We start from the raw sequence: 70,915 nt of genomic DNA, 5'->3' as shown, positions 1-70,915 counted from the left end.
GCAACTGGGATAGTGTTGGGAGTGACTAAGATCAACAGGGATCATGCTGCGAGCAACTGGGAGTAACTGGAACCACACAAGGAGGAACTGGGAGCTTGTTGTGGGCAACTGGGATAGTGTTGGGAGTGACTAAGATCAACAGGGATCCTGCTGGGAGCAACTGGGAGTAACTGGAACCACACAAGGAGGAACTGGGAGCTTGTTGTGGGCAACTGGGATAGTGTTAGGAGTGACTAAGATCAATAGGGATCATGCTGGGAGCAACTGGGAGTAACTGGAACCACACTGGGATGACCTAGGAAGATGTTGGGAGCAACTGGGATGATCTTGGAAGTAATTAAGATTAACTGGGATCATGCTGGGAGCTACTGGGAGTGACTGAAACCACAGTGGTAGGAACTGGGATCATTTTGGGGGCAACTGGGATGATGTTGGGAGTAATTAAGATTAACTGGGATCATGCTGGGAGCAAGTGGGAGTGACTGGAACCACACTGGGAGGAACTGGGATCATGTTGGGGGCATCTGGGGGCAACTGGAATGTCGTTGGGAATGACATTGGGTGTGAATAGGAGTAACTGGGAACACGCTGGGAGGAACTGGGATCATTCTGGGATCAAGTGGGATGATGTTGGGAGTGACTAGGATCAACTGGGATCATGCTGGGAGTAACTGGGAGGGACTGAAACCACACTGGGAGGAGCTGGGATCATGTTGGGGGCAACTGGGGGCAATTGGAATGAAGTTGAGAGTGACTCGAAGTGACTAGGAGCAAGTGGGAACATGCTGGGAGGAACAACTGGGATCATGCTGGGAGCAACTGGGAGGGACTGGAACCACACTGGGAGGAGCTGGGATCATGTTGGGGGCAACTGGGAATGTCTAGGAGCACACTGGAGGCATCGGGGATATACTGGGAGCAAGTGGGACTACGCTGAGGGAAACTAGGGTCATACTGGGAGTGACTGGAATCATACTGGGTGTGACAAGGAGTGAGTCAGAGCATTCTGGAGGTAACTGGGATCATATGGGAGTGACCAGAATCATACTGGGAGTGACTCGGAGTGACTAGAAGCATGCTGGGGAAACTGGGATCATAATGGGAGTGACTGGAATCATACTGGGGGTGATTGGGAGTGACTTTGAGCATGCTGGGGAAACTGGGATCATAGTGGGAGCCACTGGAATCAAACTGGGAGTGGCTCAGACCATGCTGGGGCAACAGGTACCATGCTGGGGGCAACTGGGATCATACTGGGAGCAACTGGGATCATACTGGGTTCATACTGGGAGGAAATGGCTGCAGCCCTGGCCCCCCCCACCCCGGGTCAATAAACGCTGAGCTGCTTGTATGGGCGCCTCAGATGATATTGGGAGTGACTAGGATCAACTGAGATCATGCTGGGAGCAACTCGGAGTGACTGGAATGACACTGGGAGGAACTGGGGTCATGTTGGGGGCAACTGGGGGCAACTGGAATGAAGTTGGGAGTGACTCGAAGCGACTAGGAGCAACTGGGAACAGGCTGGGATCAACTGGAATCGTGCTGGGAGCAACTGAGAGGGACTGGAACCGCACTGGGAGGAACTGGGATCATGTTGGGAGCAACAGGAGGCAACAGGAATGGTGTTGGGAGTGACTCGAAGTGACTAGGAGCATGCTGGGAGGAACTGGGATCATGCTGGTAGCAACTGGAGGCAACTGGAATGATGTTTGGAGTGACATTGGGAGTGACTAGGAGCAACTGGGAACATGCTGAGAGCAACTGGGATCATGCTGGGAGCAAGTGGGAGTGACTGGAACCACACTGGGAGGAACTGGGATCATGTTGGGGGCAACTGGGAGCAACTGGAATGACATTGGGAGTGAATAGGAGCAAAGAGGAGCATGCTGGGAGGAACAGGGATCCTGCTGGGAGCAAGTGGGAGTAACTGGAACCACACAAGGAGGAAGTGGGAGCTTGTTGTGGGCAACTGGGATAGTGTTGGGAGTGACTAAGATCAACAGGGATCATGCTGGGAGCAACTGGGAGTAACTGGAACCACACTGGGAGGAACTGGGATCATGTTGGGGGCAACTGGGGGCAACTGGAATGACGTTGGGAGTGACACTGGGAGTGACTAGGAGCAACTGGGAGCAGACTGGGAGGAACTGGGATCATGCTGGGAGCAACTGGGAGTGACTGGAACCACAATGGGAGGAACTGGGATCATGTTGGGGGCAACTGGGGGCAACTGGAATGACGTTGGGAGTGACACTGGCAGTGACTAGGAGCAACTGGGAACATGCTGGGAGGAACTGGGATCATGCTGGGAACTACTGGGAGTGACTGGAACCACACTGGGAGGAACTGGGATCATGCTGGGGGCAACTGGGGGCAACTGGAATGACGTTAGGAGTGACTAGGAGCAACTGGGAGCAGACAGGGAGGAACTGGGATCATGCTGGGAGCAACTGGGAGTGAGAGGAACCACAATGGGAGGAACTGGGATCATGCTGGGGGCAACTGGGGGCAACTGGAATGACGTTAGGAGTGACTAGGAGCAACTGGGAGCAGACAGGGAGGAACTGGGATCATGCTGGGAGCAACTGGGAGTGAGAGGAACCACAATGGGAGGAACTGGGATCATGCTGGGGGCAACTGGGGGCAACTGGAATGACGTTAGGAGTGACTAGGAGCAACTGGGAGCAGACAGGGAGGAACTGGGATCATGCTGGGAGACACTGGGAGTAAATGGAACCGCACTGGGAGGAACTGGGATCATGACAGGGGCTACTGGGGGCAAATGGAATGACGTTGGCAGTGACTCGAAGTGACTAGGAGCAACTAGGAGCAGGCTGGGATCAACTGGGATAATGCTAAGAGCAACTGGGAGTGACTGGAACCACACTGGGAGGAACTGGGATCATGTTGGGGGCAACTGGGGGCAACTGGTATGATGTTGGCCGTGACTAGGAGCAACCAGGAGCATGCTGGGAGGAACAGGGATCATGCTGGGAGCAACTGGGAGCGAATGCAGTGATGTTGGGAGTGACATTGGGAGTGACTAGGAGCAACTGGGAACGTGCTTGGAGGAACTGGGATCATGCTGGGAGCAACAGGGGGCAAATGGAATGAAGTTGGGAGTGACTCGAAGTGACTAGGAACAACTGGGTGCAGGCTGGGATCGACTGGAATCGTGCTGGGAGCAACTGGGAGGGACTGGAACCACACTGGGAGGAACTGGGATCATGTTGGGGGCAACTCGGGGCAACTGGAATGACGTTGGGAGTGAGTAGGAGCAACCAGGAGCATGCTGGCAGGAAGTGGGATAAAGTTGGTTGCAACTGGGATGATGTTCGGAGTAACTAAGATCAACTGGGGTCATGCAAGGAGCAACTGGGAATGACTGGAACCACACAGGGATGAGCTAGGAAGATGTTGGGAGCATCTTGGATGATCTTGGGAGTAATTAAGATTAACTGGGATCATGCTGGGAGCAACTGGGAGTGACTGGAACCACACTGGTAGGAACTGGGATCATGTTGGGGGCATCTGGAGGCAACTGTAATGAACTTGGGGGTGACTCGAAGTGACTAGGAGTAACTGGGAGCAGACTGGGATCCACTGGAATCGTGCTGGGAGCACCTGGGAGGGACTTGAACCACACTGGAAGGAAAAAGGATCATGCTGGAGGCAACTGGGGGCAACTGGAATGACATTGGGAGTTAGTAGGAGAAACCAGGAGCATGCTGGGAGGAACTGGAATCATGCTGGGAGCAAATGGGGGCAACGGGAATGATGTTGGGAGTGACATTGGGAGTGACTAGGAGCAACTGGGAGCAGACTGGGAGGAACTGGGATCATGCTGGGAGACACTGGGAGTAAATGGAACCGCACTGGGAGGAACTGGGATCATGACAGGGGCTACTGGGGGCAAATGGAATGATGTTGGCAGTGACTCGAAGTGACTAGGAGCAACTAGGAGCAGGCTGGGAGGAACAGGGATCATGCTGGGAGCAACTGGGAGCGAATGCAATGATGTTGGGAGTGACATTGGGAGTGACTAGGAGCAACTGGGAACATGCTTGGAGGAACAGGGATCATGCTGGGAGCAACAGGGGGCAAATGGAATGAAGTTGGGAGTGACTCGAAGTGACTAGGAACAACTGGGTGCAGGCTGGGATCGACTGGAATCGTGCTGGGAGCAACTGGGAGGGACTGGAACCACACTGGGAGGAACTGGGATCATGTTGGGGGCAACTCGGGGCAACTGGAATGACGTTGGGAGTGAGTAGGAGCAACCAGGAGCATGCTGGCAGGAAGTGGGATAAAGTTGGTTGCAACTGGGATGATGTTCGGAGTAACTAAGATCAACTGGGGTCATGCAGGGAGCAACTGGGAATGACTGGGACCACACAGGGATGAGCTAGGAAGATGTTGGGAGCAACTGGGATGATCTTGGGAGTAATTAAGATTAACTGGGATCATGCTGGGAGCAACTGGGAGTGAGAGGAACCACAATGGGAGGAACTGGGATCATGTTGTGGGCAACTGGGGGCAACTGGAATGAAGTTGGGGGTGACTCGAAGTGACTAGGAGTAACTGGGAGCAGACTGGGATCCACTGGAATCGTGCTGGGAGCACCTGGGAGGGACTGGAACCACACTGGAAGGAAAAAGGATCATGCTGGAGGCAACTGGGGGCAACTGGAATGACGCTGGGAGTTAGTAGGAGCAACCAGGAGCATGCTGGGAGGAACTGGAATCATGCTGGGAGCAAATGGGAGTGACTGGAATGACGTTGGGAGTGACATTGGGAGTGACTAGGAGCAACTGGGAACATGCTGGGAGCAACTGGGATGATGCTGGTGGCAACTGGAAGTGACTGGAACCACACTGGGAGGAACTGGGATCATGATAGGGGCACCTGGGGGCAACTGGAATGACGTTGGGAGTGACTAGGAGCAAATGGGAACATGCTGGGAGCAACTGGGATCATGCTGGGAGCAACTGGGAGTAACGGGAACCACACTGGGAGGAACTGGCATCATGATGGGGTCAACTGGGGGCAACTGGAATGATGTTGGGAGTGACATTGGGAGTGACTAGGAGCAACTGGGATCATGGTGGGAGCAATTGGGAGTGACTGGAATCACACCGGGAGGAGCTGGGATCATGTTGGGGGCAACTGGGAGTGTGTAGGAGCACAGTGGGGGCAACGGGGATATACTGGGAGCAACTGGGACTACTCTGAGGGAAACGAGGGAAACTAAGATCGTACTGGGAGTGACTGGAATCATACTGGGAGTGCCAGGGAGTGAGTCAGAGCCTTCTGGGGGCAACTGGGATCATATGGGGAGTTACCAGAATAATACTGGGACTGACTCGGAGTGACTAGGAGCATGCTGGGGAAACGGGGATCACAGTGGGAGCCACTGGAATCAAACTGGGAGTGACTCAGACCATGCTGGGGGCAACAGGTACCATGCTGGGGGCAACTGGGATCATACTGGGTTCATACTGGGAGGAAATGGCAGCAGCCCTGGCCCCCCGCCCCCCATCCCCGGTCAATAAACGCGGAGCTGCTTGTCCGGACGCCTGGGTCCCCCAGGGTGCCCTGCGGCTGGGGGAGGAGCGATGCAAATTCATGCTAATAACACCCCGCGGCTTCTCCCCCCCTCCCGCCCCCGCTCTGCACCTCCAGGGCACCATCGAGACGCGGCCTCCGGCGGCGCAGAGCGGCCGCGCGGGCGCCTATTGGTCGGACGGTGGGTGGGCGGGCGGGCGAGCGAGCAGAAATGACGTCAGTACAGGGCCGACGCGGCGGGAGGTTTGAATCCGGGCGGCGGCGGCCGCAGCTTGTGGGGGGGTTCGGGTGTGGCGTCACGTTGGGGGGCCTGATGCCCTAGCGGGGCTGTGAGGTCAGGAAGGGGGAGCCGGGGGGGGTGTGTGTGACGGAGGGTGGGACCCGAACTTTTGGGTTTCCCCCCCCGTGACCCCCCCGAACACCCGGGTTCCTTCCCCCTCCCCGCAGTGGGCGTGGCCTCGCCATGCCCCGCCCCTAGCTCCCCGCCCCCCCCCCCGCCATCGCCCCGACGGACCCCGCGGCCCCACAGGGAGTGGGGGGAGAACCCCACCCTATGGATCCCTGCCGCCCCTCCGGATGCTATAGACCCCTGACCCAATAGAACCCGACCCTATAGATTTCTCCCTCCCCTTGTCCGTACCGATCCCCCAGACCCTATAGATCCCTCCCTTCCCTCCCTCCAGCTCTACAGATCCCCCCAGACCCTATAGATCACTACCTTTCCCCCCTTGAACACTGTAGATTCTGCCCCCCCATCCTGGAAGCTACACACACACACACACACGACCCTATGGATCCCTGCCTCTCTCTAAGCCTGGACCATCTAGATCCCCTGGACTGCCTGGATCCCTCTGTTATTCCCTGCCCTGGGCCATATAGATCCCTCTGGACCCTATAGATCCCCCTGTCACAGGAGGACCCAGTCATCTGGACATGCAGGCAGCCCCAGGTGTCCAGGTAGTGGACCAGGGTGTCCAGGGGTAGATGCCCCCCCGACCCAGATGCCCTGTAACTCCCCTCAGCCCCATATAAACCCCATAGTTCCTCTCCCCCCACGTCATATAGACCTTATAGGCCACTCTTTCCATCCCTATAGGCCCTCCCTACAGTTCTATAGACTCCCCAGCCCCATATGGACCATATAACCCCCCCGCGGCCATATAGACCCTAAAACACCCCCCCCACACCCCCATGTAGATCATCCCAGCCCCATAAAACCCCCACAACCGCACCTCCAACCCCATACAGCCCCCCCAACCCCATATAGAACACCCATCTCCATAGAGACCCTCTACCCTCAGCCCCTCCCACATCTTTTTCGTTCCTTCACCCCAGCCGGCAATTCAGCACCGCGCAGCCGCTTGCTCGCTTCCCCCCCACACAGTGGGATGGGGGAGAGAATTGGGGGAAAAAAAGTCAAACTTGTGGGTTGAGATAAGAACAGTTTAACAGGACAGAAAGGAAGAAACTAATAATGATAGTAATAACAATACTAAAATGAAAATAGTAATAATAAAAGGATTGGAATATACAAGTGATGCACAATGCAATTGCTCACCACCCACCAACCGATGCCCAGTTGGTCCCCGAGCGGTGATTCCCCCCCACAACCACTCCCTGCAGTTTACATACTAGGCATGACATCATAGGGTATGGAATACCCCGTTGGCCAGTTTGCGTCAGCTGCCCTGACTGTGTCCCTTCCCAACTCCTTGTGCCCCTCCAGCACAACACTAGCTGAGGTTGCATGAAAAGAGCTGCTTATAGAAAATACCGTTGTCCTGAAGATGTTCTGGGGAGCCCTTACACCGCTATTACATGGTGTTTGTGTGTGTGTTAACCTACTTGACAAGAACGTTCTTGGGCACTCAAAACCTTAGGCTCTGTTTGTACCTTACAGAAAGACTGGCGTAACCAATCCAGTTGTCTTCCAAGTGGACCAAAGGCATATGTAGACAACATTACACGATCCAGTATTTTTAAGGTGATTTTTAAGCTCCAGCCTATTTGAAGAAGACATCCACTGTACATTTAATTGAGAAAGATGCGTGCAAGTATCCTTATTTACATTTTGCAGCATTAAAGGGACACACAACTGAAGAGTCAGGGAAGTTGCTTTTGCTTGCTGAAATGCAGCTTCCCACACAGAAGCATTAAAAGCAAGCAAGCTTTTAATAATCCCTCAGCAAGACAAAAGATTCTTGTCACTACAAATTTGACCATCATGTGCTGGAGGCAGTCCACACTGCACGTTTCCCCCTCTACTAACTTCTTCATATTAAGTGATTTAACTACAGGAAGCACGACCTGCATTTTTTTTCCAGTTGACTGTGTCCTTTTAACATATAAATTGTAATATCAACCTTATGCAGAACTAGATCTTTCAAATTATTGAAGCCAGCTGTTTTTTCAAAGTAGTATTTGTTCCAATGTTTTTATTTCACACGAGTCCAGATCCAAGCAGGGTCTAAGGGAGAGGCTGTAAAGGATGTGGACCTTCAAGCACCTAGCATTCAGATCAACCACTCAGATCAACCACTCATGGTTCTGTTTTTATATGCATTCATTCACAAAAGCAACCAACTAGTTTCAACATTCTATTAAATGGATGTTTCATGGATACCGTTTTTTCCTCCACAGTAACGTAATCCAGATCAACATCTATGAGCCCAGGCGTCCAGGGGAGGACCCAGGCGTCCGGGGATGCAGGCAGCAGGAGGACCCATTCATCTGGACGTGCAGGCAGCCCCAGGTGTCCGGGTAGTGGACCAGGGTGTCCAGGGGTGCAGGCAGCCCCAGATGTCTCAGCACAGAGGCAGCAGGCAGCCCCAGGCAGCCCCTTCCCGCAGTCCTGTGGACTCCTCAGCCCCATATAGACCATATACTACCCCCTCTGGCGCCATATAGACCCTAAAACACCCATATAGATCATCCCAGCCCCATATAGACCATATACTACCCCCTCCGGCACCATATAGACCCTAAAACACCTATATAGATCATCCCAGCCCCATATAGACCATATACTACCCCCTCCGGTGCCATATAGACCCTAAAACACCCCCCCCACCACCTATGTATATCATCCCAGCCCCATAATACCCCCACGACCGCCCCTCCAAACCCCGTACAGCCTCCCCAACCCCATAGAGAACACCCATCTCTAGAAGAGAATTGGGGGAAAAAAAGTCAAACTCATGGGTTGAGACAGGAACAGTTTAATAGGACAGAAAGGAAGAGACTAATAATGACAGTAACAACAATACTAAAATGACGATAATAATAATAATAATAAAAGGATTGGAATATACAAGTGATGCATGCTTGGGTCCCCTCCCAGACTCCTGGGTCCCCGACCAGCTCCCCGAAGAGGAGGCGACCGATGGTGCTGCAGGTGTAGAAGGGGAAAACCTCAAAGGGGCCCAGGGGGGCCTCTGAGAGACTGAAAGAGTTAATGTCTCAAACACTGCGGGGGGCAAGTTCTGCTCAACTGAGACTCCCCACAAGAAGGAACCCCAGGGCAAAAGCAGCGGATCAGCACCCATCAGCAACAGGAGGGGGGTGCCGGAGGGTGCACAGCTCCCTGTTCGGATGTGCTGCTCCGGTACACTGAGCAGCACAGCTCACCCTGCATGGCCAAAGACCGCGTCTGCAGGGAGGGGGAGGTTATTCCCCAAAGGACCCCCAAGCCCAAAAGCTCACAGACTGATCAGGACACCTAATGAGTTCGAGTGCCCGCCCGAAGGAGGGCCAAGGATGAGCACACAAACTGAAGCCCCACGTCGTGCGCAAGCCCACCGGGACTGGAGCCCTCGGCTGACTGGCCCAACGCTGGACCCAGGACCGGTGAAATCTTTCTCTCTCTGTCTTGTTCTCTCTTTCCTTTTGCTTTCCCACAATCCCTACGCCTCATCCCTTTAGGCATGACCTACGCTGACCAAGTCTGGGACTAGGAGTGGATTCAGCCGCCCCCAGGCTCCTCTCGGAGAAGGAGCCTAGAAAGCAAGGGGGTCTGCTCTGAACCTCCTGACCCAACGGGAGGGATCTCCTTCTGCCCTGAAGTGATGGACATGGTCACCACAGGTGACACGGGGCCCCGAGGTAGCTCCGCGCCAACTCCTGTTGTGAGAAAGCCCACCGCCTCCTCTTATACCTCCCAAGTTCAGTTTCACCTTAATTTAGCCTGAGGGAATGCCGAATTCAACAGGACTCCCTGGGCTGTCCAGCCCAGGTCGTGACAGGGACCCGCCGTGGGAACACAGCTCCTGCGGGGGGGTGGGGGGGGTGTCAGAAGGGGGTTTTGGGGGCACAGGGGGGTATTGGGAGACCCCAAGGGAGTACTGGGGTACCTTAAGGGGGCTTGGGTTGTCCTAAGGGGATACAGGGGGTCCAAGGGGGTATTGGGGGGCCCTAAGTGAGGCTTGGGGGGGGATGGTCCCAGGCAGGTTCAGGGGGTCTCCAAGGGAGTATTGGGGTGTCCCAGGGGGATAGAGGGGATCCCTAAGGGTTCCAGGACCCCCCCCATGTGAGAGCATAGTTTTGGGGGGAGTGTTGGTGTCTCCAGGGGGGTACTGGGGGGCCCTAAGCAGGGGTTTGGGGACCCTGAAGGGGTTTTGGGGTGGCCCAGAGGAATATAGGGGACGTTAAGAGGGTATTGAGGTGTCCCAGGGGCTTTTATATAAGGGGCTTTTAAGGGGGGTTTGGTGTCCCCATGGGTGGCATTGGGGGTCCTAAGAGGGTTTTAGGGAGCCTAAGGGGGTTTGGGGTCCCTAGGAGGGTATGAGGGTCCCAAGATGGTATTGGGGTGCCTAGAGAGGATATTGGGATGTGCTAGGGTGGGGCACTAAGGGAGCTTTGGGGGTCCCTAAGGGGATATTGGGGATATTGGGGGACTCCAAGGGAATGCTGGGGGGTCCTGAGGGGATATTGGGGTTCCTTAAGAGGGTTTTGGGGCACCCGAGGGGGATGGGAGGGGCTCTAAGGGTGATTTCGGGGTCCCTAAGGGGATGGGGGGGTCGGGGTCCCAGGGCAGGTTTAGGGGTGCCTGGGGGGCATCAGGGTCCTGGGCTCCCCAAGGGGTAAGTTGTGGTTTGTGGGAGCGGTTCCAGGGGCAGGTTTGGGGGTTCGGGTGGGGGGTGTCAGTTTTGGGGTGCCCCCCCAAACTCACTGCCCCCCCAGGCACACGCACAGGATGGCCATGCCGGCAGGTGAGGCGGCGGAGGTGCAGCGCCCCGCAGGCCCCTGCCCTCCCCACCCTTTACCAGCGGCAGCAGCGCGACTGCCATTCCTGGGGGGGGGCAACATGGGGTGCACCCCGGAGGAGTGCCTATATTAGAGGGGGGACCCAGAAAGCCACACCCTTGAAGCCACGCCCCCTAGCCACACCCTCCATCACCCCCTCAGTATCCCCATCCCCCCCAAACTGCACCCCCAAGGGAAGGGTGCCCCAACCCCCACCCTGCACCCATGGGACCCTCCTAGAGCCCTCTCAGCACCCGTGGGAGCCCCCCCTGCGCCCTGGGGACCCCCCTCCAGCTCCCATGGGACCCGCTCAGCACCCATGGCACCACCCCAGGCCCCCTTCCTGGCACGTATGGTCCCCCCCAGCACCCATAGGACCCCCTGATGTCCCCCCAGCACCCATGGCCCCCCTGCCAGACCCACCCCAGCAGCAGCAGCAGCAAACCCCCATTTATTGGGGTGCCTGCAGTGGGTGGGGGTGTCCCTCAGACCACCCCCACCTCCAGCCCCTGCCGGCACCGGGCCAGCTGCAGGTCCTCGGGGTTGAGGGTGACGCGGCGGGCGTGCAGGGAGCAGAGGTGGGCATCCTCCAGCACCCATGGGACCCCCCCCGATGACCCCCAGCACCCATGGGACCCCCCCCGCAGCACCCACGTCCTGCAGGGCCACCAGTGCCATGCGCTGCCACCAAGAGCCCACCCCCCCGAGAGAAGAGCAAGCTGATCTCCCACACCTGGGGACACTGGGGGGGACACCATGGGGACAGCATGGGCACGAGGACACCCCGGGGACACCCTACCCCAGGGCAAGGGACACCCTGGGGCATGGGGACATGGGGGACACCACCCTGGGGACGGGGAGATGGGGGACACCACTCTGGGGACGGGGAGATGGGGGACACCACCCTGGGGATGGGGACATGGGGGACACCACCCTGGGGACAGCACCCTGGAGATGGGGAGATGGGGGACACCACCCTGGGGACACCACCCTGGAGATGGGGAGATGGGGGACACCACCCTGGGGACAGCACCCTGGGGATGGGGACATGGGGACACTGCCAACCTGGGGACACCACCCTGGGGATGGGGACATGGGGACACTGCCAACCTGGGGACACCACCCTGGGGATGGGGACATGGGGGACACCACCCTGGGGACAGCACCGTGGGGACGGGGACATGGGGACACTGCCAACCTGGGGACAGCACCCCGGGGACAGGGACAGGGGGACAGGCCCACCCTGGAGATGGGGACACGGGGGACACCTTGCCCTGCGGACAATGCCGGCGTGGGGACGCTGTGGCTGTGGGGACATGGGGACAGTGCCACCATGGCGGGAGGGGCACAGGGGACACCACGTCCTGGGGGACACCGTCGGGGGGCAGGAGGGGACCCAAGGACATTTGGGGGGGACAAGGACACCGTGTCATGGCGGGAGGGGAGGGGACCTGCGTCATGGCGGGGAATGAGGACACTGGGGGCTGTGACGGTGCTGGGGACATGGGGGTCCCACTGGGGGGGGATGCTGGGGATGGCAGGGGCCCGAGAGGCTTTCGGGGGTCCTGGGCCGGGGGGACAGGGAACAGGCCAGAGAGATGATGGGAAAAAAGAGAGGGGTGCCGATCAGGACAAAGCGGTGGAGAAGGGCAAAGCTGCGACGGCCTGCAGGACAGAGAGAGACGGCAAGACCGAGGGACGGGGAGCAGGAAAGAGGGAAAAGACGAGGCAAGTCCAGGGAGAGGTGGGGTGGCAGAGGAAGAGAGAGCCTTGGAGGAGAGGGAAAGGGGGGTCAGGGAGCAGAGCCCCGTCCCAGAGAGGAGGAGAGGTCCAGGTGTGAGGGTCGAGCCCCGAGGGACTGTCCTGAGAGCCTGGACAGCGCCCCGAGAGACCCAACATGGACGTCGCGGGGAGGGGCCCGGCGTCCCTTCTCCTGACTGACGGGGGTCTCGGCCACTCCTGGAACAGGGGCGGGAGAAGCTTCCAGAAGGCCGGGACCTGGGGCCGACAAACAGGGGCAGGCAGGAGTGAGAAAAACCCTGTCTCCCTCCCGACACCGAATTCCGACGCTGGAGCCGGGGCTGGTGAGCTCTCTCCACCCCCCACCCCCCACCCCCCTTTCTCTTCAAGTTGTTAAGGCAAGGCCTTAACCTTGGTTTCCCAGAGAGCCACATAGCTTCTTCGGGAGAAGCTAGACCTGTGAGGGGGCCCATGGTTACAGAAGAGTCCTTCTAGAGACTTCTCCCGTCAAAGCTGGTGTCTCTGTGTGGACCTTGAGTGTCATCTCACCTTAATCCACACTGAGGGGTTTTGCAGATCTCGGTCTCTTCCCCCCTCCCCACAGGTGGGACGTGACAACCGGGGAGCAAAAAAACTTAGGCGGAGGGAAAGGGGACGGGGCAGGGAGGGACTGGGACACAGAAGAGGGCTGACGTGACCCCAAGGGCCCAGGACTCGCCGGAGGTCCTGCTCTCTGCCCTGCCAGGCAAAGTTTAGAGTTCAGGCACTTCTTTCCCTCATCTGTCTGTCCTTTCCTCCCTTCCTCTTCTGTAGCTCCACTCGCTCGACTGTCCTCCACCTAAGAGAACACGCTGGTGCCTTGCAGCTCTTACAGCGCGAGGCTTCCGAGGTACACAGCCCTGCACGTGCGCACACACGCTCTACGTGGCCGTGCTGTGATTCTCCTTCCTTCCGTGGGCAGGGAGCGGGACAGAGAGGTGTGGAGAAGGAAAAAAACAGCACGGGGCTCTAGGACAGACAGAGAGGAATTAGGAAATACAGGCAGGGAGTCAGAGAAAGAAAGAGGAAGAAGGAAACAGCGACGGACTAAAGGCAGAGAGGGAGGAATAACAAATGGGGGCAGGGGGCTGGACAGAGACCAAAACTAGCAGTTCTGGGCAGCTGCCCCCATTTCTTGAGCACTCCCCAGGAGCCTCGAGAAAAGTGCTGCCTGCAAAAGCCCTGCCTTGGGCCCAATCCTGCGCCCTGATGTTGGTGACAGTCACCACCTTGCAGAGTGTTCAGGACGGGGGAAGAAAAGGCCAGCTGGGGTCAAAAAGCTTACCCAGCTGGTTTTTTGTTTGTTTGCTTGTTGGTTTTGCTTTAAAAAAAACCTGTTTCCGCTCTAAAGACCACCTGCAAGGCAGAAGGAACCAGGCGTACCACCTTGGACACATTTAAGGCCCAAACCCACTCAACAGCCACACAAACCACCGCTCGCTCACGCTGCACACGCTCCACCACCTGCCTGCAGGTACAGGCAGCCGCCCTTGTTTCTTGAGTGCTCCCCAGGAGTGGCACCACCAGGTACCTCAAAAAACCATGCTGCCTGCAAAAACTTGAGCACAGCTTAATTCTGGGCAGTTTTTCCTCTTTTTAGGCCTGCTGGCTAAAGACTCGTCTGTCAAGCGGTGGCTCAGGACCACGCCAGGGCCGGCGGCACTGCTTTCTGAATCCTGTGGCAGCGGTAGGCAGAGGGACAGGTTGTCAACTCCCAGGGCCGGGTCTGCGTGCAGGGTGTCAGGGTCAGCCCTGCCTGGTTTTTCCCAGTGAAGCCCTGCTGCCGGCTGCCCTGGGCTTCCCCCGTTCTCTCCAGCTCTGCTTTCTGCCAGCGCGGGATGCGTGACAGAATGGCTTGCCCACTCCCCCCAGCCAGTCCTGACCCATGTCTGCAGCTCGTACGCGGTGTCCACGTCACACAGCTGATTTGGGGGTGGCAGGTCTCTCTTGTGGCACCCTGGGGATGGGGCAAAGCACACCCTCATTGCTACCTTTTGATCTTGTCCGCAGGGAGAGCAAGAGGAGACGTACTGTCTGCTGGAGAGCGTCCTGCACGGAGGTGACAGCCAATTGCCCGTGACAGCAACGCTGGGACCTGCCTGACAGCAAAGGTGCCCGGTGGCCGCAGAGCAGCCCAGGTGAGCTGGTTCTCTTGGAAGCCACCAAAGCAGCCTTCCTCCACCCCTGGTTTTGGTGAGATACAGAGCAGCACAGGGATGTTTCTCAGGCATCCAGGCCTGAGGAGGGCTTGCCAGTGCCCCCATGAGAGATCCTCCTCCCAGGAAGCACCTCCTCCTAGAGCAAAGGCTCTATCCGGCCTGGGTACGGGTGCCCCGCGCGGTGTCTCAGGGAGGACGGGGTCATCTGCCTGGTGGCTCTGAGACAGAAATGGTGAGCTGAAACCCCGTGGTCATGGCTGGCCGGTTCAAAGTCTCCGAGTGCCTCAGCCTTTCTCCCCGAGAGTGTTTAAGCCAGGCACTTTTTCCGGGTGTGACAGATGATGTCAAGATGGATGCTGGCAACATCCCGGTGGCTGTGTCCCACTTCAGAGTTGTGATGTCTGAAATCTGGGGCCACCTGAAGGGCCTGGCAGAGATTTCCAGGGAGTTTGTGTTCAATTTTTTGCTCTCTTAGGGCTACCATGTGCTAGTGTTTTGGGATGCTAGGGTTGCAGTTCACTAGGGTTATGGGGTGGCAGGGTTATGGTATGCCAGAGCTGAAGAGAGTTAGGATTAAAGGGTGTTATTGTTATGGAGAGGATCTGGGTTTGTTGGCCCTGGGTTCCTGGGGTTAGGCTATTTTTGCCTTATCTTGTGTTCTGCATGGTCTTTTTTTGTGCAGAGTCCTTTTTTAGCTTGATTGCCTTTTCAGGGTTTGGATAGGGACCTTTGGTTTGCGTGTGCTAATTCTGGTTGATTTGTTGCTGTTCTGGTGGATTGTGCTGTGTTTCCTGTCTTGAAACCAACATTTCTGGTCTACTATGTCTACAGCAGGTTGGGCAGTGGCAGTTCTGGTGCAGTCTGACTCATTTCTGGTGGGTTGGGAGGGAGGGAGGGAGGGAGGGAGGGAGGACTTGCGGTTCATGGAAAATGACTGCCAGATGACTGACGGGCAATTCTGGGGAGAGGTGAGAGGACTTCTGGCCCATAGGTAATGACTACCAGAGGACTAAGTGTACTTCTGAATGTATGTGGACTTCCAAATTCATGGTCATTTCTCCTGCCTTGAGGAAGAGCTATGGGAAGACACCAGCCACACGGAAGGACAAGGGTTTCCCAAGGGTACGTGGCTCTTTGGTTTTTGCTCATGAGTAAAAAACCTGCGGGGAGGCTGCTATCGTTAAGTTTAGTGACATTTTGTAAAGTGCTGGACTGAGTGTCACGTGACTTGAAGCATTGCTGAAAAAATGGTGGAGGTTTGTCTGTGTGTTCTGGATGCTTCGGGTTTGAACATCTGCTCGTGGTGGTGACTTCATGCAGTCCTTGGCTCCTACCTCAAGGCACAATGTGTGCTTAGGGTGAGGTTCATCATCCATGATAGTGGACGTGAATCTGCATTTCACATAGATTTCTTGATCATTTTGGATTTGGGGGGGCAATTTCTTGTCAGCTCTGATTCGATCATCCTTGGGTTTGCCTCTTCACGTGGCAGGTGGAGAGCTCGTAGGAGGAGCAGGAGGAGGGTCATCACTGCTGTTTCCACGTTGGTCGCTCGTACTGGACTTACCAGAGTTATCTTCCATCTGCAGTTTCTTTGCAGGCGTTTCTTTAAGCCACTTGTCTGTTTTGTGAAGGGTAGTGGACTGAACGGGAGACCTTTTGTTCCTCATTTGTGCCTCAGAGTTTTACCTGTCATTTTGTGTCTGTTTGTTTGCTTGTGTCCTGGTTTCGGCTGGGATAGAGTTGTCTTCCTAGTAGCTGGTATAGCGCTATGTTTTGGGTTCAGTATGAGAAGAATGTTGATTACACACTGATGTTTTCAGTTGTTGCTAAGTAGTGTTTATACTCAGGCAAGGTTTTTTCAGCTTCTCATGCCCAGCCAGCAAGAAGGCTGGAGGGGCACAAGAAGTTGGGAGAGGACACAGCCAGGGCAGCTGAGCCAAAGTGGCCAAAAGGGTATTCCCTACCATGTGATGTCATGCCCAGTATATAAGCTGGGGGGTGTGGGGCTGGGAGGAGTTGCTGCTTGGGGACTAACTGGGTGTCAGTTGGTGTGTGGTGAGCAATTGCATTGTGCATCACTTGTATATTCCAATCTTTATTATTATCATTATTGCAATTTTATTATTGTTATCATTAATTATTTCTTCTTTTCAGTTCTATTAAACTGTTCTTATGTCAATCTCAGCTGGGGTTAAACCACGACAGCTTGTGATTTGCGGTGCTTGGTTTAAAAAGCTTATTGTAGCTCTCTGGATTTCCTTCCTTAAAGGAAGTCTCTAGGATTTCTACCCAGGAGTGAGATGTCCAGAAGGGACTGTTGTCGTTGTTTAACCCCAGGCAGCAACTAAACACCACGCAGCCGCTTGCTCACTTCCCCCCCACCCAGGAGGATGGGGGAGAGAATTGGGGGAAAAAAAGTAAAACTCGTGAGTTGAGATCTAAGAACAGTTTAATAGAACAGAAAAGAAGAAACTAATTGATGGTAATAGTAACAATAATAAAATGACATTAATAATAATGAAAGGCTTGGAATCTACAAAACAAGTGATGCAGAGTGCAATTGCTCACCACTCGCTGACCGATGCCCAGTTAGATCCCAAGCAGCAGCTCGCCCCCCCTGCCCAACTCCCCGCAGTTTATATACTGCACATGACGTCACACAGTATGGAATACCCCTTTGGCCAGTTTGGCTCAGCTGTCCTGGCTGTGTCCCCTCCCAACTTCTTGTGCCCCTCCAGCCTTCTTGCTGGCTGGGCATGAGAAGCTGAAAAAACCTTGCCTTAGTATAAATACTACTTAGCAACAACTGAAAAAATCAGTGTGTTACCAGCTGAACCCAAACATAACCCTATACCGGCTACTAGAAAGAAAATGAACTCTATCCCAGCCAAACCCAGGACAGCTGTCCTTGTACATTGCCGTCAGCCTTCAGTCTAGAGAAATGTCTGCTAGTGGTGTGTGTTTAACGGTAATGTAACTCAAGTGCATCTGAAGTGGGGACCCTTTAGAGTAGAGAAGAGAATGTGAGAAACACTTCAATGATATGCAGCTAGTGAGGATGCAAGTACCTGCTTTAACCTTTTTTTTTCGGTTGGTTTTGCATTCTTTGGCAATATCTACTTGAAAGCCTACTTCAGCAAAAGACAAAGAAATCACTCCTGATTTCTGTGTCTGACTAAAAGAACTAACGTGATCATACAGCGAACTGATGTCAAGAGCCATTTTTTGGCATTAGTGGATATTGCATCTGACTTGTCATGCTTTCCCTGTGTGTAGGGTGGTGGTTTGTGCCTGGCACTGATCTGTGCTGCCGGGTCTGCATCCCTGTTGGTTGCCAGATGCAAAGGCAAAGGGCTTATCCTCATTAAAGTTTACTTGTCTAATTTCAGAGACCGTCTACATCGACTCAAAAATGAAACCCCTGCTAATCTCTTTGTGCACTGGTAGAGAAGCAGTGGGGGGGTTTCAGGGCAGTGCCTATGCAAGAGCCTTTAGGAGATCCTGTCCCTTGACTGTCAGATGGGGCAGTGGAGAGTTTGAGAAAATGATGGGTGTTTTGGTGTTCACCAAAGCAGTTTTTTTTCTTTTGTAGCTTACGTTTCTTATGTAGGAGAGCTGTGCGTCTGGGAGGAAAGACTGTGGGTAGAAGGGAATGTGCTTAGTTAGAGGTCAAAGGAAGGTACAATAAAGATGTAAGGAAGGGTCAGCATAACTGTTCAGAGTTTTGGTTGTTTAAATGTTGACCTGAACTTTTACCAAAATGGATTTGCTTGCACTTTTCTTCCCTTTGAGTTCACGCGTGGGTACAGGAAAGCAGGTAGCAGATGTACACACTAGATAACCCCCCTTTTAATTGTCAGCCATAAAGGTGCCTCTCGGCTGGGAGCCTGAGAAGGACCCCCCATAAGAATTCTTGACTCTTTATATGCAATCGTAAGGCTACTCACATATTCATTTTTACAGTCTAAAAAAACCTCTTGGCTTTGGCCGTGAGATCACCTGTTACCATTCACTTTTGAGTGTTTGTCCACACAACTCCCGCGTGCAAGCACGCTTAATGCCTATTTATTAGCTGTGTTTGCACTACTTTGTTGCAACTTTGCCACTTTCAGCTCGTTTCTGTCTGGTCTCTTCTAACCATAGACCCACCTGCATAGGCAAGGTCTCTGTGGGTCAGGTTCTCTTGCACGTGTCTTCAAAGCCATCTTCACATAGGAGCTTTTTCTTACGTAGCATAATCTGCTGGTCAGCTTTTTCACCAGGCTAGTTCAAAGCCTACACAACAGGATGCGACTGCTGCCTGACAAGTTTTCTTTATATCCCACAGGAGCTCGATGGTGATCAAGCCATTTCTAGCTTTCCTTGGGAGACAGGGAGGACCGAAGCTCTTGTATCACAGCTTGGCTTGGTCGGGATGGCAAACTGACAAGCAGGTGGTGGCCCCAGACGCACGTTTCCTGGGCTGTGAGCTGTGCAAAGGCCAGCAGAAAGCTCTGGGAACACTTGGCACATAGGCCAAAGCGTTCCTGCTGGTACGCCAAGTGTCGGCAGCCCGAGCCCTCACATCTGGAGACCGATGTTTCATGCCAGCAGGGCAGGGGAAGGTAGAGTTACCTCCTCTCTGACAGGAGGCTGCCACGCTTTGGAGGGGGGCGGTCAGACCAGGTGCCTTTGTTGTCTTCTGGCCTTCATGTGGTTCTCGTGCTCCTGGACAGCCCCATCTCTGTTGGCAGTCTTTCATCAACAGAGGTTTGCAGAAGTGGAAGTTGTTTCTGCCTCCTGGTGGGAGCACTCACCAGGGCTTTGTTGTCAGAGAAGCAATGGGGAGCGCTCCTGGTTGGACGCAGCTCCCTTGGCAGATGCTTGTGCTCGTCTCTCGGCCCCAAGGTCTTCCTGGTGCCTTCCCCCCACGCAAGCTGTGCTGCTGGCTCTTGTGAAATGGAAGTACGGAGGGAGGGTGGTTTTACCACAGCTGGGAAGTTCCAGTCAACCCGTCAGGGAAGTTTTCTTCCTGGTTCTTGCAGTTACAGGTTTTCAAACAACCCGGCAAAGAAGTTTTCCAAGGAAATGTGACTGAGGGAAGTGCAGGGATGAGCTCTCATTGCTCTCTGTGTGGATTGTGTCTGTCCTCAGCCAGCATGCAGTAGCTTTCAGATGAGGAATGGGACTATTCCAGGCTAAAGTGGGCAATCAGGATCCAAACTCAGTTTTTTTAAGGCAATCAGGTGAAAATGTGTGGTTGGAGCCTCCTTGGTCGCTTACCCTTTGAATTCCCTGCTGTCCTCTAGTCTGAATCTTGCAGTGTTTTTCCTGAGGCGTAAAAATTAAAGGGAGAAAGCAGATTGTCCTCACCCACATAGACACCTTCTCCGCAGCTCAAGGTGAACAGACAAAATCTCTGGGGGTGCGTTGTTTTATTAAACGTGTATCAGATATCCAGCATTAGGGGAGCTGTGTACAGCGACTGGCTGCAGGTGCCTGGGGCTTGACCAGTGTCACCTGGAAGGGAAAAAGGAAAAAAAGGCGACCATGGGGACTTGTTTCCAAGTATATTTATTTGTAATTTCTCATTGTCCATTGCTGTACGTGTGCCTCGGAACATTTGGCTCGCGCTGCTTCCTCCTCTTCTCCCCGTCTTACTCCGCCTGGTTGTCTTCCTCCACCGCCTGTTCCTACTCTTCTTCATTGTCATTCTTTTACCCTTCTTCTCCTCCTTCTGTCTGTCCTCCTGTTTGATGTTGCTCTAGTTGTCGTCTTCCTCCCCCTTCCTCCCACTCCTCCTCCACAACTTCACCCTAATCCTCTTCTCCTGTTAGTCATCCTTCTCTTGTTCAACTTCTTGCTCATCCTCTTCTTGTTTCTCATCCTCCTTCTTCTCCTCTTTCTCCCCCACCTCCTCCACTGCCTCCTCTTTGTTCTGTTCCTCTTCATCCCGCATGTCCTCTTCCTTCTCTGCGTCTTCCTCCTCCTCCTGTTCCCATTCCTCTTCATTCTCCTTCTCCATTTTCTTCCTCTTTCTCCTCTTCTTGCCCCTCTACCTCCTCTTCCTCCTCTTCTTTTCTCTTCTTTCTCATGTTTGTTCTCCTCCTCCTGTTCTGTATCTTGTTCCTGTGTTCTGTTCCTCCTCCTGCTCATCCTTCTTCTCTCCCTGTTTTTCCTCCTGTTTCTAGTCCTGTGCCACCTGTTCCTTGTGTTCCACCTCCACCTCTTCTTTCTCCTCCTCTTGCTCCTCCTCCTCTTCTTCCTCATCCCTCTTTTCTCTCTCTTCTTCCTCCTTGTTCTCATTCTCTTTCTATGTTCCTCGTCCTCTTCATTCCCTTCCTCCTCCTCCTTCTGCCGTCCACCAGTTCGTCCTGTTTGTCTTCTTTCTTTTTCTCCTCCTCCTCCTGTTTGTCCTTCTGTTAATTCTCTGCGATGGGGTCATCACAGCCTGGTTGGTTGGGTGTCTGGGACTCAGTGATGGATCAAGGGATTCGATTCCCCATTTAGAAATGGGTTTCCATAGGCCCTTTCCTGGTGCCAGCGTGACAGAAATGACAGGCTGACAGTGGGGGTTTTAAAGGGTTTGTGGGTTAGAGAGAGCAGGAAAATTAGCTCGTTCCACTGGGCATCCAGTGGGTACCTGCCCATTATGAAAGTGTTGTTATTTAAGTGCTGTTAGTTTGGGGTATCTAGGGCAGGTGGAAGACCCACGTGGCTCCGTGAGGTTCCCACCATTCCCATCCAGTTTGATGTGTATCAAGGCAGAAAGCCTCTGCCCCACGGGAGGGGAAGGTGTCATGTTCATTCCCTCCACCAATTAGCCCTCGGATGAGAAGAGGGAAAAAGTTCTGTCTGATTTTACAGAAGGTGCTCTGCGTGCTGCTGCGCTTCCCAGTTGTGTGCCAGGGTCATCACAACCTGGCTGGCCAGGTTCCTGGGACCTTAGAGGCCCATAAGGAGCGAAAAAGTCAGCCTGGCACCCAGGAACCTTGAGGCTGATAGGGAGCGGGGGAAGAAGTCTGCCTGGTGTGCGGGACCTCCGGGGCCTGATGCAGAGGGGAAAGGGGACTGATAAGCGACCAGCTTGGTCACAGAGCATGGCTGTTTGCCTCATAAAATGCAATTCGTTTTGCTAACTGTCCTACCAGGTGTCAGGAGCATGGGGGTACCGGTCACAAGTGCAATTGTGAATTGCCTTTCTTAAGTACTGGGACGGCAGCAATGCAGGGCCCAAGTCCCAGGTTAGGCTTGAGGCTACTGCTTTTACCCTGGTTCTCCCAGGCAAAGCACAAGATGAGTGTTTTAGATCACTTAAAAAATTTGTAAAAGTGCGACTTAACAGAGTTCGATGGCAAGGTTCACTCTGTTACTTACTACATGGGCGAAACATACAAAGGAAGATCGTGTTAGAATCGATTTGGAATGATTTACACAGAGATGGGAGGTGTGGAAAGGTATCACAAAGGGAGACCCTCCTGTGGAGTCACAAGGTTCAGAGTGGACCCCCTTGCTTTCAAGACTCCATCTCAGTGGGGAGTCGAGGCGCAGCTGGATCCAGACTTAGTCCCAGACTTGGTCATCAGTTTATGGCTAAAAGACTGTGTGTGCACAGTCAGTCCTTGTATCACTTAGTTAAGATTTCCAAGTTTAGCATGCTGTTCATCACTTAGCGATCCATTCGGGCACCTGGTGTTAGTTCGCTCTGCAGTTTGAGCCCTTGGTTTCCTGAAACAGGCCCTCAGGCATGGAGTCTTATAAAAGTACATAATTTAATAGAGTGGTACAGCAGCAGGATCAGCTCGAGCTCGGTGCCCCCAGACAGAAATCCAAACAAAGAAATCCCTGGGCAATTATACCCTTACAGACTATTCACCCCCCTCTTCATGTGATCTTCATGCACCTTTCACACGCCCTTTGGTCCAGTCGTGGTTGTGGTCGGAGATCTTCTGACACCTTACTGGATTCCTTCACTTTCTCCGGGCAGGCCCTTGTCTTGCCGAGCTGCAGGGGCTGTTGAGGGTTGTAGCCTTGAAGGCTCCTTATCATCTGATTTAGGCTGGCTCGGGAGGCTCCTGTTTTTACTAAGTAGGTACCCGTTCAGTACATCTCAGTGCAAGTTTACAGCTTGTGGCCTAAGGCTTCAGCAAATCCAGTTACTCATGCTAAGTAAACAGCGTACTAAATCCCAGAACATTATAATTCAGAAGTGAGTTGTTCTACTTGAAACTTACTTATTTAAGGTCAACGACTAATACCTCTTAACATTGAGAGTCGTCCCTGCTCAAGGGGAGAGTTGCCTGGTGGAGCAGGTCAGTTGCCGCCCAGGGAGAACTCAAATTGGGCTCATCCAACGACCTGTTGCTGTTAAAAGATCTCGTTGCTGGAGATTACTGCCGTGCAGCCATGCTGCCTAGCAGGGAGAGCTCAGAGAAGGCTCGCTTAGGCTGTCATAGTTATGGGGTAAAGTGGTTGGCTCGTAGTCAAATTGCATACAATGGGAGAGGTATGCATAAGAGTCCTTGTACCCACAACTCTCGCTGTGCCGCTCTGCTCCTTTGTGGGTTTCCTAGAGGAGTTCTTGGCCCGGCTGCGGCTCAGGCTTTACCTCCTTTGGAGCCTGTACCAAATTGCTGCTGGTTTGGTTAAGGAGGGTTCAAGTGCATCCGTCACAATAATGCACATAGTCTGTCCTGTACTTCTCCAAGGTGGTCTAGGGGTGATTGATTCTGTATTACCATTTGTGCTAAAGGATTTTCAAACGTGGGTTTCTCTAGGTTTGCTTTATTAACAACTCAGAGTTGGGCCACCACCGCAGTGAATGGTGAAAGATAACTCAAAACCGCCTTCTATATATACGATTTTACAAAACAATATGCAATTGATGTTTTGTCAGAAGAAGTTCTTGGTGTTCTTGCACAAACTCTCACTTCTCTATTCTCCAGTGGTTTCAGAAGTCCAATACGTTTTCCTGTCTCAACCGATTCTTATTGTCCCGTCTCGGTTCTTCTGAAGTTAGTGGTCATAGGCAGAAGGTCTCCAGTCACCACAGTCACTTATCTTCTTACACACCAAAGATCACCTCTGAATTTCTGAGAATCACTCAGGTTGTTCTCTTAATTCGTCTTACTCTAAAGTTAATCACTTATCTATTCTTATGTCTGAGATCTAAGATGTATGATTCTTTTTCTGTTGATTCAGCTTGACTGGGTTTTAAGCCAGCTATGGTGAGGGCTACACGAGGGACAAGTGAGCAGCTTATGCATATTGTTTTATAAGCACCTGCATTCTATTAATCACATCTAAACCAAGCTCTAATCATTAGTTATATGTCTGATATGAATAGTCTTAGAAACAGTGAGGCTTAAGGCCTAGTTCCCTTTACATTTGTGATAATAATTTGATTTCTTTTTGTAGGGCTGTAATACTCTCTGCGCTTTCATTAATGGCTTTTTCTAAGTGTCTTGACACATTTGCAGCAGCTCTTTCTAGTTCTGCAACGCCTAACCCTGGGATAAAAGCTGTTGCAGGCAGGTGGAACTTTGTGCCACATTCTATCAGTGGGCTGTAACACTTCTTCCCATAGAGAGCAGTAGCTAGGAGCTACAGAGGCAGAAGAGAGACAGGTTCTAACCTGTGTGGATGGTATTAATGCACTTGGAATACACTTTTCAGCTCAGGTTGAGGGTCAATCCTCAACTGCCCTTTCTCCACCTCTCTAGTATCGCCCTGGTAGTTGTGTCAATGGGTAGTATAATCTCCAAATAAGTCTGAATCCTGTAAGTGATTTCCTGTAGAAGGGTTTGCATGTGCTGGATTTGGATGTTCAGGTAAACCGGTAAGGTTTGGACCCAGAGTAGATGACTCAGAGCAATCAGGATCCTACAGGCCTGTGGTGGCAACCAAAATTGTATCATTATCCTTGGTTTGATTACAGCTTCCTGCAGAATACCAGGTTAATCTATCTGCAAATATCCACATTGTCTCAAGAGTCTGCAGGGCCTGAGAAACTCCATCCAGGAAAAAACTCTACAGTGTGGTGGCTTATTAGAATAGGTTTGATGTACAGGCTTCTGGAGAAACTCCCTTCCATGTTCAGTGGATGTGGTATATAGTAAGGTCTTGGAAGAATCTGTGGAGGAAGACCAATTGCCTTTAGACCCAGAAACTGATCTGTGGAATGTTGCAGGCATAAGACTCCCCTTTTCATCTGTATGGTCCGAAGATGTGAATTGTCCATCTCCGTCCATTGTATCCATTTCAAGGCTCTGTTGGCATTTCCAGTTCCCAGCTGCTGCAGAGTCAGTAAGCTTGTCAATAGGTTTGCTCTCCAGGCATACCCAGGGACCTCCTTTGAGGCTAGCGACAAACCCTTCCTGGCGGAAGGGCCGTATGCTCACTTTCTTTGGTGAAAATTCATAACGTAGATGCCTGTCCTCGTACCACTGAGAATTCAGTGGGACAGATACCCAGGAGAGCTGATTTCTGGTAGAGGATGGGCTTTTAGTGCATAGCCAACAGTCGGGCTCGTTTGCCTCCGCTGCCGTACTGTGGGCTGTGGCTATGGCCAAATTATGGAATGAATAGGTATAATCCATATTCCACCACAGGCTTATAAGCAAGGCTACCCTATTAAAACCTAGGCTTCCAAATCACTAGTAACAGGAAGAACAAACAGACGGAAATAGCAAAAATAACTATCCCTTGGATATAGAGGACAGCACTGAAATCAAAAGGGTTTCCTGACTCTGGAAACCCAGAAGGCATTGAAAGAGCTAAAGCAAGCAGTCATGGAAGCTCCCTCATGAGCCCTGCCAGACTACAACAAGCCTTTGGTATTATATTTACATGGGCAGAAAGGAATAGCCAGTTGGCCCAGAAACGTCTGCAAGCTGTAGAATGTGACTCAGCAGAACTAGACCTCGTAATTCAAGGCCTGATGTCCTGTGCTGGGGCTGTGGCAGCAGCAGCTGCGATGACTGAGAGAGCACTCAAACTCATTAGGCTAGTTAAGTGTCATGCGCGGTTTGTGCTTTCAGAACCTTCGGGAAATGGATCGCTGGGCTTGGAGGTCATTTGGGGAGTAACTCCTCCTTCCCTGCAGACCTGACCATTGTTTGATCTTTGGCCATGCATGGTGAGCTGCCCTGCTCAGCATATCAGATCAGCATATCAGAACACAGAGCTGCACACCCCCAGGCATGGCCTCCCCATCCTGTTGCTGATGTCTGTGCTGATCTGTGCCGATTGGCTTCTTTTCACCTGTGGTTCCTTGCTGTGCAGGGTTCGTTGTTGAGCAGAGTTCGTCATTACGTAGAACCTGCCCCACCGCCATGTTTGAGACATTAACTCTTTCGGTCTCTCACAGGGCCTCTCCCCATCGTCCGCCTGCCCGCCTGGGCTGCGAGGAGGAGCCGGGCGAGCATCGCCTCCATCTGCCACGGTAGACGCTGTCGTGGAGCAGGCATCGCCTGGCCCCGACCATGTCGTGTGTCCACTACAAGTTCTTCTCCAAGCTGAACTATGATATGGTCACCTTCGACGGCCTCTACATCTCTCTGCCTGACCTCAAGCTCCAGATCATGGCCCGTGAGAAGCTGACGGCGGCCAGCTGCGACCTGCTGATCACCAACGCCCAGACCAACGAAGGTGCGTGGGGGCAACAGGCACGGGGCCTCGGGGACTGCCCGGCTGGCGGTGTCGCAAACGACCCCGCGACAGCTTGGGTGGAAGCTGGAAATCCAGTAATAGTCCAGTCTGTTCATCAGGATGTTTCAAGGCAGTGCTTTCAGTGCAGCTACACAGATGATTTGTTTGTCGCAAAGTGTGCAAGGGGCGTTGATGAGAAGAGAGCTAAAAACTCACCTCGTGAGAAAGCATAATTTTAAGCGCTAGGGGGAAAACGTGTTCTCGGGAGTTACCCTCTTTTGTGGTAGAGAGAGTCTGGCATGTTAGTAGTCCTTGTCAGCTCTTACTCTGCAAATCCTTTCCCCAGCAGCATATCAGCTGGTTGGCAAGGCATCTAAGGCTAGTCAAGGCTTTTCTTTGTCATTTCACATATCGGCTTGCCTTCTGATGACTTCTGTTCTGAAGAGCTTCTGTACTTTATCTGGGTGAAAATACTTCTCTGCATAGTGCTCAGAGAGGTGCTTTTGCACTGCTGTCAGACTCCAAACGGTGGGTTAAAGCAGGCCGTAAAATAAAGTAGGAGCTTTTTTCAGTAACCTGTTGATAGCATACATATGACAGAAATTAGTAAAGCTAGCAGATTTTCAGAAGTATAGGTGAATTTAAAAATGGGATTTTTAAATTGTGCATTCAGCGTGAAGCGGAGCATAACCTGAGCTGCTTGTACTTTTTTGCAGGAGGAAGGTCGTGGATACTAATGCAATAGCTGATTTAAGATTTCCGAGTCCGTATGAGGCAGCAGTCAAAGTAGCTCTTGTTTAACTTGTCTGCCTCCATGAAATACTTCTTTGCCTTGGGTCTTTCAAGCATACCAAGTTTCTTGTCTTTTAGACTGTTATGTCTCTTCTGCTCTTGACTTGGAGATAACATCCAAATCTTCCTTTGCTTTTGCAAGCTTTCTGAGTTAACGGGATCCTTATTTTTAATCACAGGTCAGACTGACAAAAGCCCAGTAGCCCCTTACTGGCCATCCCTGCCAGTAAAACAAAAAACAAGTGTTGTGCTATCAGGGAATAGGAATCAACAATGTTGTTACCTCCAGCTTTGCTGAACATTTCTGTTGGAGCACTGCTTGGACAAGTGTGAAAAGTAGCCTTGTTGGGCATGACGTCACTGCTCACTTTGCAGATGTGGAGTCACGAGGTGAGGCAGTGTGACGCTGCTTTGCAGGTCCTGGTAGTTGCCGAGTCTCTGCTAGGGGATGCTGCTGCCCATGGGGAACAGGTTCCTGCTGGGAGACACCAGTTCATTCTGAGAGCTGTTAGACTAAGCTGGCTTCTGTTAAATTCAAATTGAGAGGGACTTCGGGAATAGCGCGCCAGATTTAGTCCTTCCCTATTTAAAAAAAGAAAAAAGTTGACTTTTTAGTCGACATTGTTTGCCTTCACCTCTCATAAAATTTCATCACCAAAATTAGTTCAGTTAATTGCGGCGAAGGAAAAATAAATGTCTTAAAGCCAATTGGTATCAGGCCCCTTCACAGAACTAACTCAGCAATGGACTCTGCTGTATGTAAACACTCTTCCACAAATTCTCTGAGACGGTGACCAAGCTGGTGGGATACTTCAGTACCAAATACAAATAGGTGCCGGGATAAGTGTCCTATACAGAGAAAGCCTTTCCTTCACCGCACTATTGTCACTCTTCAGCTGATCCATTTAAATGTGCGCTGATGGACTTTTAAGGTGAATTCAGTTTTATATCAGTCTGTTACTAGATGGCTGGACCTCTCTTCATGGTGCACTTAACAAGTGAATTGAAAACAAGCATATATCACAAGATATATATATATATACACACACACATTCAAGGATAAGTCTATTCAGAAGGCAGGTGTCAATGCTTCTCTTCTAGTGGTCAGTGAATTGTCACCAAGTACTAGAAGAGGACTTCTTCCTCTTTTTGCATCACACAGCTGTTGGGCATGTTCGAAGTGACCTCTGCAGGCTTGCATCATTTGTGAATAAATGCATTGGTTGCTGTCCTCATATATACAGTCTCTTCCTAGGCGAGGTGCTGCCACTTGTAAAGCTGCTGCAGAACTAGAACAATCCTCAGTTCAGCACAGGCGTAGCAAACTCCTGCCTTTTTGTGGAGCCGCTGTTGCTTGTCCTCTAGCTCTGAAATGTCAGTCCAGCGGTTTGTGATCGGGACCAGAAAGAACGCTCTGTATGACTCCATTCAGCAGGTCGAAACAGCTGGTTTGGGCTTCTAGATCTGCAGCTGCCATGATGTCCCAGTTGCCTGCCTGGGCCCCAGTACTGCTTCAGCTCCTTCTCCATCAAAAAGTCCCAGTGCAGGCCTTTCTTGACAGGTGGCTGTGGAAGGGTTAGAGTTTCTTCTTTGAGAAGAGCTCTAGGGGTTGCTTTCAGGATATATGACTTCTGTAAAAGCTTCTGTTTTCGTCATTAGTAGTCCTTTCTCCTACAATTTGAACCTCCTCGGAAGTCCAGAGGAAGCTTGCTGTTCGGTTCCCTAGGGGGGAAGATCAGGAATTAGTTTCAGCTAAATGATTTCTCAGTTTTCTGAAGAAGCATTCTGTCATTTGGAAATAGAAGTAGAATGTTCATTTCATTGTGGAAATAATGTCTTCTGGTAGGTGAGTTTTGGGGTAAGAGAGGTTCCTGCCTGTAGGAATAATATACTGAAAAATGAAGCATAAATTGTGAAATATTCCTGTTTTGTGTGTGATCACTGAGCAAAACCACCCTGACAGAGCTTGACTAGATATACAGCATCTTTGGTTTTCAGACCATTGTTCTGATTCGGTCTGCAAAGGTAAGAGCTTTTAATATTTAAAACTGTAGGCAGATTACAGGGAATGGCTGCTGATAGTGATTTAAAATATTTAGTCATATCCAGCTTGTGTAAGGACAATATAAAAACCATTCTCATGGAGAGATCTTTGCATTTTAAGCTTACTCAGTCCAAGTGTCTCAGGTAGTTTGGTTTTTTGATTGTTTGGGCGTTATGTAGAAGGTCAGAAGGCTTTCCTCCTCTTCAAAGACTAACATGGTGTAAGCCCAGGCAAAGCATGGGTAGCTTCAGGCCCACTCTCTTTTCAAAAGGCTTTTCACGGCTGTCGTCGTAAGGAATTTTGTTTGAGTGTCTCAGCTCTGCAAAATGAATCGCAAGAATTCATAGAATCCTGGAATCATGGAATGGTTTGGGTTGGAAGGGACCTGAAGGATCATCCAGTTCCAACCCCCCTGCCATGGGCAGGGACACCTTCCACTAGACCAGGTTGCTCAAAAGCCCAGGGACGGGGCATCCACAACTATTGACATCCAATTCACATCCCTTGGGTTAATTCAAACTAGATGATAAGCTTCAGAGGGGAGATAGCACTTTAGTTGGAGCCAATTGTGCCCTACTTGTGAAAGCAAGCTCAACCCCCCCCCCTAATTTCTCTGATCCAAATACTAGCATTGCCAGTTTTGTTTCCATTTACACGTAAAGCGCCGAGCAGCTGAGAAGCCGTGTTGTTGATGGATTAAGCTCCAAGGAATAGACAGAGATGGCAGGCGCTCTTCTGTGTTCTGTCAGTCTTGACCGCTAGCAGCACAGGGGAATTGATATAGCTAACAGCTAGGAAAGCAATGGCGCAGAGTTGTCATGCTTTAGCTGAGGGCCTCTTTTGTTGCAGGGCAAGCTAGTCAGACTTCAGAATCTGGTTTATGCAGGTGAGACTTTGCTGTGGTTGGTTTTTCTCCAAAGCTCTGTTGGTTTTGTAGCCTAACAGAAGCAAAAGCAACTTAAGCTAGATCAGGAAAGAACCTCACGCATTAGCAGACTCCGCTTCAGTGACCTTTGAGACCATTTTGCTGTTGGCATTCCAACCATTGTAAAACCATGAAAAAGATTGTGCTGCTTGTGTTTGATTATCAAACCTGAAGGTTTCTTGAAATGTACTTTCAGTGTGTTGGGACGATAAAAGTGCAACGTTCCATATCAAACTTTGCTTTTCCATCCGTAAAGGGATTCTCTGAAATGTTGTGTAATTATGTATTGATATAGGTTCTCGTAAAGTGGCAGATTCTTTTTCTGTATTGATGTTGTTTTCAGAATACACAGATGGTAATGCCCTGATTCCTAGGAACTCATCGGTAATTGTTAGAAGAATCCCTGCTGGAGGAGTTAAAGTCACCAGCAAACCCCGTGTTACGTAAGTATCCGTAAAGCATTGTATTCTTGGTTAGGGGTTTCAGTGCATTAACTTTTTAAATTGATATTAGTTTACAAGAGGCATTCAGATTGTATCTTTCTTGTTAAAGCTGCTGTTAATTTTTGTTGTCATGGGCTAGATTTTAATATATCTGTCCCAAAGCAGACGTACGTGTTTTGGCCTGCTGGGAGATTGGGTTGAAACTGCAACAATGGTAGCTTTTAAGATGATTCCATTGGGTTTGTTCTTGGGGTTGATTCTTCTGAGAGCCAAGTTGTAGATCCCATTTCCTCTACATGGAGAGATTCCTTATTTTATGTGTTTGATTTGATTGCTTTTATAGTAAAGACAGATAGGCATTGTTGTGTAAACTTCTAATTTCTTCCCACCTCAGAAGAGTCTGATTGTCAGTGTTTGACTATTTCTTGCATTTGGGGGGTGCAGGGTGGGATATGGCAGGTATTCTTACCCCCTGGTAAATCTGGGTGTTTTGCATACTAGACACAGAGGAAAGACCAAGGGTTGCCAGCTGGCAAACCATGCAAACCAGAAGTTCCATTCATAAGTGATTCCTGTTAGTTTCCTAAAGACAATGTCCATTTCAGGCCAGAGAAAAAGAACACTCTCCTAAAGTGTATCACCTTTTGAGCGAGTACAACAAAGGAATAGTTAACCCCTTCCAAACTTGAAACTCAGTAAGCAGTTCAGCACGTTACCAGGCGTTACTAGTTCTCTAAGTCTGTTTTTACCCTAAGTTGCTATCAGTGCTCCAGGTTTTCAATCTATATTCCTCAGATTTCTGGAGGACAGAGAATCGGATGTGTTGGTTAAACTTACAGCTATGCAAATGCAATGCTGACTACAGGATTATTGCTGTCATGTAGGTATTCAGCTACATTAGCATTGTTTGAACATTCATGTCTTCCAGCCTTCTTAAAGAGACGCCTCTCCCCCACAATTAGTAGGTATTATTAGCTTGTGGTTTTGCCATGTCTTTCTCATGTTGGTTCTCAGGCAATAAAGTAGACTGGTGAGTTACTGTGTGTCTCGAAAAAACAGCACAGCAGCATCCTGGTACCTGTGAAGCATTTGCGAGCAAAAAACCCTGAATTGCTGTGAGTCTGCCTGTAAACTTTGGGCATATTACTTCAGCAGTTGCTGCAGTGCTTTCAGGCACTACCTAGGAATTCAGGACGGCACAGTGTTGTGCTTGTAACCATGGCCTTGTTTTGGCCATGTTTAACTTAAATATGTGTGCTTAGTGCCGCCTTGTCAACGCATCCTCCGTTTCTGGTTGGCTGGCGCTCTCTCCTGGTATCATAATCCTGCCCTGAAATGAGAGGAGAGATGCTGCTAGCATCAAAGATCAAGCAAAGACCTGTATGTGGGGATAAGGAAAGAATGGCGCTGCTGTTGTAGTGTTGAAAATGAACCAGGCAGATGAGCTTTCTATTCCTTCAGCTGGAAACATTGCAGAAACAACTGGTAGAGTGGTTAATGTTTGGGAACGAGGAATGTATGCTATAACGGTGGAGAGGCCTTCAAAAATGCGTTACTCACCTTGTTGTATGTTCTTCAAGGTAAATGGATGAAGAAAGCATTGCGTGGTAATCTAAAGTATTTCCCTGTACTTCCCCATCTTCAGGAGGTACGTGGCTGTACTTGCGAGCCTGGTGGTATTCTAGCAGTGGCAGGAAGCATGAGCCTTTCTAGTTGTACGTAAATTCCACAGCAGCCATTGAATTGTCTCTGCTCATGGGACGCTTTGGATGACGTATGAATTGTTTGTTAACTAGATCAAGGGCTGCACGTCTGATTCCTGATGAGTGGCATGCAGATACAGATCAATAAGTGTGTGGAATCTCAGCAAGTTTTCAAATGTAATGACTATTGCCAAAAAGATTGTAGCCTTTTCAAGATTATCTTAAAGCAAATTCTGGCAAGTAAGACCTTTTCTTTTTCGTCACAGGGCTCCTAAATCACACCAAACCCCAGAAACTGCTTTCAGGTGACATTTCTACTACTATTTTTAGTCAATCTTGCATATGCTAAATGTAGGAGCTATCTGAATACAGTGCTTGGGCTTTCACAAAGAAACTCTGTTCTAAAGCCTATGCTGCTGCCATTTTTGTTATCTCTTTGTCAGATGACTGACTGTTTTCTCTGAAGTAAACTTGCACTTCAAAGTGTCTAGAACGTCAGTGTTCTTTCTTGGAAATTAAAGTACTGTATCTGGTACCCATTTGTAATACTAGATATATACGGATTGGTTAAAGTTGCCTTTGTATTTTGAGAGTTGATTATTTAAGAACACCAAGCTGTGATACAGACTTCATCTTTTTGATACTGACGCAGCAGAGACAAAATACCTGAGGGCTTCCTCTTGCACTGTTGTGTTCTATAACTGTACATCTTAATTTGTGACAAAGTAGAAACGGGATTTGGGTCTGTTTGTTGGGTTTTTTAGTTGCGCTGAATGTGCCGAGAGAGAACAGTTTAGGTATATGAATAAATTTCCCCATTCCCTAGACTATCAGAACATGATGTTTTGATGTTCAGGTTTTATAACCTGTTGTCACTGCTTTATGCTGGGTCCAAGTGCTTTACTTGAAATTCTAATCACCTTTATTTCTTCTTCCAGGAGTCAAACTGAGCCAGTGCGTGGAACATCAAAAGCAGTATGTAAAAACACAATCTCACACTTTTTTCTACACACTGCTCTTAATTCTAAATCATGTAGCCTTGTATTAATTTTCCAAACATTAACTAATTATACATTCCAGTAAAACCTGGTGTATGTTGTAAAGACAATGTCTTTGATTCAGCATAGGAAAAACTGGGTAATGCCATCACTTGCACAGGTCTAATGTAAATATTGGTATTGGTGCCTAGTGATGCATTGCATTTCACATTGAATATGCTAGACTATTTCCTGGATGACTTTGTGTTGTACAGGTAATGTATGATCGCTTTTAGATCATGTAGGTGCGAGGTTTGCACAACTGAACATGGTGCCATGTTCTACATCTGTGTATAGCTAGTAAAGCGTATGTTTGTACATTGTTTTGTTTGTAGGTTGTTTTGTGCTTTTTGTTTCTTGCAATCCAAATTGTTTGGAGTGAATTTTCTGCTATTTCCACATTATATCACTTAGCTTTTTTTTTTAAAATACTCTTTTTGCCCAATGGATTTTGAAAATGTTATCAAAACTCACTGAGAAACCACCGTGGTTAAACTTGGTACTGTTTCTTAGTTGTGACCTGGGGGTTCAAACAAATAGCCAAACCAACATATCCCATACATTTTGAGGACAGTCATGTGCAGCTAAATGTTTCCATTTCATGTCCTTAAATGCTTGGGTATTTGTTCCTAAAAGTGTATAATTGAAGTGATATTATTTGGGCCCCTCTGAGTACATGTATGTCTTTAAGAGATTGCCATGAATTTAAATATGGTTGCTCCGCGAAGTGGTATTCGGAAGTTCTGCATTTGATCTTTCCACTCTATCTGATGAAGCAGTTTAGTTTAATAGTTTGTCTGCAAATGAAAATATCTAAGACCCAGTGTAGAGATTTTGGCACAAGGTTAGAGCCTGGTGTATTTGTGGGTAAAATCCCTGTCATTTGTCTGAACTTCTGCCTGCAGTACTTTTTTGGACCTGGGTGGCTTCGGGGTTGGATGCTGCTTTGATTTCCCAAAGGTTAAGCCTTTCTTTAGTATACCCCCACTCTGAATTTCCATTTGGAAAAGGGGCAGCATTTTTCTTCGGGTTAGAAAACACTGTCATTCGGCTGCTAAACTAGAGAGAAGTCACACAAGGAAATACCTGACTGGTAATGGTCTAGATCTGGATTTGCGACTTGGGTCGAAGGCTAGGTGTAACTGTGCTTTTCAAAATAGCCCTTATAATGTAAAAATTCCTATTTGTTGGTTTTTATTTTTCATCTTCAAGTATAACTGCTTTTTCTTCACTAGAATGGTGTAAGGCTTTGCACTAACCCTGGATCATTGGATCTGATCCCTTGATCAGCTGTTTGGGTAACTTAATCTAGAAATTGATGAGCTCTGGGGTTGTGTTCTGTCAAGAATACAGCCTCTGATTCTCGTGGAATGGTATACAATGAACTTAAAGTGGAAAACTTCTTGTATGTTGGTGTAAAAACACTAAGCCTAAACCTGACATCCATAATTCTATCACTGATTGGTTCAACTTCCTTTTTGGACATGAAAGGCTCTCATTGTGAGCCCAGTGACCCTAGCAGTTAATGGAAGGCATTTATGTAAACCACCTTTATAGTATTTGATCTAACTGAGATGGGGTTTTATGTCTTGGAAAGAGTTCTTTTTCTCTTTGTTTACTAGCTTGTGTATAAACACAAATCACATCTTCATCAATAAGGTTACCATTCTTTCAGCCTCGTGTGTTCCCTGGTGTCTTTGTATTACGTTTCTAAGTAGCATCTTACCATAAGCTTAGATAGATGTCTCAAAAAAATATTTTGTTTTAAGAAAGGAAAAATCCTGGAGTGGGAGGGAAGACTTAGTGTTAGTTAGAACTAATTAAAAGGAAGACAAAGCAAGACTGTTCCCTTCTTGTTTGCTCTGACTGTACCTGATGTGGGTTGTGGGTAGCCATAGGGAGGGTGGAAGCCTTGCATCTCTCTTTACAAGTCCTCTCTCTCTCTCTCTGTCTCACACACAGAGTAAAAGCACTGCAGCCTCAGGTGCTTCTAGTGTTGGAGGCACAGTTAGCTTTATTCTTAAAGCTAACTCAGGTCTTGGTCTAAAGTGTGTGGGGTTTTGTTTTGTTTTGTTATTTTAAATAAACGTCTTTCTGCATGTATTTCAAAGCCAAACCTGGATCTTAGTGTGGTCTGAATAAATCACTGGGAAGGCTTGCCAATTATTGTTGAACAGTAAAGCAGCAATGTTAAAATCAGTTCAGATTTTTTTTTTTTTAAAGGATGCACAAAACCTTATACTTTGAATATTTCTTAATTGTCTTGCTCTTATGTTAGCTGTCATTCTACACTTCCAAATCTGTGCTGCTGTCCTACCGTTACTACTGCCAAATCAAGAAAGTGAATCCTATTTGTTTTCGTATTCCTATTTCAGTAACTGCAAGGATCTCTAGTTGGTATTAGTCCTCAGAGGCTGCAGAAATGCAGAGAGTCACGCGCATTGTTTTAGCACCGCCAAGCACAGCTGTGATCCTTCCTGGCTGAATTTTCAGTTTAACCAAGCTATTGGGTTTTAGGAAACCACTGTAATTTAAATGCAGCACTCCAGCAGTGAGATTAGCCTTTTCCTCCTATTTTCTGTGTCTTGAGGACAGCTGTTCAGTTTACGCTGTGACACTTTATTCTACATTTTTGAACAACCGAAGTCCTAATAAGCAGAGATTCAGGTGTCTTTCTGATCATGTTTTGCTAGTGTAAGCTTAACTGCTGCTTGTGGCATAATATAATTCCATATTCTGGAAAAGGAACAAGCTAAGCGTTACCCTGTTTACTTGTGGAAAAGCAGCATTTCGCTATTAGTTCTCCATAAACGCTGCAGCCTATTGCAAACTAGTGGCCTGAGGGCTTCACTCCTGCAGGGTGTTCCAGGAGGTAGGTGGGAGGGAGGAGTGTGGTTGCAGTGGAGAAAAAAATTACAGGACTGTGCTCTGACTCCATGTTTTCATCATCATTAAAAATTGGGTTTGCTCTGCTAGTAAGAAGCATAATATTAAATTCTCACACCTCCGGAACTAATCTGGATAGTATGGCCTGTGGTCTAATAAAATACAAGACATCAGTATTGTCTGTTTTTGTAGGCCGCTCTGTCATGGTAAACACCTTTATTTCACTAATTTGAGCAGCCTGTTTTTTTCTAGACAAAGTGGTGGTTTACTTTCATGGCTGATGTTCTGGCTTGGTGTTTTTATTTGGGTGTTGTGGGGTATGGTGAGTTTGGCATTTTTAAACTTAGTGACGACAGGAGGGGCAGAGTTCATGGTTGAGGGCTGATACACCTGTGCTTGATTTTGCCAGGCAGCTACTGTCTTCATAAAAGCATAACTGTGTGCATTTAGAAGTGATGAGATGTTAACGGATTAATTGACAAGCTACACTGCAAATAAGTTTCCTGTAGTGATGCTTCCTTCTCAAATAAACTGAAATCCTTTTTAGCTGAAAATTGACAGATGTGAGCATTTGACAAGGGTCCCTCTCTGAGATACTGTGGAGCAGTAAGTTGATGTCGAGCGGGTTTGGTTATTTTCGTTTCTTCTCATTAACCACACAGGCACTCTTAAGGTGCCATAGGTTTGGACTTTGTTTTGAGCAAACACAAATTACACGGGGTTGGCAGTGCCCCTGTCAGCGACACTCAGAGGATATAGTGCAGACTTTCAGACTACAGTAGACCTTAACTATTGCTATGTTTTGACTGTAGAACTTGAATATGTGTTTAATTTTTTGTGAACAGACAGATGACTCTCCTGCATCTCTTTCTCTGGCCCACCTTGCTAAGGTATAGATATATTCTTTTCAAATTCTTTAAAAAAAAAAAGTGTTTGCTTTGTTTTTTAAAATCTTATACTGTGATCTATAGCTGGATAACTGTTGTAATGGAAACAAAATTTAATTTAATTTTTATTAATTTAAAGTATTAATTTTAACTTTAAAATGGGTGTCTATTTTGGTACTAGCCTGTAAAGAGCAGTTCCCACTTTGGGAAGATAGAAGGGGAGTACCTTATCAGCCTCAACGTAATGTTGCACTATTACTCATCTTCCAGACACACAGAAGCAGCATTTCAGAAGCTGTTTACCATTTCTCATATGTTTCATTGATTTTGCATTGGAAACTAACAGTTTTTCCAGAAGAATTGAATGGGCTGTAAGTTACGGGCATTTGGAGGGGGGAGTGTGCAACAGCCAAAAGAGAATCGTTTCTGTAACATGGACAGTTGCATGGCTGTTTTTGAATTTCTAGCCATTAAAGTTACAGATCCATTCTTTTAATGCTGCACAGTTTCATAAATGCTAGTATATAGACAGTAGACAACATAATCTAATTTGTTGGAATGCAGACTGTGTGAAGTGTGAAAGTGTACCTGATTGTTTCTAGGAATATACCGATGTGTATGTGTGGCATATTAGCAGATGTGACCTTCTGGAACTGTTGTAATGCCATGTTTTGCTATGGACCTGCTTGCATTTTTTGCTCAACAATGTGTACCTTCCTCTGGGAAAGCACTACTGTCTGCGCTTTGTGAAAAGGCGTAGTGCTAGCCAATGAAAGAACTAGTCTTTAAAGTTACAAAGCTTAGAGAGGGTAGGGCCTAATGCAGAGGAGCTAGTTCTTTCTTCTGAAAAGGAAGGCTGGAGTTCATTTCCAAGAAAGAGGAATCTCTTCACACTGGTCACTTCTTTCCTTTCTCACTGAAGAAATTAAATTGTGTGCATCTGGGGGGGGAAAAAAAATGTTTGGAAGGTAGCCACCAAAAGAACTTGGTCTCCATTAGTGCTGTCCCTAAACATGTCCTTGGTACTGTAAACTTATGCCAAATTTTACTCTTAAAATATGAAGAAGTGTCCTTGTGGTGTACACATTTAAGCTTTTGAGAAAATTTCAGTATTTCAGAAAAATACAGGAACATAATGGAAAGCAGCTCAAACCTGTTACTTACTCTAACGTCTTTAGTGCAGACTGACTTGGCATGGAGGTGATGCGTTAAGAGTTTTCTGGTTTATTATTACTACGTATGAAATGCCATGTTTGAATTTTGGTCTATTCCTACTAATGTGTTGTGGGTTTTGGATGTGTTTTGTAAACTGTTGGGTTCAAAGAAATTAGTCAAGTATCTGTAAAGCTTTCTGTAAATGTTAATGGAAATGATTTCATAGGTGTTGCTCTGGATTATGTTACTGTGGAGAAAAAAATGGTGTCTATGAAACATCCATTTAATAGAATGTTGAAACTAGTTGGTTGCTTTTGTGAATGAATGCATATAAAAACAGAACCATGAGTGGTTGATCTGAGTGGTTGATCTGAATGCTAGGTGCTTGAAGGTCCACATCCTTTACAGCCTCTCCCTTAGACCCTGCTTGGATCTGGACTCGTGTGAAATAAAAACATTGGAACAAATACTACTTTGAAAAAACAGCTGGCTTCAATAATTTGAAAGATCTAGTTCTGCATAAGGTTGATATTACAATTTATATGTTAAAAGGACACAGTCAACTGGAAAAAAAAATGCAGATTGTGCTTCCTGTAGTTAAATCACTTAATATGAAGAAGTTAGTAGAGGGAGAAGCATGCAGTTTGGACTGCCTCCAGCACATGATGGTCAAATTTGTAGTGACAAGAATCTTTTGTCTTGCTGAGGGATTATAAAAAGCTTGCTTCCTTTTAATGCTTCTGTGTGGGAAGCTGCATTTCAGCAAGCAAAAACAACTTCCCTGACTCTTAAGTTGTGTGTCCCTTTAATGCTGCAAAATGTAAATAAGGATACTTGCATGCATCTTTCTCAATTAAATGTACAGTGGATGTCTTCTTCAAATAGGCTGGAGCTTAAAAATCACCTTAAAAATACTGGATCGTGTAATGTTGTCTCCTTATGCCTTCGGTCCACTTGGAAGACAATTGGATTGGTTACGCCAGTCTTTCTGTAAGGTACAAACAGAGCCTAAGGTTTTGAGTGCCCAAGAACGCTCTTGTCAAGTAGGTTAACACGCACACAAACACCATGTAATAACGGTGTAAGGGCTCCCCAGAACATCTTCAGGACAACGGTATTTTCTATAAGCAGCTCTTTTCATGCAACCTCAGCTAGTGTTGTGCTGCTCTTTACAGGACTGGGTGAGCGGTGTTGTCTTTGGCTGTGTGGGCTTAAACGTGTTTCTAATGTGCGTGTCAAATAATTGCCTGTTAAACAGACTGCCAATCTGGCTGAAGCCAGTGCTTCCGAAGAGGATAAAATAAAAGCTATGATGATCCAGTCCTGCCATGAATATGATCCAATCAAGTAAGTGTTGATAATGTCAGATCTGTTCTTTGAAGATTATGGAAAAAACTGTAGAGGTGTTTGGTTTAACAAGCGAGACATGTGCATACCTTGTTCTTTTATTCCCCCAAAACTTGCAGTTACATGAAGAAACCCGTGGGTCCACCTGCATCGTCATATACTTGCCATCGTTGCAGAAAACCTGGCCACTCTATGAAGAACTGCCCAAGAAATGGGGTAAGATTGTGGGGGACTTCTGGTGTTACCTAGTTTTTAATTGTTTTACCCTGGCAGTTAGGTAACAAGTACATGAATACTCACGTGAAGAATTGTTTCTCTTGGGGTGAAATACAGAGCTTATATGGCAATGTTGCAAAGCCTTTCAGAATTTGAGGGAAACCTGGAATTAGAAATGTAAAATTTTCTTTTTTTCTAGGTCATGGACATGAAATGTGTCCATAGATCTTTCTCTGTGAACTTGTATGCGTGTTTTTGTACATTTCAATGTTATTGGAAATTTTTCTGGTTTTAACTCTTTTTAGTGACAGTTCATAGTTTTTAGTATTTTGTATAAAAAGAAGATGTTTCTGTTGACCCCATCTACTGAACATTTGTGTGTTTTAATCAGACAAGCCTCTGGTTGCGTCTTCATGCCGTTTAATGTTAGTCACTGAAGGTACATGCATGAGGTATGAATTTAGCCTTCATATAGAGATGGTGAACATAAGTTTCCCCAGTGAGTGATTCAGAGCACTGCATTAAGCTCTCCCTCTGCATTGCCCTTTGGAGGAGGAGGAGCGGCTTTGTGTCTCTTCTCTGAGTGGATGGTGAGCTAAGGGCTGTTTCGCCCTTAAGGAACCTGAGGGTAAGCCAAAGAATGTCGACCGAATTCAAAACACTGCTCAAGCCTTTGGAACATCCTGGCTGTATTCATTTAGGAAAAGAAGTATTTTAGTCGAGCGACCCTTACGCTAGGTAAAAGGAGAGGATTAAAGGCTCTTGCTGCTTAAAATCATCATTGAAATGTCATTTTAAGTGTGGGTCTTAAGATGCAGTATGTCTGCATTTCTTGTCTCAACAGGACGAAAGTTTTGGGTCTGTGCCCAGGATGAAAAAGACCACAGGAATTCCAAGGAGTTTCTTGGTGGAGGTGAAAGATCCCAAAAGGAAGGGTGTCATGGTGACAAAAACTGGAAAATACGCAATACCACGTGTTAATGTGTAAGTATGGAATTAATTGGACCGACCAAAAAGTGAACGAGAGAAACCGTGCGTAAATGTCTGTATTGGCTTTGTGTGGCAAGTTTTTGGTAGCGGGGGTGGGGGGGAAGGTTACAGGGGTGGCTGCTGTAAGAAGCTGCTGGAAGCTTCCCCTGTGTTCAAGAGAGCCAATACCAGCCAGCTCTAAGACGGACCCGCCGCCAGCCAAGGCCGAGCCAATCCGCAATAGTGGTGACGCCTCTGTGATAACATTTTTAAGAAGGGAAAAAAAGTTGGGACAGAGGGAAAACGGCAGCCGGAGAGAGGAGTGAGAACATGTAAGAGAAACAACCCTGCAGACACCAAGGTCAGTGAAGCAGGAGGGGGAGGAGATGCTCCAGGCGCCGGAGCAGAGATTCCCCTGCAGCCTGTGGGGAAGACCATGGTGAGGCAGGCTGTCCCCCTGCAGTCCAGGGAGGTCCACGGTGGAGCGGAGGTCCACAGTAAAGCAGATGTCCACCTGCAGCCCGTGGAGGACCCCACGCCGGAGCAGGTGTGTTCCCAAAGGAGGCTGTGACCCCGTGGGAACCCCGCTCTGGAGCAGGCTCCTGGCAGGACATGCAGATCTGTGGAGAGGAGCCCACGGAGCAGGTTTTCTGGCAGGACTTGTGACCCCGTGGGGTACCCACGCTGGAGCAGTGTGCTCCTGAAGGACTGCAGCCCATGGAAGGGACCCATGCTGGAGCAGTTCGTGAAGAACTGCAGCCCATGGGAAGGACCCACGCTGGAGAAGTTCATGGAGAACTGTCTCCCGTGGGAGGGACCCTGCACTGGAGAAGGGGAAGAGTGAGGAGTCTTCCCCCTGAGGAGGAAGGAGCGGCAGAGACAAGGTGTGATGAACTGACCGTAACCCCCATTCCCTGTCCCCCTGCGCCGCTGGGGGGGGAGGGTAGGTAGAGCATTTGGGAGTAAAGCTGTGCCTGGGAAGAAGGGAGGGGTGGAGGGAAGGTGTTCTGAGATTTGGGTTTATTTCTCATTACCCTACTCTGGTTGATTTGTAATATATTGAGTTAATTTTCCCCAAGCTGAGTCTGTTTTGCCCGTGACGGTAATTGGTGAGTGATCTCTCCTGTCCTTATCTCGACCCACAAGCTCATCTGAGCTAATTTCATTGTTGATCCACTGAATGGGAGAGGTCTGCGGTGGGAAAATTGTTCCCCCCTCCCTATTCTAGTGTGGTGGCTATAGAAAAGTAGGTTCAACTAAATGCCTATGTTTTAGGAGGCTAATGTGGAGTGAGAAGAATTCCATCTCCTGTCTTCCTTTGATAAGATCCAAAGCTTGGAAAAGTTCTCCTTTACCCATCTTTAATTTGTTTCTTTTTCCTTCCCCTTTCCCCTCCTCCAGGGAAGCTTATGCTAGAAGAGAGAAGGAAAAGCCTCCCTTTTTACCGGAGGAGCCATCCTCTTCCTCCTCAGATGATCCTATTCCAGAGGAGATTTTATGTCTCATTTGTAAGGAGATAATGACTGATGCGGCTATTATTCCCTGCTGTGGAAACAGTTATTGTGATGAATGTAAGTGTGAACTCCCATGTTTGTTAATTCAAAACAGCACATCTGCTCTTCTGAAAGCAGAAAGAGGAGATAGCGAAATTATTTTGTTACCAGTTCTATTTTATACTTAAGTATACCCTGAATAGGAAAGGGCTCTTCTCGTATAAAGGGGGAAAAAAGCCACAGAGCTTTAATAGTTAAATAAATAAATAAATAGTAAAATACATAGCTTTTTAGTTAAATTTACATGCGGAAGGACGAGTATGAGAGGAGTGGCTGATTGTGCAGGTGATTGCAGTATTGGATATTGAGTGCATTTAGTTTGCCCACAGCCCTTTCTCTCATACAAAACTATATAGCCAACTCTGGTGACTTTCGGTGGTCTGCAACAAACGGATAGTTAGCAGCATTTAATCCACATTTTCCTCCACGGGAGAGTTGGTTAAAACCTTCAGAGCGCGAACCTAGTAATGGTTTTTTGAACCTACTATTTGTTTTTCTGAGACAAGTTTTATTCGTTAACCTGGAGGGTGGGGACTTCTCACTGTACTATATAGTGGGAAAAAGACTAGCTGAAACATCAAGACACAGCCTACTCTACATCTTCAAATGTTACAACAGTGACATACCAAAACTCTAGAGTTATTTGCTGCATACTAGAAATTTTTTACGCTATTGAACCTTTATAGCTTCATGCTCTCACTTCAAGACCATATTCACCTGTGGATCATATAGGTGTTTTTATAGTTGATTAGAACCCCCAAAACTTCCTTAGTTTGGCTAAATGCTATTTTGATTATTCTAATTGTACACAGGTATTAGAACAGCCTTACTGGAATCTGAGGAGCATAGATGTCCAGAGTGTCATCAGACAGGTGTTTCGCCTGATGCTTTAGTGGCCAACAAGTGCCTACGCCGGGTAACCTGATGACTTTTACGTAAAGTGCTTGTAAGAATAGGCTCTTTGTAAAAAGCTGAAAGGGAAGGAAATATTAGTTTACATCTGCTTAAGCAAGGTTGACTTGAATAAGGCTAAATTTACCTTTCAAGTGCATTATCTGTTATCACAGAAGCTTACAACTCCTTGGAGACAATCTGGCAAATTCAGGTCATGCTTTTGTTTAAGGTGATTGCCTCGCTTTCAAATTCTGTGTTAACACGGCAGTACTTTGAATACAGACACTCCGAGTTACCAATCACTAGTATCAGTGTTTAATGTGATGTGTTCATGTATCGGCATGTTGATTTCTTTGGGGATTGATAGCATTTACAGCTAATTACACAAGTAATTTTACTCTGTGGAGGCTTTTGTTCGTATATCTGCTGAAGTTTCATATTACCTTTGCGTAAATGTTTTTCTGCCTCTAGGCTGTGAGCAACTTCAAAAGTGGAGCCGGTTACAGAAGAAGGCACCGTCAGCAGATGTGGCACCAACAGCAGCAGCAGCTGCCACTGCCACCACCCCCACTCGTGACTCTTACACCTCCTGCTGCTCTGGTGACTGCTGCTGAACATTCTACATATTCGTCTCTGTCAGTCAGCAGTTTGTTGGAAGAGAAGGTAAGCTTTGTTTCAACATTTGCAGCGATTCTTGTATTTTAGTAGAGCTTGTTTTCCAACTGTCTGCATTTATTCACAAGGGCTGTCAGACCCCTGTACTAAGACAACCAGCATTACCAAGTCGCCTGGGCCCCCAAGGACAATCAACACGCACCACTGGTAAGGAACTGTAACTTTTAATTTTTCTAAAAAGAATTTCTGTTAAAAAATGATCTTCAGATACACTGAATGGGATTTTTTGCTTTTTCCTCTCTCCACTCCAAAAGGTCATCCAGCGAGAGCCAGTACAATTTGCTCAGCAGGTGGCAGACCAGGCTGGGAACTGTAAGTGTTCTGCAGAAATTCAATGTATTCATACTGGTAACCTGTTAAATGAGGCTGTAACACATAAATTCTACAACAGCTGATTTATGATGAAGTAAGTGTGCACAGATAGTTGTGTAGAATACAAGTGGTCATTAATTTTTAAATGGCCTAATTTGAATTGGCTTTAACAAAGGGGTATGTGCTCGCAGTAAGATTATTTACAATAGAAGTCCAGTGCATAATTGAAAAGAGGACTCTGAAAAATGCACGCTTTCTGAGGAAACCATAAGTGCATCTAAAAATCAAATCTAATTAAAGGATCAGGTGGAAAGCCACCCTTTTGCTCACTGGCTGTATAAGGCTGAAGAAATTGATTTCCCAATAGAAACCAGCCTCCAGCATTCTTTTTTGAACAACTTAGTTGATTCTGATTGAGCAAATCATTGGAAAAGTCAAGGCTGTTATTTTAGGACAATTCTGAGTTTCTTCAATTTAGTCGTCTCAGATAGCCAAGCTGCTTTCTCTCCGTTGGAAAGAGAAGAGTCTGTTTTATCTCTTATTGCTGTGCCAAGTCAGTCCTTCATTTTTTTATATGCTTGATGTTAGATCGACTGTAAGGGTGCACTGTGTTTATAAAATCTCAAAGATAAATCCAAACAAAAATGGGGATCCACCCCACAGATGATTTAAAATCTCAGATTCAGTAAGCAAGAAAATAACAATGCAGGGACAAGAACAGGCCAAGTACATCATCATGAGGCGACAGCACAGGAAGCGTATGTGGAAGAGGTTAAAAGAAGTTTGAGAGAAGATGAGTTAATATTTGTGCAGGACTTTGAAGGTTAGAAGTGCGAAATATTAAGTGTCTCCAGGAGTAGCAGAGGAGCGGTGGGCACATGGCACGTGGGAGATGGGAGTCTCTGTTAAGCGTGGGCAGCCTCCACTTGCAGCTGCAAAGCTGAGTGTCAGGAGAGAAGACCGAGGGGAGTGTTGGGGGTGAGGATGTGGAAGGCAAGTATGAGGATCAAGAAATGAGTGTAATCTCACATGAACGGAAAGCAGGGAGAAAAATGCTTAAGTTGAGAACAAGAAGTGCTCCCCACCATGCTCCCGCTTCCTTCGCTTTCCTCTTTAAAATCCGACAGAGTGTAACAAACAGTGACACATGGTTTTGGGTTTCTTTAGAGGTCCAAATCGAGGACGCCTGCACAGCGAGTGTACCCAAAGGACTCAGGCCCCAGCACTACCAGAATCAACACCAGTCTTTGTGCCTGTGCGTCCAGCTCCCTTGTATCCTCCAGCACGCCACGCACTTCCTCTTCCACTGGGGGTACCACCACCACCGTTTCCTCCTCAGTTTCCACCTGGCCAGCCTCCATCTGCTGGGTGCGCTGTCCCCCCTCCAGGATATCCCCCAGCTCCCGCAAACACGTCATCAGCTTGGGTTCCAAGAGCAGTACCCATGTCTCCTTCACCTACCATCCCAAGGACTCAAGCATCTCCTTTCTCTGGGGAGGAGTTTTACAGAGAACAACGGAGTCTTAAAGAGGAGTAAGTATTTGGCTCAGTGAAGCTGCGTTGTTCTTCATTTTTGTATTTTGATCACATAATGAGCTGCAGTTACACTCAAGTGCACCTGACGTAAGCAAAAATGACAGTGTTTTTTCCAGTATACTTTTGTGTTGCAGATGGTAAACATGCAAAACTAAACCAAGACAAATGTAATTCTAAAACTTTCCCTAAAACTTGTAGGAACGCTGAACTGTTTTTGCTGAAATGGGATGTTCCCCTGTTGCATTTGCATGCAGTCTATATTTTCTCATATTGGCCATGTTTTGTCTCTTGGTGCCTTTTTGTAATAAAGGTCAAACTTATTTTAACAGGGAAAAGAAAAAGTCCAAACTTGATGAGTTTACCAGTGATTTTGCTAAGGAATTGATGGAATGTAAAAAGATTCCAGAGGAGCGTAGGCATTCGTTTTCCAGGTAACTGGTTTACATGTCTGTAATGGAGCAGCAGGTTGTCTGGAAGAATCAGGGGGAGTTCCACTGCACCCCTCTCTCATTGGATGGATTGGATGATTCAAGGGATTAGCAGGGATAGGAGTTTCATAGGTAGGTTACTGGCTCAAATATGGCAGAGATTACAGTTGACTGATGGTGATAATGGGGCAGCAGTTGTTAAGGAACAGGGGTCTCTTTCCCTGAAGCTTCTCTGCAATGACATCCTTCACCTCCTGAGAGCCGTGAGGAGGCTAGGAACTGAATAGGTGTAGTAGCCGGATTTTCTGCATCTCCCTGTTCTGATTGTAACCATTACCTCAAAGCACATCGGAGGAGATATGTGAGAGAAATTGTCTTCCTCTTTTGTCTCTCTCCTGTAGGTACACGGAGAGATTTTAAGCTGGACTGCAGACTGGTGGCTTTCACTAGAATTTTGTTGACATTGTTAAATGAAAAACAAGAGAAACTTGTGAAGAAAAAACGCAGGGCAGCTGATGTTTTCTATCCCCCCAAATCACTTGGGCAGGAGTCTGCATAGCTGTCTCTTAGTAATGCTGTCAGTATCCTTCCTAGAGTAATGGCATTGAGTCATATTACTCGAGGCTGAGTTTAGAAGCATTTAGATACGACTCTTTCTTGAAGCGCTGTCACTATCCTTGGTTAGAGCTAGAGGTATGTGCAAGTTTTTGCTAGGACATTGGGCTAGAAGTGTTGATTGTAAGACTGCAGTGCAAGTATTTTGCATCCTGTACAAATTGCCAAAGAAGTAGTGAAGTTAAAGAGACTAAGCTGGCATTTTAAAATTGAGCTTTACTGTCTTCAGGCCAAATCGTGTTTTCCTGATGTTTGATACTGCACTGTAGCCATTAAGACTTGCTCTTTTTGCATCTTACTGCAACAAAAATGATTTGCGCTGCATGTCGTTGCAGAGTAGTGAAAAAATGGGTGCGTTCACATAGCAGTAGAGGCCACTATACACCACCTTAAATCAGCCGATAGCTATGGTAGTTCGCGTGGTAGAAGTGAGTGGAAACAGACTTAGCCTTCCTGTATGTTTTTCCATTAACAAAGCAACAGCTGTTCTGTCTTGTGAGCCGAAACTTGTACATGTTATTAAGTTCTTCGGTTGGCAGTAGCATTATGTCAGCAGCTGAAAGAACATAAGTGTATGGAGAGTCAAAAACCCCAAAGCAAATCTGGAAGGAAAAAACTGGGGAGAGTGACTGTTTTGAATTAACTTCGTGTGTGTGTGTTGTGTTTTTTTTAAGGTCCAAGCCTCCTTCTAGTGCTTCATCTTACTCTAGAAGTTTCTATACCTACTCCAAGTCAAGATCAGCTTCTTCCCCCTCTCGCTCCCACTCTCGATCATTTTGTCGTTCCCATTTGCATTCCTACTCGCGATCGCGGCTGTATCCAAGAAGAGGCGAAGGGAAGAGTCGTAACTATTGTTCTAGGTCAAGGTCAGCTGGTAATAGAGCTGGAAATTACCCTGGAAAATCTTCTGGAAGAGCACACCATGTCGTCAAAGATCCTACCAAATCAAAAGAGAAGGAAGTGGAATATCCACAGGGAGATGGCAAAGGAAATAAACATCAAAAACACCAGAAGAGAAGAAAAGGAGATGAGAACGAAGGATTTCCTTCATTTCGTGAAAGATGTCCTGGAATGGAACCTCCTGCGAAAAAAGTGAAGGAGGAGCTTCCCAAGACAGGCGGCATTGAAACATCTTCCTCTCAAAAGGGTGAGAAGGTTCTTGGTACCCCACAGAAAGTTCACCCAAAAGTGACAAAAGATCACCCAGAAACCAGACCAGCCGAGGAGGAAAAGGCAAAGAAAGACCACAATGAAAATGACAGTGAGAGTAATGTATCTGCAAAAGATGAGGGAGCTGCAGGAAAAAGTCCAAAAGACCCCAAAGAAAAGTCTGCTGATAAGGTGAAAGAGGATACAGCAGCACCTGCTGCAGTTGACCAGCCTGAAGCAAGCAGAAGTCAAAGCCGTCCCAGTGTTAGCTGTAGTCAAAGCCCTTCTGAGAGTCAGCCTCGAAGCCACAGCAGCAGTGCCAGCTCGGGAGAGAGTCAAGACAGCAAGAAAAAGAAAAAGGAGAAGCAGCAGCACAAGAAGCATAAGAAGCACAAGAAGCATAAGAAACACAGGAAGCATAAGAAACACATTGGAAGCGAAACGGAATTGGAGAAGAGCCAAAAGCACAAACACAAGAAGGAAAAATCGAAGGAAAGCAAAGATAAAGATAAGCAAAACATGAAATCTGTCACTACATAGAATGACGGATATTAAAAAAATGACTTAATTCCTAAGTCATCTGTATTAGATTTTGATAAAATGTAAATGAATTCAAGCGTTGCAAATAGTGACATGGAAGACCCTGTGCTGCACTTAAAATATTGCTGCTTGATTATTTGATTTTTACATCAGAGCTTTATAAAAGTGAACATTTTGTAGAGAATTGTGAGTTGTGGCCATGTATCATGAAAGGTTTTGCTGGGGCATGTTATTTTTAACCATTGTTGATTAGTTTGGGTGGGGTATACTGCAAAAATTTTCACAGCTGAATTTTGTTTTAATTGCCTGGCAGAAGAAGATGGTACCTGTGATAAAATAGCAGCAGCAAAATGCTTTGCAGAATCCATTACAGCCCTGTTATGTCACTTCTTGGTTATAATAAATTTTCAGTAAACTATCCAACGTGATGAGATTTCCAGTGATAGCTGAACATGAGCAGAGAAGAGACTAGTGACAGAAAAAAGGTACCAGTAGAAGCTTGCTGGTAGCTAACATGTACGAAAAATAACCATATCAAGGGGTTTCATTTGGAAAAGACAGGTAGGACTTTAAATCTTTTGAACTGATGCAATGTGGGGAGGTGCTGCCAAGAGGTATGTTTTTTTCCTGTGCCAAGCGGCCTTGTTTTTCTATTGTAAAAGGTAGGATGTGGCCCCAAACATAGAGCCACTCTTCACAGCTGGTCCTGACAATTTTAGACTAACGTTCAATAAGAAGCTGCCACATTTCAACCTTGTTCCAGTTTGTTTGGAAAGCTGTTGTCATTTGCCAGCAGACATTTACACATAGACTTTAGGATGCCCTGTAATCTGTATTTCCTCTCATAAGAATGCTGATCACCAAGGTGTTTGTGTTCCTTAAATAGAAGCTTTATTAGGAGTATTTTCATATGGTGGTGCCATGATACAGAGCTAACCCTTCCAATAAACGTGGGGTTCAGCAGATGAGTTTGGCAGAAGAAGAAAGCCCACTAGAAAGGCAGGCTTCTGCTTTAAGCTTCTTTGAACAATGACAGGAAATCTAGAAAATGGTTCGGGTGTGACGTCACGTTGGGGGGTCTGATGCCCTAGCGGGGCTGTGGTTCAGGAGGGGGGAGCCGGGGGGTGTGTGTGTGACGCAGGGGGGTCCCCGACTTTTGGTTCCCCCTCGTGACCCCCCCACCCGGACATGCGGGTTCCCCCCTGCCCCCTGCGTGCAGTGGGCGTGGCCTCGCCAGGCCCCGCCCCAAGCCCCCCGCCCCGCCTCCATCGCCCCAACAGACCCCGCGGCCCCACAGAGAGTGGAGGTTAACCCCACCCTATGGATCTCCGCCACCCCCCCCCGGACGCTATGGACTCTTCCCTGGCCCTATAGAACCCCCCTGGCCCTATAGACCCTGCCCTGATGCCCAGCCTTACAGACCGCCCCCAGACCCTCCATACTCTTCCCTGACACACACCCCCAGACCCTATAGACTCTCTTTGGATCCTATAGAACACTCCCTTTCCCCCCTGGACCCTGTAGATTCTGCCCCCCCAACCTTATAGTTCCCTCCTTTCACCGAACCCAGCCCCTGTAGATTCCCCCAGACCCCATGGAACCCACTCCCCCTCCAAGCCCTAAAGATTTCTTCTGGAAGCTATATACACACACACCCCCTCCCCCAGGACCCTATGGATCCCTGCCTCTCCCAAGCCTGGACCATCTAGATCCCCTGGACTGCCTGGATCCCTCTGTTATTCCCTGCCCTGGGCCATATAGATCCCTCTGGACCCTATAGATCCCCCTGTCACAGGAGGACCCAGTCATCTGGACATGCAGGCAGCCCCAGGTGTCCAGGTAGTGGACCAGGGTGTCCAGGGGTAGATGCCCCCCCGACCCAGATGCCCTGTAACTCCCCTCAGCCCCATATAAACCCCATAGTTTCTCTCCCCCCAGGTCATATAGACCTTATAGGCCACTCTTTCCATCCCTATAGGCCCTCCCCACAGTTCTATAGACTCCCCAGCCCCATATGGACCATATAACCCCCCTGGGGCCATATAGACCCTAAAACACCCCCCCCACACCCCCATATAGATCATCTCAGCCCCATAAAACCCCCACAACCGCCCCTCCAAACCCCATACAGCCCCCCCAACCCCATATAGAACACCCATCTCCTTAGAGACCCTCTACCCTCAGCCCCTCCCACACCTTTGTCAGGATTTAACCCCAGCCGGCAACTCAGCACCACGCAGCCGCTCGCTCGCTTCCCCCCCACGCAGTGGGATGGGGGAGAGAATTGGGGGGAAAAAAGTCAAACTCGTGGGTTGAGATAAGAACAGTTTAACAGGACAGAAAGGAAGAAACTAATAATGATAGTAATAACAATACTAAGGTGACAATGGCCTGGACAACGCCCCGAGAGACCCAACATGGACGTCGCGGGGAGGGGCCCGGCGTCCCTTCTCCTGACTGACGGGGGTCTCGGACACTCCTGGAACTGGGGTGGGAGAAGGTTCCAGAAGGCCGGGACCTGGGGCCCAGAAATAGGGGCACAGCGGAGCAAAAAAATCACACACAAAAGTTTTTTTCACTCTGCTGTAGTAAGATGCTGGCAGTCTCCAGTGTGAAAAATCATGAGTCCAGCAAAGCAAAATAATGAGACTTTAAGCTCATGATACTTGAAACAAACCCGTGATTTGCCTTCTAGTAATTAAGACGGAATATACTTGTTACAGAGATAGAAGACTATCTGTATAACAGTTACATAGACAGTTATGTAGATGGAAGAGGTAAATAACTTCTAGTGAGAGCCTGAAAGAGTTGCAGATCAAAAGATGACTGGAAAAAGCATGTAGAAATCTTTGGAAAAGAGAAAATGTAACACAGTAAAAGGCATAGCAGAAATTAAAAACTGAAGTCGGAGACATTGGTTTTTGGAGGTTTTTTCCTTCCTTTGAACTGTGGGAGAGACTAATTTTGGAATGAACTGTCAAAGGAAATGATGACTAGACGCTCTCAGGCAGGAGCCTTTATGTTTCCAAGACGTTCAATTTGGCGCTGAGATACATAGATGAAAATGGCCATTGCGTGCAGGAGGTTGGAGTAGATGATCTTCCTTTGGTGTACCTGACCCTCCAAGCAGCGTACCTTGGTACAGGCACATACAGTATGGTGTCGGGGTTTAACCCCAGCCAGCAACTAAGCACCGCGCAGCCGCTCGCTCACTTCCCCCCCTGCAGTGGGATGGGGGAGAGGATTGGGGGTAAAGTCAAACTTGTGGGTTGAGATAAAGACAGTGTAATGGGACAGAAAAAGAAGAAAATAATAATAATGATGAGAATAATAAAAGAATGAGAATATGCAAAACAAGTGATGCAGAGTGCAATTGCTCACCACTCGCTGACCAATGCACAGACAGTTCCCGAGCAGCGATCCCCCTAGGCCAACTCCCCCCAGATTATATACTGGGCATGACAGCACATGGTATGGAATACCCCTTTGGCCAGTTTGGCTCAGCTGTCCTGGCTGTGTCCGCTCCCAACTCCTTGTGCCCCTCCAGCTTTCTTGCTGGCTGGGCATGAGAAGCTGAAAAGTCCTTGACATAGTATAAATACTACTTAGCAACAGCTGAAAACGTCAGTGTGTTATCAACATTCTTCTCATACTGAACCCAAAACATAGCACTATGCCAGCTACTAGAAAGAAAATTAACTCTATTCTGGCTGAAACTAGGACATATGGCATGCCAAAAATTGGAGTGGCTTAATTGGAAAGCCTGCTTTACCTTGCGCAGAAAACACCTGACGTCCACCAAGAATGCCTTGATATGGAAAGGCACAAACTGCAGGAGAGGCTGCCGCCAGCGTGTCAGTGTGCACCTGCAACGGAACGCCGCACCCGCCCCTCCGCGCCTTCCATGACCCAGCGCGTTACGACAAAAGGCCCGTGTCCTGTCACCCCCCGGGGCTGTCACTGACCCGTGTCCCTCCTGTCACCCCACAGGCTGTCACCGACCCGTGTCCCCTCCTGCCAGCAGCCAGCCAGGGCAAGACAGCCTGGGGGGTTTTGCCGTGGGGCACTCAGCTGCCCGCGCCGCAGTGACAGTGAAGGGAGGAGAGGACATCTCGCGCTGTTGGAGTGTACCTTGTGCGTTTATGGAAAGTTCAGTCAAAAAAGCCAGTAGCCATCTAGGTTGAGTGCCATAAACCAATGTACTTCCCAACTGTGGCACATCCACAGCTGCTTGAATTCTGCAGAGGAGGACTAAAGAGTACGACTGAACCATCAGCATTAGGAGGTGCCCCAGGACAATATGTCTTGCTCTCTCAGTCATCGCAGCTGCTGCTGCAACAGCCCCAGCACATGAAATCATGCCTTGAATTAAGAGGTCTAGTTCTGCTGAGTAGTATGCTACGGCTTGCAGACGTTTCTGGGCCAACTGGCTATTCCTTTCTGTCCGTGTACATATAATACCAAAGGCTTGTTGTAGTCTGGCAGGGCTCATGAGGGAGCTTCCATGACTGCTTGCTTTAGATCTTTCAATGCCTTCTGGGTTGCCAGAGTCAGGAAACCCTTTTGATTTCAGTGCTGTCCTCTATATCCAAGGGATAGTTATTTTTGCTATTTCCGTCTGTTTGTTCTTCCTGTTACTAGTCATTTGGAAGCCTAGATTTTAATAGGGTAGCCTTGCTTATAAGCCTGTGGTGGAATATGTATTATACGTATTCATTCCATAATTTGGCCATAGCCACAGTCCACAGTATGGCAGTGGAGGCAAACGAGCCCAAGTGTTGGATATTCAGTTCTGGTGGGTTCACCCTGGGTCGACGCCAGGTGCCCACCAAAGCGACTCTATCACTCCCCCTCCTCAGCTGGACAGGGGGGAGAAAATATAACAAAAGGCTCGTGGGTCAAGATAAGGACAGCTTAATAAAGCAAAAGCAAAGGTCGCACGTGAAAACGAAGGAAAACAAAAGGTTTTATTCTCTACTTCCCATTGGCAGGCGATGTCTGGTCCCTTCCCGGGAAGCAGGGCTTCACTACTTGTAGCGGTTGCACCCAAAGACAAATGTTAAAAAAAAATGCCACCCCCTTCCATCTCCCTTTACTTAGCTTTTATTGCTGAGCTGACGTCATATGGCATGGAATATCCCTTTGGTCAGTTTGGGTCAGCTGTCCTGGCTATATCCCCTCCCAGGATCTTGCCCACCCAAAGCCCACCAGTGGGGGCAGGGGGAAGTGTTGGAGAGACAGCCTTATGCTGTGCAAGCACTGCTCAGCGGTAGCCAAAACACTGGTGTGTTATCAACACTTTTCTAGCTACCAATACAAAGCACAGCACTACGAGGGCTGTTTTGGGGAGAATTAACTCCATCTCAGCCAGACCCAGTACAGGCATAAAGAACCACCTGAGCAGGGGGGGAGTAAATGCAGGCACCCTGTGTGGAGAAGGGGCAAAATGAGCCTCGCCAAACAAGAGAGGGGGAAAAACAGCTCTCCCGAGAGGGACACAGTGAAAGCAAGACACCCGGACAAGGCCGTGGCCAAACTGGATGCCCCAAGTGGAGGATAAAAAAAAAGAAAGCCTCCCCAAGTGGAGCAGGAGCCAAACTAGCTGCCCTGAGATGAGCAGGAGTAAAATTAACTGCCCCAAGCAGCATTGGGGAAAACTAGATGAGCCAGGCAGGGCAAGGGCCAAACCGGCCAGCTCAAAAGGGCAGGAATAACACCCAGCTGCCTGATCGGGGCAGGAGCAATACTCACTGCCCTGCGAGCAGGTCAAGGAATTAAACCTGATGCTAAAAAGGCACCCACAAACATTTTTCAGAGGTCCAGGGTGAGAGAGCAGTTGGGTGGGGGCCTGGCAGCCAGCCAAGTTCAACCCAGCACAGTTGCTGAAGGTGTTTCTTTGGTAGTGCTAGTTCAGAGCCAGCCCGTGGCTCTGTCTTGGGGGCAGATCAAATTCTTTGGAAATGAACCTGTGAGAGACCACAGGAGTGTCACGGACACAGTCCTGTACCTGGGCAGAGTGGAAAAGACACCCTCAGCAACCCAAACGTGCCAGCCAAAGCTGTGAACAGGCACGCCTACAGCCCTGGGCAGGTTTTTATTCATCCAGCCCATGCAGCTGCAGGAAGAGGTGGGAGCTCTGCCGCAGACAAACAGCCCTGCGCCAGCAGCCTCTGGGGAGCTCCAGCGACTGCCGGCTACCGGAGGTGCCCGGGCTGTGGCGGCCATGGTGCTCGATGGCCTCAAGGGGACATGTCCCCGTGCAGCCCCGTGTCACAAGGGGGCAGTGATGCGGCACCCGCCCGGCGCTTGTGAGCACACCTGGCCAGGTCTTGGGATCCTGAAAAGCAGGCCAGCAAAAGCCAGCTGGGCTGAGCTGGCCTTCAGGATAACTCACCTCCTTCCTTTGCTGCTTGCGTGCCTACATTTTCCCAACCATTTATCATTTACTGCTCAGTTCTCAACTTCCATCCTCTTTCCAAGGTAATTCTGATTTGACTTTCAGGACAGATCATAGAGTAGGTAGATACGGGATGAAAGTACAGGCTGGTCTGCGCCTTCCGAGCTGCAGGCTGAGCTATTACACCTTGATAGGCTGGCCAGAGGTGGGCTACGGGTAGAGTTCCTGTTTGCTATTTCCTTACCATATCCTAGGATAGGTAAGTAGGGGGTGGCAGTGTAGTCTGAGGTGTTGGGCTCAGCCTAGAATGACAAGAAGCCTGCCCTGACTGAGGCGGTAGGAAGGGAGACAGAGAAGGAGCACGGCAAAGGCAGCCGTTAAAATAGTGGCCGAAAGCCGGTCACTCCTGCATCCAAGGTGAGCAAGTGTGGGCTGGAGAGCCCGAGGGCTCTGCTGCTAAGGCTAGCCACAGGTAAGCAGCAGGTCCTCTTCAGAGAAGGTGACACGCAATGCAGTCTTTCAAAAGGGCCTCGGTAATTGCTGGCAACTGGAGTCCTGTGACAGGGACAGTGGGGCCATCAGCCTGCAGCTCGACAGCGGTTACAAGTGCCACTGAAACACTGTTGGTGGCGGATGCTGTTCTGTGGGTTGCGTTTGGGGTTTTTTTTCAGCATTTTGTTGAGTTACAGTTATTTCTTTGTGATCAGGAGACAGGATTGGCGCCGATCTTCTCTTTCTGGAGCACGCCCTGACCTCCAGGACGTAGGAAGGTAGGAAGGAAGGTAGGAAGGAAGGTAGCCCTGGGCACAGAAATCGGAGTGTGGGCTTGTTGGACTTTTGGCAAAATAAGCAGGGGAGCAGCCTATTTTCCAAAACTGTTTCTTGACCAATAAGTATCAACGGCAGCGTTAGGCTTCCCCCAGTGTTTCTGGGTTGGAGGTTAGAGCTGGTTGTCCTGGGTGCTCCTGTACAGAACTCGACTTCTAAAAACGCTTTTGTGCAACAAAATCATGTCATCTCTTTTCAAATGTCATTTCCCTGCAGTCACTGCCAAGGAAATGGCTCCACAACAAAGGATCCCCTTTCCCCCAGAGAAGATTTGCATGGATTGGCAGCAAAGACAGAGAGCTGGAGCAGGACTGCACAACCTGGGCAATACGTGCTTCGTCAACTCCGTCCTGCAGTGCCTGATGTACACAGCCCCTCTGGCCAACTACCTGCTCTCTTGTAAGCACAGCCAGTCGTGTGAGTACTTTGAGGAACATCTCCTTGTACATCTGTTGGGCACTTCCCCAGGATTCCCACAATCTGGAATTTGATTCAGGAGAAAAGCAGCCCTTCTTTCTCAACCCCACGAGGAGTTGTTCTTTGAACGCTCAGGCTTAGCAGCCGCTCGCCTTATCTAGGTGTGTTCATCTTCAGAGAGGCACTTCTTTCTAGCCCCGGGTCTTGGTCCCTATTCCTGCAAGTCAAACTCTCTTTGCTTATTGCACAGAAAACTTCTGTCAGTTAAGCATCCCTCTGAAGAAACTTTTCTACGCACTAAAATGTCCCGAGCTTGTTGGGACGTTGGCACCTTGGGAGGAGTGGAGACTGTTCTTAAAACTTCAGCTTCTCCATGAGGTTTCCCATCGCTATGGCTATTATGTAACCTGAGGAGCTTGCTTCCCTCCCTCCCTCTCTGCCTCTTCAGGTCGTCCGCAAGACTTCTGCATGATGTGCATAATGGAAGCGCACGTTAACAAGGTCCTGCATTCCTCGGTCAGTGCCATCCAGCCCAGCGCTGTCATCAACGTCCTCACACGTAAGTCATTTCAGGTGCTTTTACAGGTTTTCTCCCCTTCTTGTAGGAGAGAATTATTAACTTCTTCTTTCTTAGGAATAGGAGAAGATTTCCAGCTTGGCAGGCAGGAAGATGCCCACGAGTTCCTACGCTATACTGTCGATGCCATGCAGACAGCTTGTCTGAGTGGAAGCAGCGAGTAAGCACAAGCAAATTACCTTTTCGATGTTCCCAAGCCCTTTGGACTCCTTGATGTACTCCCACCAAGGAAAACCTATGCCCGGGGCTTTCAGACAAAGCAAGACTCTTGGAGGAGATCACTCTCTGCCTTACCATTTATTTCCAGGTTGGACATGTCTTCTCAAGAAACTACCACCATCCATCAAATATCTGGGGGCTTTCTGAGATCCAGAGGTACTTTTCCGCAACTATTGCTCAACTTGGAATTGTCTGTGCCCTTCTGTTGGCCTGTGATAAACAGCCAATCGTGTGACCGGCGTAGTAGGTATGAAGGACGGAAACTGGCACAGCCAGTGACTTCCCCTATCGCTGAGCATTTTGATTTGCCTTCCAGTCACGTGCTTGAGCTGCAAAGCAGTTTCCGATTCCTACGAGGCTTTCCTGGATGTCCCTTTGGATATAAAAGTAAGAGGGTTTATAGCTGTGCTTCAAGACGACCCAAGGCCCCTGTAGCTTTCCGCAATCCATGCTTTTGACTTTAAAACGTATGCTGCAAACACAAGAGAGCTTGGTGGAGGGTCAGAAGTGGAATGGGCTGAGTTCTTCCGGGGAGGCCATGGCAGTGGTCTCCTTGTAGGTGCTGGCTTTAAGCTGGACAAGTACGAATTATCCTCTCTGCACCCTTGATGTTCTCTCATCCTTCTTCCTTTTGCCCTCCCTCAGCACCCCATCTGGCTCCCAGGCTGATGGGTTGTATCGTTTTCATTATTGATGACCCTGCAGTGCCACAGGGAAGTAGCTCTTGATAGCCCCGGGAATCCCTCAGGAATTCAGTTCCCTGAGGGAAATGTTCAGCATCATACCCTCTTTCTGCCTCCTTCTGGACACTGCTTGCGGGTTCACAGCGCGTCTCCTCAGCATCAGCTACCTGGGTCTTCTTGTGAACTCCTAGTAAGTGTTTGGGCAAGGGCATTGCCCGCAGCTCACTGCTCTCCTCTCTCACTCCTCCAGGCAGCCTCTTCTGTCACTGCAGCTCTGGAGGACTTTGTGAAACCGGAGCAGCTGGATGGTGAAAACTGCTTTAAGTGTAGCAAGTAAGATGATTACTAGCGACCCAGTAGTACTAGATCCTGCGGGAAGGTGCTGCATGTCATTGAGCAGAAGTCATCGTTTCACATAGGCTTAATGCACGATAACGAGACGCAGCTTTTTTTTAATATGGCCTTATGGTACTGAATAGCCTTAAAATAGTGTAAGGCTGTGTGAGACAAGAAAGCTTGTCTGGTCTTCTTGGGGGAAAATTGGGTGCATTTCAGCACTTGGCTCTGTGCTTGCTTTCAAGGTGTGACAAGATGGTTGCTGCCTCCAAGGGGTTTACAGTCCATTGCGCGCCCAAGGTTCTCACAGTGTGTCTGAAAAAGTTTGAAGATTGCACCGGCAGGAAGATCAGCAAGGTGTGTATGCCACTGGAGGGCAACTTTCTCTTCCCGGAGCAGGAGATTTCCCAAAGCAGTACGCTCTTTCACAAGCTGTTCCTGTTGGCTTTTTCGTGTTCCCTTCCGAGGAGAGGAGAGTTCCGGTGCGAAGACAAGCATGTACTCTACTCCGACAGAGCTGCTTTGGCCGGGAGCAGTTTCCTGCCAGACAAACCATGCCTGTTGAAGGCTATTTCATGTAGTACTTCAGGATCGTTTCTGAGCCCTCCTGGTCTCCCTGTAGGTTGTGGAGTATCCTGAGTACTTGGATCTTCGGCCATACATGTCCCAGACAGCCGGAGAAGTGCTCCTCTACTCCTTATATGCTGTCCTGGTGCATCGTGGTGACAGCTGTCGTGCAGGACACTATTTGTGCTACACAAAGGTAAAGAGCAACTTCCTTCCTAGCAAGGGAAAAAATGTGTGCTGGGGAAGACAAACCTTCCCGGCAGCGTAACTGGCGGCCAAGGGTTGGGGGGAGAAGGTCTCCTTAGGGGCTGGGTTGGATTTGTGTTGGCGTACTCTTGGTTCTGTAGTTTTCCGCCTGTGTTTTTGTGGAGAAACCATGCGGTTCATCTCCAGAGACTGATGCCTTTCTTTGCAGGCCAGCAATGGACTGTGGTACGAGATGAACGATATGGCTGTGAATGGTTGTGGCATCAAGACAGTTCTCAGGCAGCGAGCCTATTTGCTGTTTTATGTCAGGTGATGACAAGTGTTAAAATGTGTTCAGAATACGTTTCCTTTTCCTGGCTTTGCTCTTTTTCTTCTCCTCCTGCCTGTTTCTCTTTCTGTCATAGGAGACAATTACTACCTGCCTCCTTCAGTGCTGTTGAATCTGAACTACCCCCCGTCAGTCCTTATCTTCCCTTGCTGGGCTTCAGGCTGCTGCCCTGGTGTAAAGTGCAACTTGTCTGCTGTCTGAAGCTGGCTAATGTAGAGAAGAGTCATTAAAGGGGGCCTACAGGAAAGATGGGGAGGGACTCTCTATCAGGGAGTGTAGCGATAGGACGAGGGGTAACAGTTTTAAAGTGAGAGAGGGAAGATTTAGATTAGATATTAGGAAGAAATTCTTTGCAGAGAGGATGGTGAAACACTGGGAGAGTTTTCCCAGAGAGGTTGTGGATGCCCCCTCCCTGGAGGTGTTCAAGGCCAGGTTGGATGGGGCTTTGAGCAACCTCGTCTAGTGGAAGGTGTCCCTGCCCATGGCAGGGGGCTTGGACCTAGATGATCTTTAAGGTCCCTTCCAACCCACACCATTTGATGATTCTATGATTCTATGAAATGGAGGCCGTAGGGATGATAAAGACAAGGACTTGCTCTGACAGGGGCAGACCTGGTGGGCAGACCCCCATCAATTTTCCCATTTGTAGTCTTGGTTACGTCTTCTGTCTGTTGTAGAAACCGCTCCAAGAAAATGACTGAACCCCAGAGAAAGCTGCAAGAACAGCCCTAAACGCAGATCACTCTTTTTTTTCTCCAGGTGTTCTGATTTGAAAAGGGGAGAAAAGGTGCCTTCCTCACTGGCACCAGCATATGCCTGTTCGTCCCTCAGTCAATGCGGGGCCGAGGGCAAGCAGGAGGATGCTGTGGGACCAGAGGGTCTGCCTCCTAGGACTAAGGTAACCTGGGGAAGTGGCTCAGGGCATCAGAGGGACAGCAGATTTCTTTCTGGGATCTTGGCATTGCTCTCTTCTCCCTCCCACGCTGCCGCTTTCTTCACAGCCGCAAGGCTGCTCCCTCTCAAAGCATCCCACCTCGATCCACCCCATTTGTCCGCCTTTGGCCCTTCTGCCTTTGCAGCCCTCCAGGAGAGGCTTTGGGAGGCCCTTAGCTGTCCCCTCCCACAGCTGCTGGGGTTTCCCCACTGTTCAGGTCCTTTCAGCAGGAAAGGGCAGGACCTTTGCACAGCTCTCTTTGCAGGACATGGCGGTGGGCACGGAGGACTCTCCAGAGGACAGCAGCTCCTCTGCACCAGCCAGCACCAGACAGCTAACCCAGGCAGGTGCACGGGAGGCATCTGCAGGCTGGCCAGGCAGGCTCAGCATCGCCTCCTACGTGGGCTCCTGCTTGCATCGCTTCTTCTGCGGCTGCCTGAGGCTGGTGTCCAGAAGGAAAGCTGCGTGCCCGGTCTGCTCTCCACCACTTGCCCCTCTGCACACCGTGCAAGAAGACAGCACCAAAGAGGAGCACGGATGCAGCCCTTCTTCCCGCTGCCAGAGGAACGGTGCCAGGGAGAGGGCCCGGAGCAGATCCCCGCAGTGGGGAAGAGATGTCCGGAGCTGGTTGGTGGACACCACAGACTATGACCACTCAACAGGGACGAGGAGGAGGAGGAGGAGGAGGAGTCCTCCAAGTCGTGATCACGCTCCCAGGGATGCTGCTGCTCCAGGGCCCTCCAACGGCACCTCCCAGTCGGCTCCTGCACCCAGTGCTGCTCAGGAGCAAACCCTGCCAATGCAGAAGCAGAGCAGATCCCTGCGGCAGGGCTACGCTCTCCGCAGCCGGGTTGTGGAGACCACGGACTACCACCGCTCCGCGAGGAGGAAGGGGAGGCGGAGAGCAAGTCCTCCACGTCATGACCGAGCCCCAAGGGATGATGCAGCTGCAGGGCCCTCCAATGCCAGCTCCAAGCGGGCTCCCACACCCAGGGCCGCTCGGGAGCATGCTCAGCTGCGGCCGAGAGAGCGGAGCAGATCCCCACATCGGGGCTCTGACCTCTGCAGCCAGTTTGTGCACAGCACCGAGTGTGACCCCTCAGCAGGGAGGAGGAGGGTTTCAGCACCCCGGAGACGCACATCAGGCAATCACTTGGGGTGCCGAGATGGTGACGGGGGCACATTGTCGACCTGGATGAGGGAGGAGCATGGCATCTGACTGCTGCAGTGCCGGAGAGGAATCCAGGAATCCAGGAATCCAGGAAGCATCAAAACTTCCCCCAGCAGGGACCAAGCTGCACAAAGGGCACCAGCAGCCTACCCTGTCCCTCCTCCCAGTGCTGCCTCTGGCCAGGAAGAGCTCAGAGAGACCTTCCGGAGACTCGGACAGCTCTGCCAGCTGGCCTGCCTGCCCACAGGTCCCTCCAGGAAGAGCTTTAATCCGCGTTCAGCTTTTGGGGTCGCCTTGCAGAAACAACACTCGTTTGGACCCAGCAGGCAGAAAAGCCAAAGCCAGAATTAAAAAGACTCGTTGGCCTTGCCTGTGGAATTTACGGGGTGTTTCTTTCTCCATAGGTTTTGCAGCAATTGGTGGAAATACCCAGTCCGAGAAGTTTACATTGTGGGATTTTGAAAGCAGTGTGTTTGCATGTGCCCATCTTGCAATCTCTTCTTTTTAAAGATGGAGTTCAAGTCACTTGAATGGATGTGGGCTGGATGAGCTGACAGCGAGTGGGACTGCATCAGGCTGAACGGCCAGGCCCTGAGGGTGCTGCTCAGTGGCACCAAGTCTAGTGTGAGGCCAGGAGCTAGCGGTGTCTCCCGGGCGTCAGTACCGGGTCCGATCCTGTTTAACATCTTCCTTAACTAATGGTCTGGGTGAGGGGCAGAGGGCACCCTCAGCAAGTTGGCAGATGACACCAGGCTGGGAGGAGAGGTGCTTCAGCCAGGGGGTCGTGCTGCCATCCCGAGGGGCCTGGGCAGGCTGGAGAGATGGGCTGACAGAGACCTCACGCAGTTCAGCAAGGGGAATGCAAAGGGTGCTGTGCGGGTGACGAGCACCGGCACAGGCTGCCCAGGGAGCCTGTGGAGTCTCCATCCTTGGAGATGTTCCACAGCCCTCTGGACATGGTCATGGACAACCAGCTGCAGGTGGCTCTGCTTGAGCAGGGGGCTGGGACCAGGGGACTTCACCCTCCAGGTGACCTCCTGGGCAGCCTCAAGTAGCCTGTGATTCTGTGAAATGGGTGCCTGGAAGAGGATCCAGCCACCACCGCTGTCGCCCTCAGGCAGCCATTGACAGCTCCACCAGGAAGCTGCAGCCCCTGGAGAGGAGCCCAGGCCGGAGCAGGCTCAACAAAGACCAACAAAGAGGAGCACGGATTCAGCCCTTCTTCCTGCTGCAATAGGAACTGTGCTTGGAAAGGGCCCGGAGCAGATCCCCGCAGCGGGGAAGAGATGTCCACAGCTGGTTGGTGGACACCACAGACTATGACCTCCTCAGCAGGGAGGAGGAGGGTTTCAGCACCCCGGAGATGCACATCAGGCTTGCTTGCTTCCCTCCTCCCTTCCTTCTTTCTTTCCCTCCCTCTTCAGGTGCAGAGGATGGCTTCTGCATGATGTGCACGACGGTAGCACACATTGAGGAGGTCCTGTCTTGTTTGGGCAGTGCCATCGAACCTACATCTCTCCTCAATGAGCTTCCACATAAGTCATTTCAGATGGTTTCATCTGGAGATATTCTTGATTTCTGAAGCACCCAGTGTGTCACTGGTTTTGCTGTGTTCGTGTTAAGGTGGAGAGCTTTTTTAGAAAGGTAAGTTTTCCTCCCTTTTTCTCTGAGATCACTGTGAAAACCTTCTTCTTTCTTAGGAATAGGAGAACATTTCCATCCTGGCAGCCAGGAAGACGCGCATGAATTCTTCTGCTATGCTGTGGGTGCCATGCAGAGAGCTTGTTTGAGCAGAAACAGCGAGTAAGCATAAGCACGTGACCGCTGAAATACTCCCTAGCCCTTTTTACGACCGTCAGTGAAAACCTCTGTCCAGGGCTTTCCTAACAAGGAAAATTCTTGCAAGAGCTAACTCTCTGCCTTCCACCTCGTGAGCTCTGATTACCATTTCTTTCCAGCTGGGACACATCTTCTCAGGCTAGCACGCTCATTCATTAGGTCTTTGGAGGATCTCTGAGATCCAGAGGTACTTTTAAAAACTATTCCTGCCCTTAGAATGATCTGTGGCTCTTTCTCTGTTTGTGGTAAACAGCCTCTGGGATGCAGCAGTATGTCCAGTGTGTTGAAAGCAGTATGTCTTGGTCACTGAAAGGGGCAGAGTTAGTCTCCTTCCCAACCTGAGAAGCATTTCTCTTTGCCTTCCAGTAACGTGCTTCAGCTGCAAAGCCATTTCTGACACCTACGAGGCATTCCTTGATATTCCCTTGGATATCAAGGTAAGATGTTTTGAAATTGTGGTGCAAAATGTTCCCAGGCCCCTGCAGGGCACCTCGTTTATCTCCAGGAAGCTCCGTGGAATTCAACCTGTGGCTGTTACCACACAAGAGCTTGCTGCTGGATGGGAAGGGAACTGTGCTTGTGTGCTTCTGCTGTGGAAGCTCTGTAAATGGTCTCCCTGTGCTGGGTGTCAGCTGGGCAGAGCAAGGATGGTATCTACAGCCGTGATGACACTGTCATACCACCCTGCGTTGGACTCCCTCCGTGCGCCTCTGGTTGCTGTGCAGACAGCTTGGATTGCTTTTGCTCTTTTGGACCATGCATCCCACAGGCAAATCGGGTATCGCCCGGGGTAGCTGTTTATTGGGACAAGGCTGGTACCACACAGGTAGCTCTTTCTTGAGATTTTGAGTTTCCAGGAGCTTAGTGCTCTCCTCTCTCTCTCACCCAGGCAGCCTCATCTGTCACTGCAGCTCTGGAAGACTTTGTCAAACCTGAGCAGCTGAATGGCAAAAAGGGCTATAAATGTAGCAAGTAAGGTTATTGCTAAGGACATCTTCCTAGTAGATACTGGGTTACAGTATTGCATGCCTGGGAGCACTAGTTAAGTGTGGACTTAACTGAGAAAGCCAGTCATGAGGCAGCTTGGGGGTTTTTTTCTTTTTTTTTTTTTTTTTTTTTCCTTCCCTGTACAACTAACCCACAGGAACCATCCGGAACTTGGAAAAGAATGCATTTGTTTCTAAAGCAGGTCATTTTTTTTCCCTTCTGCCTGAATATTTGCAAAGCTGATGAGAATTTTATTCCTGGCCTTGTCTGCGCTGGAGGTGGTCAACCTTCCCAGCTATGAAGCTGCCTACGGAACTACCCTTATGGCCAGAAGGCAAAAAGACATGTCCCTTCTGCAATGGTGAGCCAAAGCAAGGAGGAGCTCTGGACAGTGATTTGGCAACAATCCACAGTTTCATCTCCAAGACTTTTTTGGATACTTGAATCTCTGTCCAGGAGAACTCAGTCCTCGGAGCAGTAGGGGCTCCTGCTGGCTCTCTGAGCAGTGTCATGCCTCGCTCTTGTATTGCAAGGGCTGCAGACTGCTGCTCTCCAAAGGGAGCCACCCAAGACCAAAGCTACCTTCAGGGAGAGCCTATGGACTTAAGGCATCTGAAATGCAGACACGTGCACACGGTAGTTGGGCAAAACAAGCCTTAACTCAGCCCTACATGGATGGGGGGTGGAGTGGAGAGAAGATAGGTGGAACAGTTGGGTCTGTGCTTGTTTTCAAGGTGTGAACAGCTGGCCACCGCGTCCAAGAGGCTCACGGTACATTTTTCCTCCAATGTCCTGACACTGTGCTTGAAGAGATTCGATGCTTTCTCTGGCAGATTAGCCAGGTATGTATACAAGTGCACGGCAACTTTGTCTGCTTGGAAGGAGATCGTTCCCAAAGGAGAATCCTATTTTGGAAGTCCTTAATGTCTGCCCGCGATGGCTATCGGGTGAAGCTGTCTACGAAAAATCAGTGCAATAGCTCTGCCTTGCTCTTTGCCTTACGGTAAGAGGAAAGTTCCAATGTGAAGGTAAGCACTTACTGTGGGCGTAAAGAGCTGGCTTGGCTGAGAACAGTTTTCTGCCACTTCAGGGATGAAGTGGCAACAGCTGTTTTTGATGGAGCCAGAAGATCTATTTCTATACCTCTAGCCTGTGTTTGGTGACAAGGTCTTCTCAGGCTGCTTCCTAATGACTCTCAGGATAACTTTGGAGTCTTCTTGGCCTCTCTTTAGCTTGTGCCACATCCAGAACATATGGACCTTGGCGCACATGTGTCTCAAGTGGCTGGAGAACCTCTCCTCTATTCCTTGCATGCCATCCTGGTACATGTAGGTCCCAGCTGTCAGACAGGACACTACTACTGCTCTGTAAAGGTAAAAGTCAACTTTGGGATTTCTGTTGGTGGATTGTGTCCTTCAGTGGTGTCCTGTCTGTGTTTTTCTTTTAAAACCCCTGCAGTTCATCTGAAGATAGCGTTGCCTTTCTTTGCAGGCCAGCGATGGACGTTGGTACAAGATGAATGATGCCTCTGTGGTTCTCTGTGACATCAAGACGGCCCTCTGCCAGCGTGCATATTTACTCTTCTATGCCAAGTAGGAACAAGTGCAAAAGGGTGTTCAAGCATGCACTCCCTCTCCTGTTACTGATCTTGGGGTTGCTGTTCTCCTCCGGTGGGTTTTGCTTTCTGTCCTAGGAGAGAATGACTCTGTCCAGTTGAGTTCTGTCTGTTCTGCACTTCGCCAGGTCCTTTCCTCTCCCTCCTTGTCTGGCACTAAACTGTGGCGCTTGCGTAAACTGCTGTCTGCTCTCTGAGACTGGCTAGCTGCGAGAAGAGGTGAAACGTTGCTCCGGGAGGATCTCAAGATGAGTTACTGCTCTGAAAGGAACAGATGTGGCTGGAAGACCATGATCTTGTTTCCACCTTCCTTGGGGGGGGGACGGACGGACGGACCGACACCCCAGGGAGCCCCCAGCACCCATGGCCCCAACCCCATAGATTCCCCACCCCATAACCCCCTACAGCCCCATAGCCACACACACCCCCCCCAGGTAACTTGGGGGGGCCCTCCAGCCAGTCCCCCCAGTGCCAGGCCAGCACCTCCTGGATGGTGCCCACTGAGCTCAGCACCAGCAGGTCTGGCGTGGGAGGGCGGGGCTGGGGGGACACACAAATGGAGAGGGGGAGAAGGTTGGGGAGTTCTGTGGGGTTTTGGGGTCCCCAAGCAGTATTCCTGAGGGGTTTGGGGGGAGTCAAGGTGAGGGGGAGTTTTGGAGTTTATGGTCCAGGCTTGGGGGGAGGCAGGGATCCATAGGGGGTCCTGGGTGTGTGTGTGTGTGTGTGTGTGTCTAAAGCTTCCAGGAGAGATCTTTAGGGCCTGGAGGGGGAAGGGGTGGTGGGATCCATGGGGTCTGGGGGAATCTGTAGGGGCTGGGTTTGGTGAAAAGAGGGAACTGTAAGGTTGGGGCGGGGGGAGGAATCTACAGGGTTCAGGGGGAAAGAGAGTGATCTGCAGGGTCTGGGGGGATCAGTACAGACATGGGGAGGGATAAATCTATTGAGTCAGGGTCTATAGGGTGCAGGGGGGAAAGGGAGGGACCCAGAGGGTCTGAGAGGGACCTATAGGGTTTGAGAGTGTCTATAGGATACAGGAGAGTAAGGAGGGATCCATAGGGTCCCATGGGATCTACAGGACTGGGAGGGAATGGGGAATTTATAGGGTTCAGGGGGATCTATAGGGCTAGAGGGAACAGAGGGATCTATAGGATCCAGAGGGGCTCTCTAGGGTCTGGGGGGGGGGTATCAGGGAAGGGTATACAGGGGCTGAGGGCAGTCTGTAGGGCCAAGGGTCAGGGAAGGGTACATAGGGTCTGCAGGGTCTATAGGGTCTGGCTGCAGCACCAGGGGGGTGGCAGGCTTGGGGCAGGGCATAGCGAGGCCACGCCCACTGCACTGTCCGGGGTGGGGCTGGAGGGGACCCAGGCGTCCGAGGGGGGGACACCCAGGGCAGGTCCCCTGAGCTCCCCCCCCCCCGCCTCCACATGGCCCTGGTCGATCTCTTCATCAGAGGCACCGAGACCACGGCTGCCGCCCGGCCCTGGGCTGTCGCCCCCTGACCCGCCCTACCTCCCCCCTCCCTGACCTCACAGCCCCCCCAGCGTGACGTCACGCCCCAGACCCCCCCCCAAACCTGGCTCGGATTCACACCTCCCACCGCACCGCCCTCCTGCTCACGGTGCGGCCGACCACCCGCCCACCTTCGGACCAACAGGCGCCCGCCCGGCCGCTCTGCGCCCCCGGGGGCCGCGTCTCGATGGTGCCGCGGCGGCAGGGACAGGGGGTGGGAGGGGGGAGAGAAGCCGCAGGGCTCGTTAGCATAAATTTGCATCGCCCCTCCCCCAGCCACAGGGCACCACAGGGGACCCGGGCGTCCGGGCGCGCAGCTCACCCTTCATTGGCCGGGGGAGGGGGGACCAGGGTTCCACCCCAGTTGCTCCCAGTATGACCCTAGTTGCCAGCACTGTAGTTCCAGTCGCTCCCAGTATGATCCCAGCTGCACGCAGCATGGACCCAATTACTCCCTCCATGATCCCAGGTGCACCCCAGCATAGTCCCAGTCACTCCCAGTTGCCCCCAGTATGGTCCCACTTACCCTCATAATTCCAGCTGCTCCCAGTATATCCCAGTTGCCCCCAGCATGCACCTAGTCACTCCCAGTATGATTCCAGTTGCTGTCAGTATATCTCAAATGCCCCCAACATGATCCCAGTTCCTCCCAGCATGGTCCCAGTCACTCCCAGTTGCTCCCAGCATGATTCCAGTTGCTCCTAGTTACTTCCAGTCACCCCCAGTGTGGTCCCAGTTGCTCCCTGTATGATCCCAGTCTTGCCCAGCATGATCCCAGTTGCTCCCTGTATGATCCCAGTCTTGCCCAGCACGATCCCAGTTGCTCCCAGTTGCCCTCCGTGTGATCTCAGTTACTCACAGTATGATCCCAGTTGCTGCCACTGTGCTCCTAGACGCTCCCAGTATGATCCCAGTTGCCCTCAGTGTGGTCCCACTTGCTCCCAGTATGATCCCAGTCGCCTGCAGCGTGGTACCAGTTGGTCCCAGTTCCAACCAGTGTGATCCCAGTCGCTCCCAGTTGCCCCCAGCACGGTCCCAGTTGCCCTCAGCATGGTCCCAGTCGCCGCCAGCGTGCTCCCAGTCACTCCCAGTATGATCCCAGTTGCCCTCAGTGTGGTCCCACCTGCTCCCAGTATGATCCCAGTTGCCCTCAGCATGATTCCAGTAGCTCCCCGTTGCCCCAGCATTGTCCCAGTTACAGCCCAACATAATCCCAGTTGCCCCCTAACGTTGTCCCAGCATGGTCCCATTTGCCACCAGCATGCTCCTAGTCACTCCCAGTATGATCCCAGTTGCTCCCTTTCTGCTCCCAGTTACTCCTCGTCACTTCCAGTCATCCTCACTGTGGTCCCACTTGCTCCCAGTATGATCCCAGTTGCCCGCAGGGTGGCTGCAGTGGTTCCCAGTATGGTCCCAGTTGCTCCTAGTCACTCCCAATATAAACCCAGTTGCTCCCAGTTGCCCCCAGCATGGGCCCAGTTCCTCCCACAGTGATCGCAGTTACACCCCAGCATAGTCCCAGTTACTCCCAGTTCCCCCAGTATGATCACAGTTACCTTCAACATAGTTCCAGTTGCTCCCAGTATATCCCAGTGTCCCCCAGCATGCTGAGTCACTCCCAGTATGATCCAAGTTGCCCTCAACGTAGTTCCAGTTACACCTAGTATATCCCAATTGGACCCAATGTGCTCCTAGACACTCCCACTTGCCCCAACATGATCCCAGTTCCTCTCAGTGTGGTTCCAGTCACTCCCAGTTGCTCCCAGCATGAACCCAGTTGCTCCCAGCTGCTCCTAGTCACTTCCAGTCACCCCCAGTATGATCCCAGTTGCCCCTAGCATGATCCCAGTAGCTCCCAGTTGTCCCACTATGGTCCCAGTTGCACCCTAACATAGTCCCAGTCATTTCCAGTGTGGCCCCAGTTGCCCCAGCATGGTCACAGTTGCCCCCAGGGTGGTCCCAGTCGTACCCAGTATGATCCCAGATGTTTCCAGAGTGGCCCTCAAAAGTAAGAGGAGGGAACAGGGGGTAGGGAGACCCCTAAAAATTTTTTTTGGGGGGGACCTACCCATCTGCACCAGGGAGGTGATGCCAACCAGCCGGGCTGTGCTCCTCTTGCATATACGGGAGTGCCACCACCAATGCTGCCACAGACCCCCCTCCAAAACCCCACAGAGGGGTCTCACCTGCTGCCCCCTCGCCAGCCAGGGGAGAGCTGTGGGGAGAGAAAATGGGGGGTCAGTGGGGGCGGGGAGGAGATGGGGGACTGAACGAGGAGGGTGGGGGGAACGGGGGGATCACCCGAGTGCAGTGCATCTCCCCGTTCTCCCACCGCAGCGCCTCCAGCACCCTGCTGGAGCGGGGCTGTGATGCGGGGCAGACCCTCTGAAGATGGCGGCCAGAAGATGTGGTGGGGGGACAGACACTCCCAAGATGGCGGCCGGGAGAAGGCATGGAAGGGACAGACACTCCCAAGATGGCGGCCGGAATGGTGGAGGGACAGACACTCCCAAGATGGCGGCCGGAATGGTGGAGGGACAGACACTCCCAAGATGGCGGCCGGAATGGTGGAGGGACAGACACTCCCAAGATGGCGGCCGGGTGAAGGTGTGGGGCACAGACATTCCCAAAATGGCGGCCGGCAGAGGGTCTGGGGGTCACACACTCCCACGATGGCGGCCGGGAGAGGGTGCAGGGGACAGACATTCCCAAGATGGCGGCCGGGATGGTGGACCCCTCCCAAGACGGCAGCCCTTAAGGGAGAAGGGTGTCACCTGTTGCAGGTATCCAGCACCTCCAGCACCCTGCTGGAGCAGGGCTGTGATGTGGGGCAGAGCTTCCCAAGATGGTGGCGGGGAGAGGGTGTGGGGGGGCAGACCCTTCCAAGGTGGCGTCCAGGAAGGTGGACTCCTCTCAAGATGGCGGCCCTGAGGGAGGACAGCGTCACCTATTGCCGGGGTCCAGGACATGGCGGCCAGCTTCCTTGTGAGAGGCCAGCAGCAGGTTGGACTGCGCCCGCTGGAAACGCCAGACCTGTGGGGCAGAGGCTGTGGGGCTGGCCCCATGGCTGGTGTGGGGTGGGCTGCCCTCCATCCTCCTCCTCCTCCTCCTCGCCTGGGACTTGTGGGTCAAGTGCTTGAGGGCGATGTCGGCCAGGCTCTTGAAGAAGAGCTTCTCCTACAGACACACCTGTGGGGAGGGGAGGAGATGGCCACCAGTGATGGAGGAGGAGGAAGGTTCACAATGGTGGCCAGGGATGAAGGAGGAGAAGGGGTCAAAATGGCAGCCAGGACGGGGCAGCAACTCACCTTGTCGGTGATGGGGAGGTAGCAGCAGCTGGCGGCGCAGACAGGGCACGGACCTGCGTGAGAAACCAGACTCGAGCACCCCTCCAAAATGGCGGTTATGAGGGAAAAAGTTTGGCAAGATGGGAGGGGGAACCCTTTGGTGAGGTGGACGGGGGGCGGGAATCCCTCCCTTCCGCCATGTTATGGATATAAGGTGAGGGGGCATCCCTCCCTTCCGCCATTTTAGGAGGTTAAGGTCAGGGGGCTCCTTCCCTTCTGCCATTTTAGGGGTTCAAGATGAGGGGGGTGCCCCTCCATTTTGTAGGGGTGAAGGGGCTCCTACCTGCGCCCCTGCACACCGCACGGAGGACGTGGCCGCACCTGGCGACGGCAAAGCGGGCTCCCTCTTGGCATAAGCAGCGCTTGTACTGGAACCAGTCCATGCTGGGGGGGTCAGCCGCCTGCTAGGGTGTCCGTGTCCCCGTCCCCCCCTTCCGTACCACGACCTGCCGGCTGTGGCAGCGCCAGGA

The 70,915-nt window shown here is 49.9% G+C and overlaps 1 protein-coding gene across 1 annotated transcript; it reads left to right on the top strand.

The window, feature by feature from the left end:
* The first annotated feature begins 26,212 nt into the window (after window positions 1-26,212).
* LOC142026381 (E3 ubiquitin-protein ligase RBBP6-like) lies at window positions 26,213-49,877 on the top strand. The gene is made up of 18 exons (XM_075019338.1): window positions 26,213-26,378; window positions 30,483-30,582; window positions 32,552-32,590; window positions 33,224-33,260; window positions 37,054-37,098; window positions 39,509-39,597; window positions 39,717-39,813; window positions 40,658-40,797; window positions 42,184-42,353; window positions 43,148-43,251; window positions 43,701-43,892; window positions 43,973-44,051; window positions 44,159-44,216; window positions 45,384-45,749; window positions 46,082-46,183; window positions 47,470-47,661; window positions 47,857-48,136; window positions 49,704-49,877. The coding sequence occupies exons 1-18, from the start codon at window positions 26,213-26,215 to the stop codon at window positions 49,875-49,877; spliced, it is 2,430 nt and encodes an 809-aa protein (XP_074875439.1).
* The last annotated feature ends 21,038 nt before the right edge of the window (window positions 49,878-70,915 follow it).

The sequence above is a fragment of the Buteo buteo genome, chromosome 33 (genome assembly GCF_964188355.1).
Source record: "Buteo buteo chromosome 33, bButBut1.hap1.1, whole genome shotgun sequence".
Taxonomy (NCBI): Eukaryota; Metazoa; Chordata; class Aves; order Accipitriformes; family Accipitridae; genus Buteo; species Buteo buteo.
Note: the sequence above shows the minus strand (reverse complement) of the source record. Positions and strands in the feature narration are given on the sequence as shown.

What these genes read in the sequence shown, in the direction of transcription:
- LOC142026381 (XM_075019338.1), top strand. Translation starts at nt 26,213, where the DNA reads ATGTCGTGTGTCCACTACAAGTTCTTCTCCAAGCTGAACTATGATATG. An exon ending in ACCAGCAAACCCCGTGTTAC is followed by an intron (nt 30,583 to 32,551) that starts GTAAGTATCCGT and finishes TTTTCGTCACAG; the next exon opens with GGCTCCTAAATCACACCAAA. An exon ending in GGCAGACCAGGCTGGGAACT is followed by an intron (nt 44,217 to 45,383) that starts GTAAGTGTTCTG and finishes GGGTTTCTTTAG; the next exon opens with AGGTCCAAATCGAGGACGCC.